The following is a 72,089-nucleotide window of genomic DNA, read 5'->3' as shown; positions in this document are numbered from 1 at the left end:
CTATGAATTAATTTGCATGGGGGCCAGGATTTCACCCCTGACTGGCAGATTGTGCTGGTTTTACATTAATTGGCACTTAGAAGAGGGCATCCACGGAGGTTTTCTCCCTGAGAACTTACTCTGTGACTTGACGGTACCAATTGGAGGCTGGTTTGGTTGTTGACAGCCTGGGAAACCAATTGGAAGATTTGGTCCGCCTCCGTAAATTCACATTTTGAAGCAAGTAAACCCCAGGAATGGCCCTTTTCTCATCCAGAAGGAGTGCAGGTAACAGGGGCTGGCATGCCTGAGGCCTGCTCCACCATGCCAGAGGCCTGTGGGCCTGGCAGGGCACAGGGCCAGGCCCCTGTCTGGGGAGCTGTCATGTCCCGGCAGGGAGGACGGGTGGCCATGGGCAGTGGGTGCTGCAGCTGAGCCCCAGGGAGGCTGATTCACGTCCCAGCCATCCCCCTGCCTCTTCCCAGAGCAGCCGCTGCCATTTCTGGCCTGGGCCAGCCCCTCCCAGCATGGCCTGAGTGTCCTGAGATCCTGGCACAGCACCAGCATGGCCTGGCCGCAGCCTCTGCATTCCCGGGTGAGATCTTAACTCTTTCAATGTTCAGATAAGACTTGAAGACCTTCAATCCTCCCTTGAGTGAGAGGAAAAAAAAAAAACGAACAGAGAGAGGACACCAAGGTCAATGAAGCAGGAGTCAGGTTCCAGATGGAAGGAGAATGAGGAGACACTGTGATTTTGGGCTGAAAATCCTTTTGTAAGCTATAGGGATGGACTGTACTACACTAAAGATTCCTCTAAACTATGAAGAAAGACATGGGGGGGAAGAGTACAACTTGTAGATCATGAGCAAAGGTTCCTATGCTGAAGACCCTTTGCCCCAAGGGAAGAAGGGGATCTCTGTTCCTTGAGATGAAACATGAACAGAGAGAGAGAGATGAAGAGAACCGTTGCTTTTGAGCAGTTCGTCCTTAAAAGTAATATCCCATGAGTTTGACATGGCCCATAAGCACAGCTCTGGGAGGCTGTGAAGATGGGAGGAGTCTCACAATTGCAGATTCCCACCCAGCTGCTATTCATGAAGAGTGAAGCCATGAGAAAACTGCTTTTCCTCTTGTGGAGAAGTCCCTATAGCCTGACAAGGGGAGACTCCTCCCTAGAGTGAACTGAAAAAGATTATTCTTAAGTTGGTAACTGACTGAAGCATTTCTGTACGTTGTTGAGAAGGAGAAGAGGGTGTGGGAGAGGGGAGGAGAGGTGGTCTGAAGTTTTTATTCTGAATCCTATTGTTCTTTTAGGTTGTTATTTTTTTGAGGTTGTTAATAAAGGTTTTTCTTAACACCCTGTAAGTTTTAAGCCTGCCTTGCTTTTGCTCCTAATTCTATCTCAAAGCAGGAAATGAGTATATTGAAATTGGTAAATCAAACCCACCACACAGATGTATTTCAGCTCATTCTTGCATCCAGCTCAGAGGTTCTGTCATCAGAAATGTCCACATTTTCAGCTTTTCAGCCAAAAGGAGGAATCAATAATACAATCTACTGTTTTCCTGCACTCTTTTCAGTACTGTATGTAATGCACTTCGTTCATTAGTAGCAATGAACATTTCTATCCCTTTCATATCAATGTTTAAAGTCATATATATGAAGAAAATCTTCTAGGAATTATGAAATCAGTAACATATGGGTAATAAACCCCCAGAAGAAAGGGTCTGTCTTGTTCAGTAGTTGTCTAGGAAGACAAAATCAGCCAAGGTGTGGACTAAAACAGCTTAAAGGATAAATAACATTGAGTTTCTGGTTTTGTGTCCTCCCAACCAATAGAGAAAGTGTTATAAGTAAGCCAAAGGAAATGCATTTATAACTATGTGGGGAAAGAATTATTAGAGATAATCTAACAATTAGAGATAATATTAGAGATAATCATGGTAAAGGAAAAGGAGAAAATATTTCCTTTAAACTAGAAATTAATATAGTTGTGTAAATATAGACCAATACTTAGGTTTTGGAAGAAATCAGTGTGCCAACAGATGCTTCTATAAACAATTTTGAATATTGATTTTCTAAATCAAGCTATGTAGAGGTGGAATTTAATAGTGATTTTTACATATTATTGAAAATTTGAATACATATACATACCATAATTTGTTATTTACAGTCTCCTATCAAGAGAATAGAGGGTAATTTTCCTGTCTGAATGTTGATTGAAAAATTACAATTTCTTTCTAAATATACCATAAAGGGCAGAAAATGTTAAACAAATGTAGAACAAATAAAAAAAAATAAAAACTTAAACTTTTTTCTTATGGTTTAAAATTTACTCCTCATGTTTTCATTTCTGCCAAGATAAACAGGTCACACTGCATCCAACTGAAGGAGCTTAGCACAGGAAAGAGAAGGCTCAGGTGTAAAAAAATGTTATGAAGACGTAAAAATAACAAGTAAGGCTAGGATGGAACCAAACTATTCTTGGTGACAGACAGTGACAGGACACCAGGCCATGGACACAAACAGAAAGTAAGGAAATTCCACCTAAATGAAGAAAAACTATTTTACTGCAGGGATGGTCAAACCTTGGAAGGGTTTCCCAGAGAGGCTGTGGAATCTCCATCTTTAAAGATCCTAACGATGCATTCAGATGCAAAAGAGGCATTCAGCCCTGAACAATGCTCTGCCCCTGATCTGAGCAACAGGGTTTGACCCAAACAATATTCAGAGCTCCCTTCCATCTTGAACTGTTCTGGAATTTTACTTCAACTGCATTTTCACCTTCAGTGAAACAGAAGCATTCTTTGACTACCCAGAATATACATCAGAGTTATCCCAGAGAAGCTTGGGCAGGAGAGGACCTTAAAGATCATTTAATTTCACCCCTTGCCATGGACAGGGACACCTTTCACTGTCCCAGGCTGCTCCAAGCCCCAATGTCCAACCTGGCCTTGGGCACTGCCAGGGATCCAGGGGCAGCCACAGCTGCTCTGGGCACCCTGTGCCAGGGCCTGCCCATCCTGCCAGGGAACAATTCCTGCCCAATATCCCATCCAGCCCTGCCCTCTGCCACTGGCAGCCATTCCCTGTGTGCTGTCCCTCCAGCCCTTGCCAATTGTCTCTCTCCATCTTTCCTGCAGCTCCTTCAGGCCCTGCGAGGCCACCCTGAGCTCAGCCCAAAGCTTCTCCTCTGCAGGTGAACAATGCCAGCTGTGCCAGCCTTTCCTCCCAGCAGAGCTGCTCCATGCTCTGCTCATCCTGGAGCCTCCTCTGGGCTCTCTCAGCAGCTCCAGCTCCTTGCTGTGCTGGCCCAGGGCTGGGGCACCTCTGCAGGTGGGGTATATTTATAAATAAAGCCATAAATAGAAAACTGAACAATTATGTTGAAGGATTTGGAATAATATTTTCTTCTCCAGTGAAACATGGTCTTTAATGGGGAAGGCCCATTTTGGTTTTGCAACATCCTGGGTTTTTTCCACAAGCAGTAAAATTTCCAAAGAAAAGTCAGCAGCCAAAATTTCTGATGTCAAACAAAGCTGTAGCTGCATGCAAAAATGTGGGCACACAGCTGGAGTGCAAATTGATTATATAAAGAGAATGTTCTTTAAATGTCTGGCATTTCTTTTCTTGTTCTGTCCTTTCACTTGTGTGCAATATTGGTGGGACTTTATGTTCCATGAAAACATAAATACATTGCAAGTGTCCTCAGAAAAAGAGAGGCTTTACAATACACACAAATGTAATTATGTCCCCTTCCAACTACCATGTGGAATGTAAAGAGCTTTTAGCAGGGGTAGTAATCAGTTCTACTGCCTTGTCTGGCTTGGATAACTTAGATACCTACACGCATTCTTTATATAAAAACCCTGAAACTCATGCTGTGCCACAGCCTTGGGCTCTCCACAAGGTGGACTTTTATTAAAATTGCATGTAACACAGACCTGGCATTACCACTCTTATTTCATTAAATCCTCTATTTCCAGCTCATCTAGCTATCGCAAGGGCGCTTTGCTTTCTCTTTTTCATTCCAGATAAGATTAGACCTAAAAATTGAAAACTTGTTTAAAGGCTTCCAGATTCTTTCTATAGTGCCCCTATTCTTTCGCTGTACTTGAAAGAAATGATCAAACAAGTAAATTGGACAAAGGAATGGCTGCCATTGCATTTATGCCTGTTTATGTACAATGTCTTCGCTGTTTTTCTCAGAGTTTGTAACAGTAGAACTAAAATAAACGAGCAAATGAATATTAATAGAACACCTGAGGTGTTTCTGGTCCTGCATTGCATATCCCAATTATTTTAGATTATAATAGAATTTTACAAAACCGGATATAAAATACATGGAGAGGATTAGACTGTCAGCAGTCCCAAGCATTAGGCAGACAGCAAGATTCCTGGATTACAGGAGCCAGAACAGTGCGATCCCAATCAAATACTCTCTCACTTGAAGAGCCAAAGGGAGAATCCAGATGTGTTCCTGTAAGGCCAGGGAGTGGTGAAAAAATACAGCAACACAGGCTTCATCCAGAAAGTAGAAGAAATGATTTATTGCAGGAGTAGGCACATTTTTATAGACTGGTTCACTGAACCAAGGACAGAATAAGCTCATTGGTCCAAGGAAGGCAACACTTCTTGTAATCATGCTCTTACCAAAACATTATGTTCCTCATGCATGCTTTCTGTCCACAACACCAGGTGCTAAACTTTGTTATTAATTATTTCCCTTCTGGTTTCCTTTGAGTAGTTTGGGAAAACTCAGACTACTGTTTTCTCTGGCTCTCACCAGCATCCACACAGATGTATTTCATAGAATCCCAGACTGGTTTGGGTTGGAAGGGACCTTGAAGCCCATCCAGTGCCACCCCTGCCATGGGCAGGGACATCTTCCACTGTCCCAGGCTGCTCCAAACTCCAATGTCCACCCTGGCCTTGGGCACTGCCAGGGATCCAGGGGCAGCCACAGCTGCTCTGGGCATCCCATGCCAGGGCCTGCCCACTCTCCCAGGGAGGAAATTTTTCCTGATATTTGCCACAAGGTAATAAATGCTGTGATGCATGGAGAATATCTCATAAACAACAAAAACTGCAAACCATCAGAACCAATCAACAAACTGTTCAGTTTGGCTATAAAGCTGGGGTTGCAAACATCAGGGAATATTTCTCAACAGGAACAGAATGGTGACACTAACGTGCATCTCTTCATAGTTCATTTCATCAGCAGCTCTCCAAGCACTTCAAAGAATACAAATACCAGAATCACAATTTTATTACTGGTGAAGCTGAGTCAGAGAGAAGCAGTGATTTTCATCAAATAAGAGAAATCTAAGCACAAAGAGAAACAAAACTCAGCTCTTAAGGGTCCTGGCTCACTGCTTTCCTTCCCAAAGGTGAGGATGTTCTTTAAAACCAGTATGCCCCAAAAAGTACAAGGGGTGTATTTACTGGAATAAAACAACAGCCTGGCTTTACCCATGCATGTTGTAGCCCACTGTAATGTTTCAGCCAAAATAGTAGAGAAAGTAAAAATAAAAAAAAGGAAAAATACAGTTGGTATTAAATGTCAATACTTGGGCAGTTCTAGTGAAGTCAGGAGAACTGTTACTATATCCGTGACTTGAACAATTTCCTACAATTATTCTACAACTTTCTTTGTCCTCAGCCCTGGAGATGTCCAAGGAAGGCGTGGACATGGCTCCAGTGCTCTGGACTGAGTGACAAGGTGGGGATCAGTCTGGACTGAATGGTCTTGGAGTTCTTTTCCAAGCTTAATGATTCTGTAATTCTTTAGATTATTCTCCTATTGGTAAGTTACATTATTTCAAATGTAGAGTCAATACTGAATGCCTTGATATGAAGGTTTCACCAGGAATTCCATGTCTCTCTCACCTCCAGATTCCTGCTGTTTCAAGTACACCACCGAATAATGCAAAAGGAGAGCAAGTTAACCCACAGGGGTGTGCTCATGCAAGGTCTGCTCAGCACTCACTGACCTCAGGCACTCAGACGTGTCAGTGTCCTTAGGTGCTAGTATTTCTGTCAGACAATGTGTGCAAGCCCTTGTGAGACTTCTGAGGTGAACCTGCTCAGCACCACGGATTTGTAAAGGAAGCCTCAAACCACTTGAATCACACCTGATTTTAGATGTCATTTTATAACCCAAATCAGAAGTGAAGTTCTTGAACCCTCTACTGAACACCAGTTTCATGTGAAACTCTTTATCCCTACCATGAATTGGAGGTAAAGTTTAATTTGAAATTAGTTCTGCACTGCTAGAATGTAAAGGAATGTATTGTACAAATCTAGCAGTATCATTCATCCCCTATTCCTACAGGAAGCTTGCCTTGATTGAATTTTAGAACATGGGTTAATTCAATCTGAAGGAAACCACTTACATATCACTGCATTCTAAATTAATTATAGGCTTTCAGAGAAAATAATCTGAATAGTTTTTTCAATGAGAAAAATACTTACAATATTTAAGCACCAGTATTCTAGTCATATTCAGGTATTATTTCCTATTTTAAAAAGATACATCAAAATCATTACAGTTACTGGAGATTATATTATATTATATTATATTATATTATATTATATTATATTATATTATATTATATTATATTATATTATATTATATTATATTATATTATATTATATTATATTATATTATATTATATTATATTATATTATATTATATTATATTATATTATATTATATTATATTATATTATATTCCTGAAATAATATAATTACTTATTTTTAGGCTGTTAGAACTTTCCCATCAGAGGTGACATGAAACTTTCAACTCTCTAGCTTACATAAAACAGAATCAGATGCAGTTGTAGGCATATTTAAAACAAGTTATTCGGAATATAACTGATGTTCTGATGTAATCTGCTTTTTCTTAGACTTGTACCTCTATTATTTTTCTAATCATGTATAATGCCAAAATTCTTAGTCATAAAGATCTTGTGTTCTTTAAACCACAATGATTTCAAATAAATTAATTGTAGATTCAGGTCAAAATGGAGTAATTTTATATGTTATAAAGTATTTTTAAATTTCACAAGGTTCAAGCTTTGCAGCATATCAGAGTGGTGTTATTCTACTAGTAAATATAAACAGATTTAGAAAAATACTTACAGACTCCTACTGAGGGACCCATACTTCAGTCTCCAGCTGCCTGCAGAGGGGTTACAATGGGATATTCCCTGTAGAGAAACCATTTATTATGGAATAGTGAAAATATTTGGAGTTACACACTGTGGTGTTGCCTGTTTTATTTATCAGATTCAATGTGACTATTTTTATGCTTTTAAGTCGAGTTTATCAAGTAAGAACCACCCCAAATCTACAAAATCTCTACAATTAGCTGGCTTTGCAACCAGTGTTTGCATTAGTTATGTGAACTGAGCTGGGATTTCAGCAAAACTCTGCAGGGCTCCAAGGAATTAAATAAGGAAGAGAAAAATCTCTGAGATTTTTTTATAAAGTAACAGAGTTGACAATCAAACCTGGAGGTTCCAAGTTGGAAGGGTCTCAGTGATTTCATCTGAGCAGGTCATCAGGACTGAAAACTCCTCACTTCTACCTCCACCTCCTCAGGTAATGGAATATTGATGAACTCAGTCCCAAGAGGGGTGGATGGTATAGGTGATAACGTGAAAAGAGCTCAGTTAGTAACACCTGACTCTGGAAGAGCTGCTCATGGAATCAATCAGCAGTTCAATGCATAAGCTCAGCTTGGTCTCTAATTCCCTCATCTTTTTAGCTGGCTTCTCCTGCTTGCTTTCATTTTGTACTACTACTATTATTATTATAATAATTATTATTAATAATAGTAATAAATTAACACCTCTCAGCTAAGTGTGAAGCAGGAAAAGCAAATATGATGCTAAAAATCCCAAATGATAGGAGCTCCCAGCTGGGCTAGGAGCTGTTAGTCCAGGATGTCTGGAGGAGAAAGGGAGAGGCTGGGGTGGCACAGCAGGAGGGCAGCACTGGCTTTGCCCGTCATTAACAGCTGTGAAATGAGGTGATCCCGAACACACAGAGTTCAGGGGAGGATGTGAGTTAGCTGGAAAAGAACCCCAAACAACAAAAAGCTTGCAGGCAGCTCAGGCAGTTTGGGAACGCTCAGTTCAAGCTGAGAGGCCAGAGGCAAAGCAATCATATATTAACTATTTATTGCAGACTGAGAGAGATTTCCGAGTGAATTGGGCTGTAGACATCTGTCCTGTTCTGGCTACAAACACGCTGCTGAGGAAAATATTGTCCCCAGCTCCTTGTTATCCCTGCTGGAATTTACTGCCTCCACATTACTAGCAGCAAACTCCTTGTGAGTCCCTCATTGACACATTGCTTTAATCAGCCCACTCTGCTAAAACTGATAAAAATCTGTCGATGCCCACACAGCAGCCCAGGCAGCTTGTTTGGGACCCCAGATATCACTGAAAACAGGAAGCTTACACTTATAATGGTTCTGAGATTACTCTGAAGATATTAAATCTCTAACAGACAAAAATATATTTTTAGTATATATTTCAAGTATTTAATAAGTTATTACTGATTTCAAAACAACCATATTCCAATTATCCTCATTTTAAAAGGCAGAAAAGATCTTTAAATACTGCGAGATAAGAAAATTATTGTGTGGGGGTTTTTTCCCTTAGGATGGTGAAAGGAAAACAAAATAGTTTTGTTAGCAGTAGGGTAGATTTTAATTATATCTTGCACAGTACTGAGTGATTGACCTTATATTCCTTTAATTTTATTCCAGTCTTTTGAGACTTGAAGTTTGCAACTGAAAAATAGGCTGTTTTTTCCTGAATTTCAGTACTTTGAGTTCTTAGACTCTGTTTTCATATTGATTTACATAGCTACATGATGGGCCTGAAAAATGTTACATAAAATGCTGATATAAGTGGGAAGGAATTACTGATTTTCTTCTTAAATTTCTTATATGTCTGGGAAACTCACTGATGCAAACTCTACTATGGCTTTCTTCTGCCCATAACTTGCTTTGGGCATCACAAATGATAAATGTTGCATTCTTTACAAGCTTGGGGTACAAAAATATACCAGAGCTCTGGAACTCTTAACTTCACCTTGTTTTCTTCACTTTTTTTTTGCTGTTAGTTGGTTTCCCACTTCTACTTTTTTTGTCGTGCATCTACTCTGTATAGGGTGAAAACTTTGAGAATTCCAAAGAAATCATTCCTCTCAGTGGTAAACTATAACTTTCACTAAATGGAAGACTATTTTATTGATTGTTTTGCAATCAATTTAATCAAAATCCTGCCCTCTATAAATTTTCTGGCTGCAGGAGTTGTTCTGTTTTATTTAGAATTACCATCTCAAGGGCGCTTTCCATGGAATTCTAGTGGTTTACTTTTATGAACTGCTTGGTCCTAATATGTAGAAAATCACACCAAGCTAATGTCTGAAGATAAGAAAATTACCAGAAAATCTTCATGGAGGTTGAGAAATGACCTGGCAAGGGGGAGTGAGCTGATAGGATTTTCAGATGATGGGGACACAATAAACAATATAAACAATTAACAAGATAAAAAAAATTGAAAGAATCATGGGGAAAGGATGTACAAATAGAATGACATGAGCAAATGGAAGACAAAATTAAACGCAAAGGGGAATAATCTAAATTCCCTTCCCCTTCAGAGCTGCAGAACTCTGCCTTACAAAATGTGGATTACATCCATGTCACCTGAAAAAAGGATATGGTTGAACTAGAAATGACCCAAAGAAGGACAGGAAGAATCATCAGAGCTATAGCGTGGCTTTCATGGAAGGAGAGATGTGTTGTATGAAGCATCCTCAGCTTGGAAAATAAATGACTAGAAGAGGGAAAGAAAATGGCATATAAAGAATTAGTGGGACATAAAAATCTGAAGATTATTTAGAATTTCTTATGCTATATGAGCTGGAAATCAACCAGTAAAATGAGGCAGTGTAATTTCAATAGAACTTGAAGTTTTCTTTTTTTCTCCCTAAGTCTGGGGCATCATGTCACAAGAAGCCATGGATACTGATATGAAGGGATGGAAAAAGGTGTTCAATAAAATATATGTGCACTAGTGGCTCCCATGCCATGAGTCCCTCTATTGCCAATTTTTAGATTATGGTCTGTTTAACAGAAGCTATGATTTTATACTTATTCCATGTCTTTTATTGTTTCAGTCATAAATTGTTGCTCTCCTTTGTTGGCACGGCCCATCTTCAGCTCTCAGGAGATTCAATTTGCCCCTCTGTGGAGTTGTTTTTATAGAGCTCATGGCTGCTTGTCTGCATGCTAAAAATACACTCCTTGTGTCTCTATATACAGCAACTCCTGAAATGTCAAAGATATGAGTTCTAATTTTGCAAGCAGAGATACCTGTCTTTTTAAATGGACACAGCAGCAGTGGCACTCAGAAGTTACCTTGTCTGTGAAAAAAAAGGCTCTCAGCTCCAGGAACAGCAGAGCCAGAGCACTCAGTGCAGCTGTGCTGCAGCAGTGTGCCATGAGGAGTCAGATCAAACATTTCCATCAGAGAAAGAAAATTAGAGAATTTGTAATTTGCTTCAATCCAAGATCCAGAATTTGAAAAAAAACCCCAAAAACAAAACAAAGCAAGAACAAAAAATTTTCAGTATTTCCACAGTGATACAGCCAGAAAAAGCAGAGCCATGTGAGCAGCTCCAATGCCAGTGGCAAGCTCAAGCTTGATACCTGTTTGTGTAAGTCTGAAAGGAACACTGATGCTAATGTGGGCATATAGGCATTGCTCATTAAAGCCAATCCATGTGTCTCACCTCCTGTGTCTGTCACTGCCAGCTCACCACTTTACGAAGATCCATATCAGTTAGGTCACTGAAGCAGATGAGCAGAGGAAGTGAGCAAGAAAATGCAGGGATATTTCTCTACATAATGGAAAGGCCTAAGAACCAGCCTATGTCTGGAAAAAAATATGTGCTGCAATCTCCTAGCAGCTGGAGGTGAAAAAAACACTCAGCCTGTCACAGCTAACTAGAGCTGTTAATTTTATTATCATCTTTATTGCTTTTATATTGCAACAGCACCTAGATGATCGGGCTGGGAGCTGAGAGCCCCACTGTGGCATGAATTGAACGCATAGAACGCAAATATAGCCCCTACCTCAAATCACTCACCTGCAGATATCTACTGAGGATTGAAGTGTAGCTTGGTTTTAAGGGAGATTTTAGTGGAGAATTTGGTGCTAAATGTCATATTCTAAAATAAACACCCATGCACAATATGCATTTGTATCAAACTCTCTTGCTCTGCACAGAACAGTCCTTGTCTTTTCTTGGCAGCTCCAGTGACTAAATAAACCCCAGCCTAATATGAAAACAAACAAAAAATCTCTGTTTTCTAAATGTGCAGTGCCTGGTTAGACACTGTGTCGGGAAAAATGCCTGCATTTGATAAATAGCAGGTGTCACTACTGTTCAATAAAATAAGTGGCATTAACAACATCTCTCTTTTCCAGTAACCTCTCACTAGATTCCAGCAGAAAGGCTGTTTGGCTGAAATTTTGTTCACCTTGCTAACATTGACGCTCATTATGAAGAATATTATATTTTTTAGAGAGATTCCAAACACCCAGCTGCCACATCTAGAATCATTAGTGAACACTAGAGTCACAGAACCACTGAATTTTTTGGGTTGGAAAAGTTCTCCAAACTCCTCAAGTTCAGCCTTTGATCCATCACCCCCATACCCACTCAACCATGTCATGAAGTGCTACATCTGCTCATTTTTTGAATACTTCCAGGGTTGGTGACTCCACCACTTTCCCAGGAAGCCCATTCCAATGCTCGACCACCCTTTCAGAGTAGAAAGACCTTGTTAACAGGGATTGTCCCTATGAGACCACATTCTCGTGTAGAATTAATGGAACAGTTTCTTTAACTCAAGAAAAACTCACAGCAAAATTATAGATTTGGTTGCAGGATCTCAGTTCTCCAGTACAAACCAGGGAAAAGCTGATCCCAGTTCACCAATTGCTCACCTGGTGCTGGGTAGGCAGAGACCTCACACCACCTCTTACCTCCACAGACAGCTTAGAGGTGCCTTGATTGATTCCTAGGAGTTAATGTGACACCTGCAAATCTGCTTCAACACTTTGTCCCTGGTGTCAGCCCCTGCTGCAGGCCTGTAAATAATGCAGGGTTTGCAACGTGAGCTCTGTTCAGGAATTCAATGATAAATTATTAATATGCTCAGGCATACAGTAAGGCAGACTGAGGCATCACTAAGATCCTGCCTCAAACAATGATGAGGACCAGATGCTTCAGAGAACAAATCATGAAACACTGATCTATAAAAATCAGCTTCTCAGCCCCACAAATCCTTTTCAATGGTGGCTTTCATGTGTTAATTACATCCTGTTAAAAACTAAACAATGCAGCTCATATGTCTGCTGCAAGGTTTACTGTGCCTGTCACTGGGACTTCTGATTTATTTCTCAGTCCTGCATCATGTTCACCTTATGTGATAACTCGGTGTCCACCCAAGCATGGCCACTCATTGATGCTTCTGACAGTGACACTCTTGGTGTCACTCTTGCTGCATTATTAAAATGCAGCAGTTGGACTGTGGAACATCTGACAGGTGTATTTTCTAGAAGTGAAATTAACTATTTTAAGGTTTTAATTTTCACCTATCACACAGATATTAAAATGATATATGGAGAAAGTTGGAGTCACTCTGATTTAGGTTGTCATAGTAATGTGCATAGAAAGTCCAAAACACTCAGGGTGTTGTCATGAAAGACTGAAAATCTGGTGTATTTACATGGAAGAAGCTAGGAAATCTTATTGAAGTGTTTCAAAAACGGTACCTACAAAACAGTAACATGTCTTATCTGATTTGACTGGTCCTTTGGCATTTTTTACTTGTAGAACTTAAATTAGTGAATAGATAAAGATACCTCCTAGGACAGTAATGTTAAAAGGCAAATAAACACAGTTAGCACCCAACCTTCATGGAAGTCATTGGGAAGCCAAAATATCTCATAAAAAGCTGTCTAAATAACCCTCCATTGACTCCTGTGTTGTGCTGATGTAAAAGGTTGGGCTGCTGTGCCAGATAATGCATTTATAAATCAACGCAACACCCTGGCCCAGCTGACAGCAGCTCCATCCAAACAGCTCCAGCTGTATCCAGGCAACATCAGCAGCTCCCTCACGAGGAGCAGGTAAGAAATTTGTTTACCTGGAAGTGAAGACACCCCAAAGTGTCCAAAGTGGTCATAAAACCAAAGCAAAACAGATTAGCATTAGATTACCTTCAGTAAATAAACTTCAAGGCTGTTCCAATTTGTTTAGTAAAAACTGGAAGTGGTTATGATTATTTAAAAACAGGGATATGGCATATGGTATGTGCTACAATAAAGAATTTTTAGTTGATTTAATTATATCATTTACAAAACAGAACAGCTGGATTTACAAATTGCAGCTTAGTTCCCTGTGTTCTGACCAATACAGCATAATAAAACTGGGAAGTTTTAATGCAAGTTGATCCTGAAATAAAGCATTTTTAGCACACTGATAGTACAGAAATTATAGAAAGCCACAGAAAACATCCTGGTATTTATTACTGGTTATACTCAATCACTCCAACTTTTTATTTGTCTTCATTGTCTGTTTGAGTCTGACAACGTAAGAATGGAAAAAGTGTTCCCCTCTCTTCCCCAGGAAAACATAGTGATGAGAGGAAAAGCTCTCTGCATCTACAAAGCTTTTACAAAGGTATAAAACAGGTTTATGGCAGAAGTTTGGCATCTGGACTCTCATCCAAGGAGCTGGATGAAAGGAATTTGCTCTAGATTATAAAAACCCAAGTCCAGAGTATTTGCTAAAATCCATATTTCTCGAACAGATTGTAAATAAAACTTCATAAGATACTTTATAAGGGTGTATTTCCCTGTACCTGTAGTCATTTAAGATTTCAGCAGGGAGATTTCCATACTAAAATAAAAATAACTAGTAATAAACTAACTCAAAAGTATTTATTTATTAATTGTAACTTTAATTGTATGTTTAAAGATTTTTTAGATATAGCACCAATAATTTCTAAACTCACAGGTGCTGTCCTATATAGAACAATTTTAATATAATTGTAGCTTTAAAATGAGTAATTTAGATTAATTAATTTGTATGTTTGTTTTTGAGGTTTGATTTTTGAGGTTTTGGTAAATTTTGGTTGTGGGGTTTTTTGGTTGCTTTTCTTGGTTTTTTGTTTGTTTGTTAGTTTGGGAGGTGTTTTTTTGTTCTTTTTTGTGTTTGGAGGTTATTTTCTCCCTTATGCAATGATAAACATCAAGTCTTGAAAAAGCAACAACTTTAGCCATAAAATACCCAACTGCACACTCAGACTAGAATTCAGCTTTTATCGTCACTGTTCCACTTTGAACTTAATGTTCTGTATCTTAAATGTACATTTTGGAAAATGAATGCCTAAGCACTACCTATGGCTATTTGAGATGCACATCAAATATTCAATAGCTGCTTAAACTGCAAGCTCTAGACCAAGTACCACTAATACATTTGAAAGCAAGGAATCATTGTGCCAGCAATCAAACAAAAATCAAAGATCAGTAACCTTTTGCTGAAGGTGTAAGTATGGATAATCAAAGAATACTTCTAATACTTTTATCTTATTTTAAAATATTTTCTTCTGAAGTAATGTGTGGTTATGTCATGTTTAAGGCAATGTCTGTGGGGAGGTTCATTACCAAGAATTTTCACTACCCATTTAAGAAAGTTTAATTTTATGCTTGCACTGAGCACAGCTGTATCTTTCTTTGAGAAAGCATTTCAAGATTTTCTTCAAAATGCCATGTTAGATTTTACAAGTACTGAATTTCCATTGTTACTAGGGCACTAAAAAAGAAGATATTTGTATAAACTGGAAGCAGAACCACTCCAGGTACCGGTTTCTTCATTGTTACACATGGCTATCCCAATCATTATGTACCGTTGCAAAGGCAAAACACTTCAGATGTGTATTTTTTACCACAGTAACTCTGTTCTCTCCTTTAGAAACTTCAGGAGTTACAGAAACAGGCAGAAAGGAAAGGACTTCTCTGTGCAGCACCCCACAGAAATGTGATAAATGTGATTCGTGCTAATTAAGTTGTAACTATATTAACAAAATTGTATTTAGATCAATAGAAGACAATTGTTACAGAGTGAGGGGGGAGATGGGTGAGACAGGACAAAGGACATCTTCCAGATGTTGGGAGTCGAAGAAGGAGGTTGGAAGAAAGTCAAACAAGAATAGTAGAAGGACGTAGGTCTGACAAGCAGCATCTAGAAATAGAAAGTTTTGACCTTGAAATGGGCCAAAATGGGATGGTTCCAAGCATGGGACTCAATTAAAGTCTTGTTATGGAAAACATCTGCTCAGTCACATAGTGCGCCTGCGCTACCTGCGGGTCACACCTCGGTCACTGATGAAGACGATGAGCCTTCATCAGAAATAAGACCTTCAAAAGGATGAGAGACCCCCTAACCCATTAGTAGAGCATGCACCGTACAACACGGTGACGTAGATTTTAGGAATAGAAACTAGGAGGAGTTTTCTAGAAACTTCTGTAGCCTACAGTATATAAGTGGGATTGTTAGCCTGGATGCTTTGGTACGTGAGGAATGGCGAGCCACTCCCCGTACCCCCGGTCGGAGGGGGGCCCCTCCCCGGTCGGTTTTGCTTATGATTTATACGAACCTCAATTATACTAAATTACTTACTGCCAAATTTTGTATATTCTTAAATATATGCACTCTGTTTCATCTCCAATACTTTAATTGTCATCTCCAATACTTTGATTGTATTCATTTTGTTACTATTAAAAGCTTACTATTAAATTTAATCTTGTTGCTTGATAAATTGGAAAAAATAGAACATCATTCATAACAGAAAGAACTGGAACGCTGATGGGGTCCCTGCTTTGTTGTTTGGTGATGAAATCGCCCCCAGCAGTGACACACTCGCCTTGGCTTAGCCAAGAGGCAGCTCTGTCCCTTGGATCCATGTAAAAGGAGAAATTACCTGAGAGGCACTGTCTCAACTCTTAACCTAAGGCAGCAAGAGCCATCTGCTTCTGCCAGTGCCATGCGAGAGGAGCTGGTAGCTTTAATTCCATGCCCATTTCATAGCTTCCCTCTCTCATCTCTGTTTTCTCAGTGGGTCTTCATGTAAAAAGAGAATTCAGAAACTGCAGAAGCAGCCCTGGCAGGCTGGGCTATGGGAGCCACCGTTTCTGTCTGTAGCATGCACTGGCTGCAGTTTCACTCGCAAGCCCCTACTCCCATTCCCTTTGTGACTCAGCTTTCCGGAGAGCAGCATTTCCTTCCCTGCAGAGCTCCAAGAGCCTCTGCAAAGCCTCTGGGGATCACTGATTAAGAGGCACTAAAGGAGTGTTTTTCTCATCCTCTTCACAGTCCCCTCTTTTCTCTCTAACCCAGCTTGTTTTCATCACTTTAACTTTGTCAGTAAAACAAAGCTTGCCTCTCTCTGCTCAAATTCAGAACTTCCTTCAGAAGGATTTGAGACGTGGGAAACTAGACAGAGCTGGCCTAAGGCTGAAGGGTGGGAAAATTAGTGAAAAAATACTGCACGTTGTGCTCTGCCAGTGTTAGACACCACAACTGCATTGGAGGAGGGGAGCTGACAGTTTTCTGTGCTGTTGAGTTGCCTTAAGCATTACTGAACACAAAAACCTGCGAAGAACAGCCCACCTGTACCCACTCTGTAAGTGTGTATCACTTATTATTTTCATGTTCTTTCATCTCTCCTGGTCTGAATGGTTCAGTCGAAGACTTGCTAATGAAAAAAAAAGTCAATTCGGAGGAAACAGGAAAAAACATGCAAGTAATGACACACCTCAGAGAGGGTAAATGAGTGGAAGTTTAATTCTGAAATGTTTTCCTCACAAAAAGACTACGGTAATACTGTGATGGCGAATTTCAAGGGAAGAGTGGAATAGGTAACTCTTTTACCAGTCATTACTTGTAAATGAACAATTAGACATTAATATAGGCCTACGAAAAATTAAGTTCATTAAAGTGCAATTGAAAAGGAGAAGTGAAAAGGAGGCTCAGGAGGGGCCCTTGTGGCTCTGCACAACTCCCTGACAGGAGGGGACAGCCGGACGGGTCGGGCTCTGCTCCAGGGAACAGGGACAGGAGAAGAGGGAACGGCCTCAGGCTGGGCAGGGGAGGCTCAGGGTGGACAGCAGCAGGAATTTCCCCATGGAAAGGGTGGGCAGGGATTGGCAGGGGCTGCCCAGGGAGGTTTGGAGTGCCCATCCCTGGAGGTGTCCCAGGAAGGGCTGGAGGTGGCACTCAGAGCTCTGGGCTGGGGTCAAGGTGGGGATGGGGCACAGCTGGGACACCATGGGCTGGGAGGGCTTTTCCTGCCTTAATGATTCTGTGTATGAAAATCATAAATGGGCTACCAGATTAATCCAGAGCAAACAGTTCGTACAGTGAGACCAGAATTGTAGAGTGAGATTTAGCAGAAGTGCAAGTGCAAGAGCAACTGCAGAATTCCTTTTAATGACAAAAGGTGGGCAACAAAAGGGTAATGTAGGAATCCTAAAAAGCTCAATGGCAAAGAGTGGGTGCAGGAAAAAACTGGAAAAGAAACAACAGGAAAACATATATTTTTGGGCATTTTTTGAAAGGTACCTTCAGGGTGCTAGCTCTGAATATTCCTCTCAAGGGGATCTTTCAGAAAGATGGCATTGCTTTAAACTTGTACAACAAATGGCACATAAAAGATAAAGCTGAAAAGAACCAGTACACTAGATACTCTTCAAATTAATATTACTGTGGCTCAATAATAAACATCAACATTCATGGCTTTTTAAAACAAACCATTTGGGAAGGACAGGTAACTTTGCCTAATATCACTGTTACAACAAAAGTGCAATTTCTAATGCCTATATTTTAAAAGATCACATGTCAAAGACAGTAAAAGTGTATAAATTGAGACAGAAAATGTCTTAATGGTGATGGCTTCCACAGGTCACTGAGTTGAACTTACACTGAGAAGATCAAAGGTGACTTGGTTGCACTAATTCAATTGTTTCTCTTCCCAGTGAAAAGATTGTTAAAAAGACTTTGCAATCAACAGTGAAAATACACCAGATCTGCTACTTCTTGTTGTGCATGTAAGAAATCAGGGAAGTTTTTTATTATTACTGCAAGTTGCCAAGCTGAATCACCTACACCCTCCTGCTGGTTTGATTTCCATATGGTGATTAGGGTTTTTTTAATATATATCTAGTCTAGACTAAACACAAATAAATGTATAAATTTCTAATTGAGGATACAGCTGAGTGTGCTTGGCCTATTCTGCCTTCTGTGGGAACTCAGAATATTTAGTCCCCTAAGCAAAGATTAGTGTTTTCTAAATCAGGGCTTTTGGTTAAAGAGTTGTCTGTGTTACTTTTCCCTGCTTCCCATCTGGTATTATGGAATGAGAAACCAACCTTGGTCCTCTACCTCATGAAAATGCTAAGAACGAAATTTCTTTTCCAGAACTTTGAGAGATAAACAGCCAATTTTTCTTTTTTGAAAACACTGCAAGAAAGTTCTGTCATACAGCATTTCAAAAATGGTCTATAACTCAAGGGCAGGCAGGGGGAAGCCATTAGGGATTGCAAAGAGGTGAGTCAGAACAGATGAGAGAGAAATATGTGTTTCAGCAGCAGATTTAAAAACGAAAGAAGACTGAAAACTTCTGAAGATATTATCTAAAAAAATAAAGTTCAAATTGTTCAAAAAGGTTTATCAATATAGTGAAGTTTGAATTAAGCAGCAGATCAGCAATTCCAACATTTTCATAGACAAGACTTGATAGTGGTGCTTAAGATTTCATGTATTTTTCACTACACCTGTTTTAAGCTATTAATTGATGCTTAGATCCAAGGTTGGGATCCATGGCTCAAAATTAAATGTTTTCTAATGAAAATGAAAAGTGAATTGAAAGAGTGAAAAAAGAGTGAAAAATCAAGACAATTTTCTCATACCATACCTCAGTCCTAAAAAGTTGCAAATGCCAACAATGTGCTATGTGAAACTATTTCTCTGGCTGTGGCTGGAAGAGAGAAAAAGTTTCCCTACATATTTACAGGTAACAAAGGATAAAGTGCCTGAAGAGTCTCTAGTGAACAGAGAGGTGGAGTGAAGAGAAAAATGAAGACAAAGTTAATTGGCAGGAGAAGTGCAGTAGGAAGGCAGGGAAATTTATTCCACAATTTCTGACTGGAATGTGTCCTAGAGGACAGCAAGGCCGTTTATCAGTGCAACAACCTGGCTACCATCCCAGGTGATGCCTCAATAGAACTTGATCCACTCATGATGGAGACCAGACATTGGAAAACCTCAGAGGCTGCTTTACATTAAGTTCTTTAGTGTTATTCTGTACCCTTCTAGCACTTCCTTTATCCTGTACACACTGGATTATCAGGAAGCCGGAGCACACATAGGCCACAGGAAAAATTTACAGAAATTCTCCTTTGTGAACACCGGGAGCAGCAAAAATCCCAGTGAACTTTTGTCTCTTTTTGGGCACAGGGTTATCAGTCCAAGATATTGCAGCAATCATCATCATCACATCATTCTGACTTCACTCCAGTAAAAGGAGATTTTTATGTATGTTTAGAATACATTGGGATGGGAAAAACAACTGTATATGGTTACTTGAGAGAAAAATAACTGATGCATCATATTAGCACTGCTGATGCTAATCAAGTCGTACCTAAAAATATAATATGTCCTGTATAAATAAGAACTGGTTCAGATTAATGGAAACCATGCTTTGAATGTATTTTTAACCAGCACACACCATGGTTCCTTTTCTGTTTAATTAAATGAATGTCAAATAAGTTGGTTTCTGAGCAACTTAGAAATACCTAAGAAATTTGTGAAGTTTGTATAAACACCAGCACTTATCCTGGCAATTATGATTTATGAACTAATGAATGAAGTACAAATGAGACACATGCTGCTAATCCTTTTATTCTTCCTCAATTACTGAGATTAATCAAACATAATCTCTATTGCTCCAAGCAAGCCTATTCCCAAACAGAATGTGCATGGAGAAGCTACTGGGCTGTAAATGTGTTATCTGAAAGAAATGAAAAAGAAAAGGCATTTTTGTTCTTTTTGTACTTGTTATCAGTGATGGGGGCTAAAAGATTATTAACTCTGCAGCATCAATTCCATACTCTGTAAAATTTCTTGGATCTAGCAGATGTTAGTCCAGTCTCTCCCATCTACTTCAGCTTTTCTTCTGTGATCTCTGAGATCCAGTTCTAGTTTGGCAGCCTACACTGGATTTAGTAACATGAAAGACAAGTTAATTATTTCTACATTTTTATGTATCATAAGAATATAAAAAAGTGTGGTTTTCCCTGACACAATTTTATAATTTTTTTTATAGGACTACACTATTACTATTTTTGTAACTATTGCCATTTGGGTGTCTGCCACAGTTCAGTGCTGGAAACAAAACCACCATTTCCACACATGGGCCTTCAGGATCTTTTGCAGCATCTAAGCTTTAGAAATCTCTCCACATCACTATGTCCAGTTTTTGCAAAACAGGAAATGCCTGACAGTGTTTGGAATTCAAATGTCCATTACTCCTGAGTCCACAGACAGAAGCAGCTATGAAGGTTAGATTTTGGGGATGAAAAAGCTTCCTCGGAGGATTATTTGTCTTTCCACCGTTGCCTCTTTGTGTGCAGGGCACAAGTAGAGCCATGCACACCTTGCAGCCTCTCCAGGGTGTCATTAGGGGAACTGAAGTGTGTTCCTTAGGCTACAAAACAACATTTTTAGACTCTGAAATTGACTGGTAGTATAGCTTAAAACGTGGTAAGTTGAAATGTTCAATGATAAATGTTCCCTAAACTGCTATCATTATGTAAAAGATATTACCCTTAATAGTCTGATGGTATACAATGATGAGTTCAGAAATACCCTGCAATTAGGAGCTTAATTCCAGGCTCTCATTACACCACAAAGTATTTCTTCAAACTTAGTTTTGAATGGAATAGTTTCTTCCGAAACTGCCATGCCAAAAAAATGTTAACGTCCAGAATCCGAAGATCATATTGAAAGTAATTAAATAGTTTTATGTTGCATTCAGTTCACGATGGACCGATTCATTATGTTCACAATGTGAGAGTGGAGTATCACCACTATTTAGAGATGCAATTAGGATCTCTCTTATACTTGTGACAGGCCAATGTAAATGTAATCACATACCAATTAGCAAGTAATTATCCTGTTGCTACCTAAGTTCATGCCTTGAGTTAGCAAGTACCCTGAACCTGAGTTCTTAAATAGTAATGGAATTCTTTCATACAAAAATTCACCTAAGCACTATATTGCCACACTATGAGAGTATCAGATTTTAAATGGGGAAAGAAAATTACTAATAATAACGATTAATATTAAAAATTAACATTAACAGGCCTTGTTTTTCTAAGAGAAGCAAGCTGGGATGAATCTGGCCCATTAACAATTTGCAACGTTAAAACAGTTTGTTGAATGGTTCTGTGGCCTTCCTTCCTTCCTTGCTGTCAGTAGCCTGGGAATAGCTTTATTAAAATGAAGAGAAGAATCAACCTGAGAAGAAAAAGATGCCTCATCAGTCTTGTGACCTGTGTTTATGATGGCAACTTTAATCTCTTTATTTTATGTTGTTCAGGAGATACCTTCTCCACAGTGAGAATTTTCTTTGGTATGCACCAAAAGCCATTTTATCTCAATCTAATAAAGCACTAACCAAAACAATTTTCCAGATTATAGGAGCAAACTGAAAGTTAAAATATTAACGCTTATAATAAAATGAAAAGGAAAGAAACATATGGCTTAAGGAAACCCAAATTCAGCTTACTGTCTGTCTGCTGTTGAAAATGAATGATGGTCCAATCTTCTGCTTCTCTGCCAAGAGCTTTGGGTCATTTTGAAAATCTTCATTGCTGTAACAATGCCCACAAATTTAAAAACTTTATCAAGATCAGTAGAAAAGCATTCCAGGTCACTTTCCTTGCTCCTGAGAGATATTTTTCTTTGTTTTCAGTGTTATTCTTTTGGGAATTGCTTTTTCTCACATGTCTATTTATTTCAATTTATTCCATTCTCCAAGTAAAAAATTATGTGCGTCTGGAAAATTGTGGGATTGTTTTAAACATAATTAAAACTTAAAGATAAATCACCACTACATCTGTTTTCTAGGTCATAACATGTGTATTATCTTTATTTTTTTTTTACTTCTCTCTCAAGTTCAGTTCACATTTTGCAGCTAATTGCACAGTGCAAATGAGCATCAGCCCTGAGGTTTGAGTTCCAGGCTTTGGTATTTGTACAAGTGATAAAAAATGAACCTGGCATCAAAAGTGAACACCAAAAGTGTTCCAAAAAAGTAAAGCTGGTCTTGAAATTAGTCTCTAAGAAAGTTAAACTGGATAAAATGGGGACAGTCACAACATTTTACCCAAAAATAAACTCCCAATATAAAGTAATGACTGTTGTAGGTATTGCCAACAGACCCCACTGTATTCTCTCACACAAAATGTTGCATGTGGATGCTGATAAAGTCCTCCAACTGATTTTGTTAGTGAGGATACCTGTCGATTTTTATCGTAACCCACATGGAACTTTCAATTTAATTTTTAGATTTGCCTTAAAACATTCAAATAACATCCCACACTTCCAAGCTGGATTAAGAAATTATTTATCCTTCACCATTCTGAGTGCTCTCACTTATAAAAGTGGAAGTTCAGGTGATGTTTTTCTTCAATTTCTAGCAATGCTCTGAAATTTCAAATTTGTAAAACTCTCTATTCTTTCTACATTTACTCCTCTGTGAGATAAGTCACAACATGCTGAACCATGATATTCAGCTTTATTATAATTACTAAATTGCTGTTTACTACATTTATCCTCTCCATTTACTGTATTCATTCATCCCTGCCCCTTGTATACATTTGGTGTTCATCATTAAGTTTGAAAAGCAGTTTTATTTAAATACTGAAAGGAATTTGTGCCTCCCACAACAAAAAGTAGCAACATTCCTCTTTCTCTAGACATCCTTCAATAAAAACGGCCTCAATTATAAAATCAAAACCAAAAGGAAATGGTTAATCAGCCCTGATAATTAATTTTACCGATTTCTTAAAGTCCTTTGGGTGCATCAGTAGGTTAGTTTGAAACAAGGTTATCAAGCCCTTGATCAATTAGAGCTGAATTAATTTTTTCTGCAATTCAAAAGCAATTTTCAAATTTGTTCCCTAAAATTTTTTTATTTGTTTTCTGACTGAAGGTAAGTTAGCCAGTTTCATGTCTTTCTTTGCCATGACACTCATATGTAACAGCCTAAAGAATGGCCTAGAAAAGTGCCGCTTGATGACTGCTTTCCAAAATCCAATTTATTTTAATGGAAGATTTACAGAAAGTATACATTGTTGTTCCATCATAAGTAAAAATACTTCTGTGAAGTGCATAATGTGCTATGATTTCGCTCTTCATTATTCCCATTTGGATTTCCATCACTGAAGAATTCCCCATCACTTTCTATATTATTAATCAGCCAATAACACCCAAGGGCAGGTTAGTTAAACCAAAGCAAGGCGCAAAACATTGATATGAGTTTAGATTCCAGAATTCAAGCCCAAAATCAGCATCTAGACCTAAGGTAATTTCTTCAGCCAACCATCATTTCTTACACTTGGCTGCTTGAATAAATAAAAATGAGAGCTCAAGTGGTTTTACAAAACCCAAGTCGCTCACAGGCAATTCTGCATCCTGAATAAATACATCAGTAAAGAAGAAGACCAGGGGAATAGTATCCATCTATTAATTTTTAAGCACATGATCCAATTTGGGAAACCACCCCACATACATCTGCAGAAGAAGGAGAAGAAATAAAGAGAAATTTTAATACTAATTCAGATTCCCACAACTTCAGAGCTTGGCCTATTCCACCAGCTGGAATATGTTCCACTGTCCCACTACACTGCTGCTCTTCAGAATATATGCCAAGTTTCATGGCCTGGTTACTCAGCAAGCCCAGTCTTTAGGGCTCTAAGTTGGAGAAGTTGCTCAGTAATGAGCCCCACTCCTCCCGAGCTGCTCATTAATCAAAGCTATTGCTCCTTGTGTGACAATTTGGGGGCAGTTACACCAAGTGTCACCAGCCTCACTATTAAAAAGGCTGAGGCTGAGAAGTACACTTCCAAACAAAGTGTATTTATAAATACATGTGGTTAAGTGAAAAACATTAACATCCATTGAACTACCTCTTGCTTGTTTAGAGCTGAAGTGAAGCTGCCTAAACTTTCCTAATTTGTCTTTGCCCTTTTTCATAATTTTTCAATCAGAAATTATGTTAGAAGCTTGATGTCCTTCCCTCTTATAGCCTTTCCTAAACAAAGAAGAAACACTCTCATTCTCCCTTGTTTTTATGAGCCGTAAAAGTTATTAATGGCTGAACTCTTAATCTGATGTCCCCTTTTTGTCTGTCCAAGACAGAACTTCCACACTGACAGGTGTTCCTGCCCCATGTTCAAGTATCTACTCTTGATGCTTGAGGATTCTTAGTATTATCATGTTATTTGACATCAGTTGGGTTTTGTACAAGCTTCTATGATTTTTCACGGGGTATTTTTGCCATTCCTCTCACTATTTAGCTCCTCTTATAGCCAGAGCCACTCATCATGGCCTGACCACAGTAGATACAATTTTGTGGCACAAAATTCTTCGCAGAATTTGGTTGAAATCAGACCTTCATTGAACAAACACATCTAGACCCCTGCTTTTGTAATTACACAAAAAAGAAACTGCTATTGCAAATGTTTTCATGTGGATTTAAAAAACACTAATAATACTACCGATTCAAGCTGGACTGATGCTGCTTCCAACTGATTAAGGCAAAACTTTTTTGAACACTTAATATTCAGACTATTTCTTCCACTTACTAAATAGATGCTATTGAGAAAAGCTGATCAAAGAAAACAACAAAGAAAACAATACTTCAGTTGTTCTAAAACAGCCTTTTGCTTTAGAAAAGAGCAAATCTTAATGCATTTCCATAAGGGCTTTGTAAAATATAATAAACCCTCAGTGATTTTAGAAGATGACAGGGGAAAGAATCTATACTTGTTTCTCCTTGGGAAGGTGGTGTAGAAGGATTACATTTGAATACTCCTATTTCATATGTTATCTAGGCAAAACTCAGCTCGCTTGAACCCCTTTGAACCCACTAGCAACCCCTTTGAATCCCCCCGAATCCCATTTGAGCCCCCTTTGAGCCCTCCAGGCAGAAAATTGGGGTGGACCCTCCCTTCCATGCCACCTTTCCTGTCCCAACACAATGTTTAGGATAAAACGTGGTTACACAATGTTTAGGATAAAATGTGGTTACACCTCATCCTTCACAATTATCTATTTCAGGCTTAGACAGGGTGAGACTTCCATGAGGAGCCAAACATAAAACGTGTCATGAAATCCAAGACACCTTCTGGAATACTCTGAAAAAGGTTCCTTAGTCTGGTACAGGAATTCAGAAACCTGAACCATGGATTTCTTCAGGAGTGACAATGATAATGGAAAAATGCATCAAGCTTAAAGATGAGACATAAACTGACAGATCACAGCCACACAAATTGAGTGCACTGGAGTGAAATCCTTCCCACAATGGCTTGTGTCAGCTTTATTTTCATAGATCCTGGGATGCCATTTCATTTCCAGCACCTATAGGAAATGCTCTCACAGGAGGCCTGGAATCCACTGCATGCTTATTGCATCTTCTTTTAATCTCACTCATCTAAATCCATCTACTTTTGTCTTTGAAACTTTACTTAACATAAAATTTTAAAATATTTTTTAAAAAGCAAGGATTTGTGGTCACCTAAAAGCCCCAGAGGAAAACACAACAGATACCAAAATTCAAATTACTGTGTGATTTATGAATTTCTACATTTTTTTATTTAGCTAAAAGCAATCAAAATCTTCTTCAACATGGCTATCATTGCTCTCATGCTAATACCTTGTCAAGTTAGAAGGAAAATGGAAAACACTGATTTCTGAAGGCCTTTTCTGAATCTGCTGTCAAATAGCACTAGAATAAATTAACTTCTATTATTTTAATAAAGTGAAATAATTTGTGAATCATCTCATGCAAGAGTAGAACAGCACAGCAGATTAACAGCTACTTCTCAATATGTTGCCCTAATCTGTGAATAATTTTTATTCACTAAAAAATTGATTAGATGATGCAGTTTGCCAAGTGCAGAAGAAGCCTTTCGTAAATACAAAACACTCTGTATTGCTTTGAAAGTAAAAGCAGTGCGAGACTCCAAGTCAGTAATACAATTTAATAGGAGAAAAGAGAAAAAATAAAATACATGCAATAATATAAAAGAAAAAACAACCAACACAGTCAGAAATACAACCTGACACCCTGTCAGTCAGGGTGTTGGTAGCAGTCCATATAAATGGTGGCTGCAGTCCTCCTGGATGACAGATGTGGTTCTGTTGAAGCAGTGCTCCTGTAGAAGGTGCAGTTTTCCTCCGAAGATCCAGCGATGATGTGGAAAAGGTCCGACTTTCCTCTGGGATCCAGTAGAAAGGTCTGCCTTTGTGTCCCAAACCCCAGTTTTTTATCTAGGTAGGAAAGGCTTGGCTCCTGCCCCTGCCTGGGGCATCTCCCAATGGGATGATGTAATCTTATCAGTCATACAGTAGAATTTAATGGCCCATTAACGGAATATATCTTCTGGAGGAAGGCTGGGTTGTGAAAAGATAACAATGATCATCCCCCTGATCTTATCAGATGGCACATCAGCAGAGGATATCTCCCACAAAGATAAGCATCACCACCCCTCCCACATTTTAACAGATGGTGATAGAATATACATTTTTGCATTGTACCCCAGGACACACTCTTACAGCAGACATTCCCAGCCTTAGGCCACCTTTAAATGCAATTCTTTAACTGAAAATTAGGCATCTTAAAATAAAACTGGCATCACTGTAGATCATTTGGGTTGTTTTGGTCTCACCATGAATCGTAAATATTTTAAATTCTTAAGCTGCAAGGATAATGGTAAAATTCTTCAATTATAATGGCTACAAAACAAACAAAACCACAACAGGAATAAATTTTACTTAAAGAATACTTAGAGTTAAGACATTCTATATTTGAAGGAAGCAAAATAAAATATCTGTTCAAAAATTCTGCTCTACTTTATAGACCTTTAGAAGCAATAAATGATTTTTGAAATTAAATACTATTCTGAAGCAGAAAAACACATATAAAATGCTGTAAATAGATTCTGAGTTTCCTGCAGGTGATTTTTCACATTTTTAGCTTTGTTAAAATTACATTTTCAGTAACTCTTGTCAGTTTTAAAGCATTGTATTGTAATTCTATAAAATGCCATTGACATGTAAGTATTAGAGATTAAGACATTTAGAAAATGTCTTTACATCTTAAGATCCTTGGCTGATTTTTAATGAACTATAATTATTTCCTCTATGAAAAAAAGAAAACAATAAGCCCTTCTTCTTCATTGACAAAAGCCACAGAAACATCCCAAAAATGTCTGTTTCTCTGTTTCAGACACAATGACAAAAATGAGATTTAAAGATAACTTATCCTTTGCAGAGCCAGAAAAACGTTGCAAAGGAGCTTTCTGAAAAGAGACTATTTAGGAATCACCTGTTCAAAACAGAGGCAGAGCTACAGAACCCAGAGGCAAATTCACCCCTCTTGTGCTCTCAGGAATTTGTTCTTTATTTTTAATATAAAAAGGAATAAGAAGCAAACAAGGAGATCAATATTTTAATCTCCATGGTTAAACAGGCACCTTCTAGACATTAAAAAAAACCCCAGTTTATTATCGGCCACTTTTAACTATAAATAATAAACTTCCCTTCTTCCAACATCAGCCGAATATTATCTTATAAATTTGCCATTTTCATTCCTGACCTCATGCTACAGTTTCAAGTTCATGCAGACTTGGTTTTGTTGAATCCATTTTCCATTAGGCTTCCCAGTACAATGATTTGGCTGTGTATGATTATACAGCTTTCTGAGAGTGCAGAAAATTACTATTAATTTAGGGAAAAATTCCACAGCAAAGGCTGCCAGAATGTGCTTTTCAATTTAAAAAGATCTTCCCAGAGCCTGCTTGGTTTTGCTGGTTGTAAAATCTATTTGAATCCACCATAGCCCAATGTATTATTTCAATAAATATCATTTTATATCTTTGTCATTCTCTCCCTCTCCAGTGAATTTAAATCAACTTGATGAAATCTTGCTCTTGCCACTGAATACATAACCCCACCATTCATTTAATTATACATACAGCAGCAGGAGAGAAAAACAGAGAATATGTTAGTACTGATGCATCTCTGTGAAACAGAAAAAAATAGAAACACATTTATTAAACTGAGACACTATTCTGGGCTCGATTCACTGATTTTCTCCAAAACAGGGGGAGTAAATGATCCTTCTTGAGTGTATTTAAAGATTCTGTTGATATTTTTAAAAAATACAACAATGATTAATGACCAGTGATCATCACTGGATTGCAACCAGACCTTCTATACTAAATTCCACTTTAATTGCGTTTTCTGCTCCTTCAGTGCTACTTATATCTAACATTTATTTCAGCTAGTCTACCATAAGTTTCTCACGTAAGGTATAGAGAAAATTCTCATTACTTTGGACTGAAATCCACTTTTTTTGCTGCCCCTTTTTTTAACCAGACACTTGTTATGGAATAGACAAAACCCAATGCCACAATTTTTCTACAGTCTCCTGTTTGTCAGCCCTGTTGATTAAGATAGGTGGTGAATAATCTATAGAATATAGAGGGTGTTAGGGGTCAGGTCACAACTGAATTAAGATATCAAGGGGCTTATTGCATGTGCCTGCACTTCCCTGATACTTCTACACATTTTTGAAGAGTCACCAGTAGACCAAAAAAATAACCAGTGCATGGTTCAACCAGGTACAGTCTGACATTTCCCTGTCTATTCATCATCCTTCAAAAACCACAGGAGTAATGCAAAACCAAACCCCACAACCTAAACTGCAAGATTCAATACAAAGTGGGGCTTACAATTTGAAGTTAATAGTTTGATAAACCTGAACAGTTGCAGTAACAGGTGGAGACAGAGCCGCACAACTGGTAGCACAAAATTACTTTCCTCTGGCCACACAAGGGTACTGTAAAAAAAAAGTAAACAGAATTTTGGCACATGATTTAAGTGTACAATTTCATTCAATTCCATCTTTCAAACTAACCAGTGTTTCTGGGCTCGTAGGCTGCCGGGCAGGTTATGAAGAGGCACCTCCCACCCATCCTCAGGCAGGACTTTGTGCTCCTTAGGCTTCAAAGAGGAGCTCATCAGGGACACTGCTCCCAGGAACAGCTGCTGCTAGCCAGCTCCTGTTTCAACAAACAGCCTTGGAAACTTGCCTGAGTAACAATCAAAAAAAGGGAAACAAGGTTTTTGTTATCGAATCTGAAAAGAAAATTACCCCCAACTCAGGGCCAGGATGGAAAATTACCACGACTAAAGCCCACTCTTTTGTGATCCTGTGAACAGCAGACCTAAATGAGACCCTCTGAGCTCCCCTGGACTGTGATCTTTGTCACAATATAATGAACACTAATACATAAGACAGGATTATTGTTCTATATTTTACTAGTTGTCGAAGTCAAAATAAGGGCGAGATTTTGAAAGATCCATGAAAATCTGAAAGTGAAGAAGAGCCTTAATTCTCAGTCCACATGTTGGTGCAAGAACGTGATATCAGAATAGTCTGACCTCCACTCTGAAGGAAAGGCAGAACCTGCTCATTCCTAGATGACCAAGAGACAGAGGCAGAAATGCCTGAAATTCATGTTTTGGAAATAATTAATCAGTCAATTTAAGGAGCAAAACGGGCCACACCAAGACCAGACATACTCTGTATGAAAAGATTAACCTCAGGATTTGTTTTTATTTATCTGTTTGTTTGTTTTGCAAGATCTAGATTAAAGTGTAGTAAAGGATGTTATGTTAAAATACATATATAAACCCCGCAGAAGATCTGTCATGGATAGCACCACTCAAATACTGTAGAGAAAAAACTAAAGCAATATTTATCCTCTGTGTAAGCAGCACTTTCAGAGGAGACTCCCGACTCTGTTCAGCCTGGATATGGTTGACTCAAATGCTCTCTCCTGCTAGAAGACACAGGGAAGATAAATAAATAAATAAATAGGGCTGCCTTGAAATAACTGATCTCTTCCTTATTTCCTGCCCCCAAAATATCCTTTTTGTATATTCTTAAGTGTGTTCAGATATGGTTTGACATTTTTAGGTGGTTTCAACTCTCAGTCCTTTTCTGAAGCACGACTGCACAAGCACTAGGAAATACTGAAAATATCATCATTTTGGTGGCCTGGTCTTCCTTTTCCACCCTGATATTTTGAGGTTAAAGATGGCAATTACAGCAACTTTCCAATGTCATGGCAGGGGGACAGTATTTGGCTGCCTGGTGGCAATGGCAGTCAGTGGTGGATGCAGCTCTCAGCTTGTCAGAGTACTTTAGTTCTGTCATGCTAAATTTGTAATAATGGCTCTGTAGTTAGCTCTGTGATCTACACAGCTAATGGCCTCTGGTCAGCATTAGGCACCTTGTCTCGTTCGGGCAGACAGCAAAATTTGCTTCTCTGCTTCTTTCTGTTGACTTTTTTCTAAGCATGGTTTCAGATGACTTCCAAAAGCTGGACAGAATTTGGGATGATAAACTTCCAGAACCCTCTGCTCATGCAGTAGCATCTCAAAGACAGTTATTACAGAAGAATCCTTTTCTTGTCCCCAGCTCTGAAGTGTCAGAAATGTCAACTTTACAAAGCTGCTCACCAGTGCAGCAGCCTGATTACCCTGAAGTGTGTTCTCTGAGTCATTGGCACACAGAATTGCCACAACCCTTCCCCTTATTTTCTACCTCCACTTCACTTCCTGGCTGGCAGCCCTTGTATGAAGAGCACAGGGCCCCTGGCACTTTCATAAAAGATCCAGAAAAACAGAGTGGGCCAGGATACTGGCATGCAAATCCCACGAGATGTAGTGTTCAGCCAGAAGTATGGTGCTCTGGTAATGACCATGTCTGAAATTCCGCGTGGTCTTTCAGTGTGCTCTGTACTTTCTGTGGTGCTAGACAGGTGATACAGGAGAGAAAAAGCTCCCTTACTCTGTTTGTTCTCCATCCTTCCTTTATTCTGCTTCTTCCCTTGAGGTAAATCCCTTTTCATCTCCAGCCCTCTGGCTAGCTCTGGACCAGAGAGGGGTGGGAAATCCTCACAGACAAAGGCAAAAAAACCAAAGAAGGCTCTTTTCTCCCATGGGAAGGTGATCCACAGTTTATTCTGTCAGCATGGCAAAGGGAGAAAGAGAGAAAGAGGGAAGGTGGAGAGCAGTTTTAAACTCAGGGAAAGGGGAGGGGAGGAACAGACCCACGATCAAAGGGGCTAAGGGAGGACTGAACCAACTTCACCAGCTCCGGGGAGATACAGGGCAAACCATTTTCTCAGTGCAATATATAACAGTGCAATATAAAACCATGAACAGTGCAACTTACGAAACAAACAGTGCAATACAACATTCCCTTAATACAATTTTAGTTTCATAGTCACAATCAGATTTGCTGAGATGACAACAAGCCATTCACATTTTCTTGGCAAGTTAGTTTACAGCTGTACCAACCAATGGGTCCAACTTCACCTTTTACTGCACGATCAGTTAATGCAATGTGGTAGAAATAAGGGACATAGAGAGAGGTGCAGCCCACAGCTACACTAAATCAAGCATAATGTGAAATTGAGCTTTTAGGATGCACTCACCATCCACACAAACACTGGCACCTGGGAAACAGGGAGCAAACCAAGTCTCTCTAGCAGTATCTTGGATTTAGACTAAATTATGGCACTCCTGCGACACTGATCACAATTGTGTAAGAATGGCAGAGGCCACACAGCTGCCTTTTCATGAAGTGAGAGCTTAGAAATCCAAGACCCATGTCAGCTCCAGAGATTACTGATGAATGCTCCAAGCATTCCAGGAAGGATATGCCTCTGTTAGGCTGGTGCTAAACTGCAGCATTCAGCTTGCTTATCATATTAAGATGTCTGATGCAATAGCACAACTAATGCTATGAAACTAGAAACTAAAAACTATCAATTATATATCTTTGATCTCATAGAATCATGGATTGGTTTGACTTGGAATGAACCTCAAAGCCCACCCAGTGCCACCCCTGCCATGGCAGGGACACCTCCACTGTCTCAGGCTGCTCCCAGCCCCAATGTCCAACCTGGCCTTGGGCACTGCCAGGGATCCAGGGGCAGCCACAGCTGCTCTGGGCACCCTGTGCCAGGGCCTGCCCACCCTGCCAGGGAACAATTCCTGCCCAATATCCCATCCAGCCCTGCCCTCTGGCACTGGCAGCCATTCCCTGTGTGCTGGCACTGCAGCCTTTGCCAATTGTCTCTCTCCATCTTTCCTTCAGCTCCTTCAGGTCCTGCAAGGCCACCTTGAGATCAGTCCAAAGCTTCTCTCCAGGTGAACAATTCCAATTCTCTCCACCTTAAAGGAAAGTTTAAAGATGAACAATAGCAGCCCAGCAAACAATTAGGCAATGGTTAATTACACAAAGTCAGCTGCAGCATTAATCAGCACATTTGGGAGACTTCCTAAGTTGTGGCCACATACACTAAAGTACACCACTGAAATATAAGGGTGCCCCATCCAAAGATTCTCTGAGAAACAGCAATCTCTTGGGTCTCTTACAATTTCAGTCAATGCTGCTTGATGGCAGCTTGATTGAAAAGGAAATCAATTAAATTGAACCCCCACAACATGAAGGTCTGTGAATATTTATTTATTTTTGCAGAGTTGCATTATATTATGCACAGTTACATAACCATAGCTTGAGATTTTAGGGTATAAATGTTTGTGGCTGACTGGATATTCCTGCTTTGTGAAATTTGTATCATATAATTGTCCTGTATAACTACACTGTGTAACATCATATAATCAGTCCCACCTGCCCAGCTGTCCTCTTTCAATATGCAACATGGTCTACAGACCCACTGGAACAAGTACAAATTCCACCTGTTTGGTTATGTGGGATCACAGAGTCCTGTGAACATCACTGCAAATGCCTGTTTTCTTTCAAAGGGAGGAAAAGAAAACCCTCTTCCTTATTATTTTTTATTTCATCTTTTTCCGAGCCAGTGATAGTGCAGGCACTATCAAGCAATTTGTTCTACTATTGAATTGTCTGATCCTAGCTTTTTGCAAGTAATAGGTGGGATGGATTGCAAGTTTCATTTTAAGTAGACGTCATAACTGGACTTAGAAGAAGAAGAAGAATTTACATTAGATTGCTAGCAGTTTTTCAGAATTAAAATTAAGCCTGCAGTATTTTTTATATCATAAAAAGCAAGTTATGTTTGTGCTGAAAGAAAATATTGTTTTACCAGCTGGGATTGATTTGTAGCCTCAGATTGAGGGACTGTGGTAATGCAGAATTTTCCCAGCCTTGCTCCTTTGCTCCAAGCCCTGCCTCCCAAGGGATGGATCCCAGTTGGCACTGCTGCTTTTCCTCTTTTGGATGTGTTGGTACAGCAGCAGAGACTGAAAGCAATGGGAAACCAGAGAAGGTACCATGAGTGATGGGATAATGCCAGAGTGGAGCAAAGACAGCTCCACCTCAGATTCTGAAGCTGGTTCTCCTGAAAAAAAATCTGCTTTGTGTTCCGGTGTTCCTGCTTTTCTCCTCTAGATGAGAGTTAAATATAATTCTGATTTGCAAGGTTTGCAGGGAACTGGGCTCTTTCTTATTATTTGCTGTGACACAATGGTCTATCTACCACATAGATATTTGGTTTATCTACCACAAGAAACAAGCCTGTAAATAGAACACTGAAAATTCTCCAGCCTCCCTCTTCCTCCTCCTATTCCATTTCGCAGGAGGTGTGGCAGCTTTTAAATGTACTAAAGAAAACACAGAAACAATTGATTTTATGTTGCACAAAATAGGTTTAATTGATTTGCTGCAAGCCACATTTGCTTCCCAAACTTTTCAAGGTTGCTTTGCTTTATTAAATGTATTCTACCTTTTATTTTTTGACAGAACACAAAACAAAATGTAAAAAAAACCCATCTGGGTGGACAGAAAAACAAACATTTTGTTAAAGGAAGGTAGAGAATTATAAGCAGAACAGTTCCACTTAAAACTAGATTATTTGGAGGTTTTTTTTCTCTTTCAATTTAAAAAATAAACTCATCTGTTTATGTCAATCTTCCTGAGATCTCATGTACATACCTGCAAGGTATATTTCAATCAATTTTCTACACAATAAAGAGATTATACCTTCTATATTACACAGCTTTATTACCAAAATTGCCTGTTCTTATTGGTTGGTTTAACTGCAAAACTGTTTTGATTTTTGTAAATTGGATGCAATATTATGCTTTACACAACGTGGCAATGTAGGACTGAAAACTCTCATTATAGTAAATCAGAATACAAGGGGAGAGTTTATAACTCAATCCTTTACAGCCTTCTTCTGTCTCCTGACACAATCCCAGTTCTCAAAAACATGTTCCAAAATCCTGAAGCACAAAACAACTATTTCGTTGCAATCCTGTCTGAGCTATCTAGCACCTTGGGTTTAATCACCTAATTTTAAAGGATTTAAGGGAAATTATAATCAGGACTGAGTAGATTCTGGAATCAGCCTCAAAACAGGACTTGACTCTATTGGAAAACGGGTTTCTTTAGGAAATATTTTTGTCGAGGGTCTTTGTTTTTGGGAACAATAACAAGCAGAAGTCACTGCAGAGACAGCAAGACAGCACAACAAAGCTACATAACATGAACATTCCTTATGAAATGTTTTTCAAGCTGATTCAATAACAACTTTCTCACCTGATTAGGTCTCAAACAATATTTAAAAAACCTGTGTATCAGAAGTATTTTGATCATAAATCAGTAGGAACACAAGACAATTATCAGTTTTCTGCATCCTCCACTGCAAGTAGCGCAAACTGAACATTACTGAGCTGGCGCTGAAGGATTTGAATTTGCAATGAGTGCTGCATTTGTGTCATCAAATAAACTAAGCCTCAATAGAAGATTTTGAGAATACAGAAAAACTAACTGAAAAAAAAAGGAGGCAGAAAACTTGAAGCAGCAAGAGATTGCTATCATATATTTTTAAAGAAAATTATGAAAGCTTGGAAAAGAGTGATTTCCTTCTCATGAATTGCCTTTCCTTCTCTCCTGCTTCTGTGCTTGTCTTGCCTAAAACTCCAATGCCTTGGTTGCTTTGCCTATTGCTCCCTAACTTACCTTGTCTTGCCCTTTTCCACCCACAAGAGATGCATTTGGTTTCTTTATTATTTTCTAACCACTGCTTTTAGACCTACAGACTTTCCTTAAATAGAACAGTATTATACAAACACACATAAAGCAGCCTAAAACACGGGAAATGTATTTTCAAGGAGATTCCTAAAAGTGAGGCAGTGCCAAAGTTACTTCCCACCAGGACTCACTCCTACCATGCTCTCAGCTATTCCACTGTGGATCAGCTCCCAGCTATCCATGGTTGCAATATATACCATGAGTTAATAATCTGCAAAATCGGTGTCCTTGGTCCTCCTGCATTAACAGGGCATGACCTGCATAGCTCACTGAACTAAGGGAGTGAATCTTCAGCCTCCTCAAGCACAATTATGTCCATGCCTTACAAATCAATTATCAAAATGGTCAATCCTTAAATGTTGTAAAAAGACATCAGTGACAATGTAACACTAGAGAATATGAATTAAGAATGACACAAATAAAAATTAGTCCCACCATCCATCAGTAAATATCTATTGGTCAGGCAGATCTATCACACTGTAGCTCTCAAGATAAAATTTGGAATAAAGATTTTGTTTTATAAAACCATCAAAATGCTGAAACTCACAGTTGAAAACATTATATTCTGCTCCATACACACTAGCTCTATCCTTAAAATATATTTGCGTGCAATTTAGAAGAGATGGATAAAAAAGATGGATTTTAAAACAAGGAAATGTCCTAATTTTCATTGCAAATCAAGTATTTCTGTTGATGTCTAAGATGCTTGGCTGCCTTTTAAGTATCACATTTTGGTGGAAAAAAGTGCGGAATTTATGCGCATTCATCTCCTTTTTGATGCAATACTGTTTGGAATTGTCTCTGTACTGCATCTTGTGGGACCCCACCTGGATTGCTCCATTCAGTTCTGGTGCCCCAACATAAGGAGGACATGGAACTGTTGGAGAGAGCCCAGAGGAGGCCACGGAGGTGCTGAGGGTACTGGAGCACATCCCCTGTGGAGCCAGGCTGGGAGAGCTGGGGCTGCTCAGCCTGGAGAGGAGAAGGCTGTGTGGAGAGCTCACAGCTCCTTCCAGGGTCTGAGGGGCTGCAGGGAACCAGAGAGAGACAATTCTTCAGCAACTGCAGTGCCAGCACACAGGGAATGGCTGCCAGTGCCAGAGGACAGGGCTGGATGGGATATTGGGCAGGAATTGCTCCCTGGCAGGATGGGCAGGCCCCGGCACAGGGTGCCCAGAGCAGCTGTGGCTGCCCCTGGATCCCTGGCAGTGCCCAAGGCCAGGTTGGACACTGGGGCTGGGAGCAGCCTGAGACAGTGGGAAGTGTCCCTGCCATGGCAGGGGTGGCACTGGGTGGGATTTATGGTCCCTCCCAGCCCAGCCCAATCCATGATTCTATGATCTTTGTACGACAGCAGTAAAAGCAGTATTTCTTTAAAAATTTGCTGTCATGATGAGAACATATTCAGCTTTCTAATTAAACGTTATGTAATTCCAAAGTCACCACAACCACATGGTCAAGATAGGAGAGCTGAATATGGGTTCCTAATGAAAATACACATTCTTTGGGAAAAACTAGTGAAAGCTAAAAGGGTTTGAAATAGCGAGGAAAGAATTGTTAAAAGGATTCCTACAAAAATTTCATAGCTCTATTTACACATGCGGTAACACATTCTGGTTTGGTGTAAGCAAACAATCAGTTTAGGTTTTGGAGGGGTTTATGGAGAATATATAATAGCACTGGCACATTTCCCAGAAAGTTTTTAGGACCTGACAGTAGAAACATTAAAAAGGAATCTTGGGACTTTGTTGATTAATCATAAAACACTTTAGGAATTATGTTTCTTCTAGATGATAAACCAATGGGATTTATAAGGGCTGAGTGAAGCCCAGGAATCTGGTTTTGGGCTGGAAAAGAAGCAGTGAAAACTTTTGAGGACTTTCATACATACAGAGCAGGCAAAATTGGTCAGTAAAGAAACACTCTACAAATCACTGGAAGATCCATTATAGAATCCACTGTGCAAAACACCCCCTACACATTAAGAGGGGATGGCAAAACTCCAGGAGTGCTTGTCAAATGTGAAATACTTCCCCAGTGAACAACTTCATGGAATGGACACATTTCCAAGAGCACCAATAAACCCTGGAATGAAGGATATGTAGAGTTTTTGAACAAGTATATATAGAAAAAATACACTCTTTCCTTCTAAAATATGGTAACATGATATAGGATAGCAACCACTGCAGAGAGCAAGGTGATCCTGATAAACTGAAAGAACAGACAGAAACCAGCAAGGTACAATATAATATGGAAAAGTGTGAGGAATCACATTTAGGTAGAAACAATCTGATACATAGAACACCAGGGACACCTGGTTAAGCAGAATGAATAAAAAGTGGCCTTGCAGCAATCCACAAGCTAAATGAAAATCAGCATTATCCCTTTTTTTTCTTTTTTTAACAGATTAATATCTTACTAGATCAGTAAAATTAGATGCAAGTCAATTGAAATAGTCTTTTCACTTTCTTCAGCACTCTCACCATCCTGTGAAAAGAAAAATTAATCAGCTGGAACAAATCTAGAGGGGACAGAGTCGTTGAAGGTCTAGAAAATATTAATTTATTAATCCTGGGGAAGGACTGAAGTAATAGCCCTGTTAATGCAGAGAAACAAATACTGAAAATCAGACATTAAGAAAATCTAAATTCTGAGATAGCTAAAAAAAATAAATAAAAACTCAAGCTTTGAGTTTCAGAGAAGTTGCAATGTTTATAAATTACAATAAGGAAGAATAAGTGTATACATTAGGTAAAATATCATCAGTGTCTTGATAACTGAATATTGGCAAAATTGTTAATCTGTGAAGGTGCTGTATCCCTTTAAAACAAACAAACAAACAAACAAGCAAATGAAAGTTGCTAAAAATACACCATTTTTAAAAATAAACTAATAAATATTAGTACTGAATAAAGGAACTGATCTCATCACCTTCTCTTTGTTGCCAATATTTAATTTTTTTCACTATATTGTGCTTCTACAAGAGTGAAAAATCCTAATAAACTGTTGAAATCTACAATTTCTTGGATGATGTTGATGTGACCAGTACAGGTGTCCTGGTTTACTCAAAAAAAACCCAAACTTAGGGGGATTACAGAGTCAGAAATCATAGGTTTCCTGATAATTCCACTTTCTCTAATGAATTTAAATGCTAATTTAACTGGTGCAAAACTTGCCTAAATGCAGCAAAAATCAGACTGATCTTCCTCATATTTCTAGGGAAGATTTTGAAGCTTCAGGCCTATGGAAGTTTCCTGATATAATAAAGTAAACAGACAATCCCTTCTGTAACACTGACACAGCAGGACAAATGGGCATTTTATGAGTTACACTCATGTCATCAAAAAGATGAGGATTTTTATCCCAGAGTCTTAAAAAATGGCTGAAATTCAGATCCAGGAAGAAAAGGGATTAGCTGTGCAGAGACTGACTTGAAAAACTTTGATATCATCTGGGAGGTCTGTCACATACAAAGATGCAAGAGTCCCTCAACAAGAACTGCTTGAAATATCTGTTTAAAAAGTAGGTAAATACCTCCTTGGTAACTATGCACAGTAAAAAGAAGAAAATGTAATTTTTTATGGTTGTTTAAAAGAAATGCATGTCATACTGTCTTCAGTCCTTCATACAGAATGCTGCTCCTATTCTAGATATGCCTCCCAATCAGACGTAAAAAGAAGAGATTATTATTTTTTACCCTTAATTTTACCTCAAGGCAGGTGAACTAAAAATTCAAACAAAATTTAATAATGGCTGATATGAGTAGAATCTGATAGAGATCTGTCCTATTTAATCTGTTCCAGTTCAGGGAACTACAAACATATTTTTTTCAGAATACAGTTTATTCTCTGTGATGCTGTGAGGTCTATTTCAAAATATGCAGCGTACTAGCTTTCTGCTTGTAAATCTTAAAGGATCTTGCATGTTCTAGACAAATTGTGGCAATCTAGGAATTACTCATACAACCAGGCATGCGTGGTTAACAGAAGAGTGGGGAACTCCAATCAGGCAAATAAATAGTACCTAGAATTGCACTGCTTTGCCATTTGTCGTCTTAAAAGAAAAGCAAAGCCAATAAATGTTTTTGTTTGGCAAACCATCAGGCGTGAACTGGAAGAGACAGGTCACATGCCTCTGAAGTGTGCTCAGATCATCAGGTACACTCTCCTCACCACTGCAAGGGTGGTTTTCCACATCATTTCAGCTTTTTCTTCTGCCTGAATGAGACCACAGTTACAAAAATGTTGCCGTTTAATTCCCTCTGATTTAATTTAGCTTCACCACACATTGTCTCAAGATGCGAAATCATAAGCATGCATTTCAATTAATGTCCTTAAGTTCTCCTTTCTGGCTGGGAAACCTGGCTTTTGGAGTTAGAAAGAGGAACTAGATGTTGGCTAGGGAATGAAAAAAAGGGGAAATGTGTGCTGCTGGTGCTGTTTCACTGCAGTCTGATTTCTAATCTCTGACATGGTGCACATAATGCCTAATTCTAAACCAAGCTTAAGGACACGAAATGAGAGCCCCTGAACTTGACTGGTTTTAGCTGTCACCTCAGTTTGGCACACTCAGTCTTTTCCCTCCGACAGCCCTAAACAGAAATTAACATCCAAAGTGAAAATAGCCTGGCCAATGCCAGGGTCCCTGAAGCCAGAGAGGAGCAGATGACCCCACAAATGTCATCTGGTTTCTGCTCTTCCTCACGTGTAAGGTGACCAGATACCAACCTTCAGGATCCTGGTGGGGCTTTGCAGCAGGAAGTGCCTGCAGAGCTGCTTTATACACTGTGAGGCTGCTCAACACTAATAAAAACTTAAGGTTGTGAAATTTAATAAATCTGCTTATCACTGTTTAGCTTGAAAGTGAAACAGAGTATGTGATTTGAGTCACTAAATACAGTCTGTGCTTTATACATTCCCCCCTGTCTTCAGCAAGTCAAAGTCATGAAGAAATACAGATTTTTAACTTTTTACATTTCATTGTAAACGGGATTTGAACTGCAGGTTCTTGTTGGGATGGTGAAGGCAGCATAAATAGTCCATCTTGACATACTTTTTGTACTCTTTCTCTTCCTTTATTTTGGCATAAAATGTACGTGCAAATTTATTTCTTCATAACAGTGTTGCAATACAAACAGAATATTCCATTCCTATTAGACATACACCTGTTGGAAGCTTTATTAGCTGTAAGCTGATTTCTTCTCCTCTTCCCTAATAAAAGACATACAAAAATAATAACATTTTAAATCACCTGAGCATTTCCACTCCAACACAATTTGGGGGTGGCTTGTCACTAATCTATTTCATTTTGATGTGAAAAAGAGAAACTCGTAAGTAATTGGAAGATGGAAACAAAGAATTGTTGCAATTTAATTTCTTAAGCCACTCCAGATAGATCACCAAGGACACATCTGTCTGAATACAGCATTTTAATCTGCGTGCACAAGTGGGAACAAATTTTAGTTTCACAGGTGTTTGATACTCTATATGCATTCTCTATAAATTCATCAAATCCCTCTTATAAAGCAAAAGAAACTTTTTTATGTTGCTGGAAATGTGTAATTAAAAATAGATTATTTGGGGAAATAATGACTGGATTGTGCAAGAGACAAGTGTTACAGGTTAAATGCAAAAATTTCACAAATAAACAACCTCTGCTACTTGTTCAAATCATTTTCAATAATCCAAACAGAATTTTAAGAAAACAATATTTTGCATAAGTAATTCAAATTGCAAATATATTCACTAAGAACAAACAGAACAATTCCAATCTTAAGTGAATGAACAATTAGTCTTGTGACAGGTACTGCATTTGATAACCACTGGGTTGAATCTCTGATGGAGCTAGACTCTGAGCAGAATATGACCTAAACAAGGTAGAAATAAGATCAATTCAATTCAATAGTTTTTCTTTGCCTCTTTCTATCTATGTGAAGTGCTACTTTGCTTGGCACAGGTGGGGAAAATGCATGCTCCATCTGTATTAAAGATATTTGAAGAAGGAATTCAGAACTCTGGGAGATTTGTTTACTAGCCTTCATATAAAATATGAGGTTTTATGAAGAGAAAGAGAAAGAAACTTATAAAGATGCACTGTTCTTGGGGCAATGTAGTGTCATTATCTGTGTTATCTGTAGTGTATAATCCCTCAAATTATTACAAATTTCTAAGAAAAGAGCATTATCTGTGAAATATTGAAGGTGTCAGTATTGCACTTTTCCTGACAGTGACGGACACAGCCCCAGTAACTGAAATTTGGGGTTTCATTATATCTTTCTCCACATATTTTCCCTTTAGCTCCTAAAACTTCTGAATGCACTTTCACCTGTGTTGTAAGTCTGTTAACCACCAATTACCAACTTCATGCTGTCAGCTGCTTTCCACAAGTCAGTTCATGCCATTAGGCAAATTTGTAGGGTTTTTTTCTCCTTCTACCTTCAGTTTTAGGAAGATGTCTAAAGATAACACCTTGTTTTAAAAGGTGATGTTTTTCCTCTCCCTGCTAGACAAATTTTAGTCCCTGCACCATGTAAATCTACAATCAGCAACATATCACAGCAACATGGCAGATCCAAAACAGCAGCACAGAACAGGCTCAAAGATGTCAGTGCATTCTGTGCAGCACAGTATAAATCTGCAAGAAGAGATTGTCCCCTGCGAAGGATAGATCTGGTAGAGCAACACTGTCAAAATCGTTCTGTCCTGGTGGTTAAATCCATTTCATTTGGAATAAAGTCCAGGACCTTTTTTTATGAGATATGCCTTAACAGATAGTAACAGCAATTGCTAGTTCACTAGCCATCTCAGCTGACTGAAGGACAAAGGCAAGACAGCCTGTCAGAGTACAAGAGCTGTGGGTGAGCAGAAAAAACCCTCCAGCTATTTTAGTTTGAGTTTGTTTGGGGTTTTTTTTGTCTTTTTTTTCCCCTTTAGGTTCCTGTTTGTGGCTCTTTTCTGTCTTAAAGTGTTAAAAATGCACAGGTAAATAGTAAAAATTAGAGTTTTATCTGCTATGCACATGGTTTCTCCTTGTTACTGAGGTTTACATTCCATAATCTCATTGATACAAACCCACAGTCCCTGATGTTCCATTAATTACCAGTAGTAATTTCTCCACTGGAGATTTACCAGAGTACAGGAAACCACGGAAGGGGGCAAAAAACCTACAAACCCTGAAGGCAGGAAAAATGTTACAGTTAGACAAATGAAGTGATTCTGCCTTCAACTGGAATTCCCTGTGACTTTGTGATCCTGTCAGAGTTCTGTGAATGTTGCTATGGAAGGGGTTCTTAAGAGCTGCCAGCAGTCTGCAGAGATCGTGGCACTGCCTGTGGCTGGTGGAATGGGTGATGCTCTCTGCTCCTCACCATGACTCCGGACAGGTCCCCTTCTGCAGGGAGCAGGAAAGAGGAAACAACAGTCCCAACCCACTGCATGCTCCTAATTTGAGCAAGAACCAGCTCAGGATGAACAAGACTGTTTTCCTTGGGTAGTTGATCAATGGAGAGCCTGAGACACTGACTCCAGTGGAGTTTTATGGGTTTTTCAGAAGGAAAAAACAAACACAGCTTCCCAAACCCACAAGCAGCCCCGTTACCCACTGCCAAGAGCAGTAAATGTTTTGATTGCATGGAATCAGGCATTCCCAGACTATGCTGAAATATACAAACATATATTCATTGCAAAGCTATCAACAGCAGCACAACCTGATGCACAAGGAGGAAAAATGCTATAAATATATCTATTAAAGGTGATGGACTTCTGCAAATGACATATTTTTCTAACAAAATCACAGAATTACTAGGGTTGGAAAGCCCCTCCAAGCCCATCAAATCCAATCTGTGACAATCCCCACCTTGCCACCCAGCCCAGAGCAGTGGTTCTGTGACTCTCTGAAAACTGGGCCCAAATCACACAATCAGATGGACTCTCCTGAGATGCATTCTGGCACCTTAGGTAGCCTTTTTTCCTCTAAATGTTTATACTAATAAGTTTGCTTCTTAACTTAGCAGTCCCTGCTCAGCTCTCCAGTTATGAGTGAACTTTCACTGAAAGTATTTGCTTTTTTTTTACCTCTCACACATATGCAAGCACCTGCAGGTCCATAACATATTAAACTGTTGTGAGGCAGAGCCACCCAACGGAAATTGAAAGCCTAATCCACAGAAAGAAAATAGTTCTGTTTGTGATAAAACTCACAGAAGAGGAGCCCAGCCATCCCTATCCTTACTCCATTTATCCTGATTTGAAAAACTGCAGCAGTACTTCCAAAGCTTCAATTCTAACATTTCCTTCATTTACTTTTGTCTTGGGGTGCTTTAAAGTATCACAGAATTACAGAATCAAAGAATAACTAGGTTGGAAGAGACCTCCAAGATCATTGAGTCCAGCCCATGCCCTAACACCTCAACTAGACCATGGCACCAAGTGCCACATCCAGGCTTTTTAAACACATCCAGGGATGGTGACTCCACCACCTCCCCAGGCAAACCATTCCAATACTTTATTATTCTTTCCATAAAAAACTTCTTCCTAATATCCAACCTATATCTCCCTTGGCCCAGCCTGAGGCTGTGTGCTCTGGTAGTGTCAGTGCTGCCTGGTGAAGAGACCAACCCCAGCTGACACAGCCACCTGTCAGGAGTTGTAGAGAGGGATAAGGTCACTGTGAGTCTCCTTTTCTCCAGGATGAACCCCCCCAGCTCCCTCAGCCGTTCCTCACAGGGTTTGTGTTCCAAGCCCCTCCCCAGCCTTGTTGCCTCCTCTGGACGCACTCGAGCGTCTCAGTGTCCTCCCTGAGCTGAGGGGACACAACTGGACACAGCACTCGAGGTGTGGCCTCACCTGTGCCGAGTACAGGGCAAGAACCTCCCTGCTCCTGTGGCCACACCATTCCTGATCCAGGCCAGGGGCCATGGGCCTTCCTGGCCACCAGGGCACACTGCTGGCTCATGTCCAGCTGCTGTCCATCAGTGCCCCCCGGTCCCTTTGTGCCTGGGCACTGTCCAGCCACTCTGTCCCCAGCCTGTAACACTGCAGGGGTTACTGTGGCCAAAATGCAGGACTGGGCACTTGGACTTGTTAAATTTCATCCCATTGGACTCTGCCCATCCATGCAAACATTCCAGGTCTCTCTGCAGAGTCCTCCTCCCTTCCAACAGATCGACACATGCTCCCAGCTCAGTGCCAACAGCACATTTACTAATGAAAGACTCAATGCCCTCATCCATGTCGTCAGTAAAAATATTGACCAGGACTGGCCCCAGCACAGAGCCCTGAGGGACACCACTGGTGACTGATCCCCAGCTGGATGCAGCACCATTCACCACCACTCTCTGGACCAGCCATCCAGCCAGTTCCTAACCCAGCACAGAGTGCTCCTGTCCAAGCCACGGGCTGCAGCTTTTCCAGGGAATTCTGTGTGAGACAGTGTCAAAGGCCTTGCTGGAGTCCAAATAGACAACATCCACAGCCTTTCCAGCACCCACCAGGTGGGTCACCTGGTCATAAAAGGAGATGAGATTGGTCAAACACGACCTACCCCTCCTAAACCCATGCTGGCTGGGTCTGATACCCTGGCCATCCTGTAAGGGCTGTGTGATGGCACTCAGAAGAAACTATTCCATTACCTTACCTGGTACTGAGGTCAGGCTGACTGGCCTATAATTACCAGAATCCTCCTTCCCACCCGTTTTGTGAATGTGTGTCACATTGGCCAGATTCCAGTCATTTGGAACCTCACCAGTGAGCCAGGACTGCTGGTAAATGATGGAGAGGGGTTTTGCCAGCTCCCTCATCGGCCTGGGGTGGATCCCATCTGAGCCCATAGCATCTCAGCTGCTCAGCAGTTCTCTGACTGCCTCCTCCTGGATAACAGGGGGACCATTCTGCTCCCTGACACCATCTACAATCCTGAGGACAAACAATCTTCCCACTAAAGACTGAGGCAAAGAAGGTGTTAAGCACTTCTGCCTTCTCCTCATCTGCAGTTACTAAGTTCTCTCCCTCATCCAATAGAAAATCTAATTAAAAAGGTTGGTCTTACCCTTCCTTTTACCATTAATATATTAGTAAAAACATTTTTTGTTATCCTTTACAGAAGTTTAAGTTCATAGTGAGCTTTGGCCTCCCTAATTTTTTTCCAACATGTCCTAGCAGCCCCTTTAAATATGTCCTGAAAGACCTGACCCTCCTTCCAAATATGTTACATCCTCTTTTTATTTCTAAGTTTCTTCAAAACCTCCTTGCCCATCCAGGCTGGACATTGCTTTGTTGACTCGTTTTTCAGCACACGGGGACAGTCTGCTCCTGTGCCCTCAGGATTTCTATTTTTAAACACATCTACCTCCCATGAACTCCTTTGTTTTTAAGGGCTGCTTCCCAAGGAACTCTCTGAATAAGTCTTCTAAAAAGGCCAAAGTCTGCCCTCTGGAAACACAGTGTAAGAGTCTTATTTTTGTTCCTCCTGATATCACCAACTATTGAGAATTCTATAATTTCATGATCACTTTGCCCCAAGCAGCCTCCAACCACATCTCCCACCAGCCCATCTCTATTTACAAACCACAGATCTAACATAGTCCTTCCCTGGTGGGCTCACTTACCAGGATAACAAGAAGTTATCCTCCACAAAGTCTAAGAACTTCCTGGACTGCCTCTTTTCTTCTGTATTAAGTTCCCAGCAGATGTCTGGCAGCTTAAAGTCACCTACAAGAACAAGGGCTGATGATCCTGAGACATTCTCCAGCTGCTAATAGAATAGGTTGTCCACCTCTTCTCCCTGGATGGGTGGATGATAACAGACTCCCAGTAGGATGTCAGCATTGTTGGCCTTGCCCTTAATTCTTACCCACAGGCATTCAACTGCATCATCATTAGTTTCAATACCTATGGCATCCATAGCCTCCCTAATATAAAGGGCTACCCCTTTATGTTATGCACCTCCTCGCAAAAAAAAAAATACTTCCATGGCCTACAGAAAAATCGTCATCAGACACATGTGCAGCAAAGAATGGGAAAGAAACTTATTATTTAAGGGGTAAATTTTTTGGCAGGTGGGAGAATGTATTAGGATTAAGATGGCCACAACCTCATAGCTTTTGAGAATATTTTTGGCATTGACTGTATTTATTTAGAAAAGAAATCACAAAAAAACTCTGCTACAACAAATTTGGTAAATATTTTAATATTTTTTTTAAAAGTCAAAAATGTTACTTTGATTTTCACTGCAGTAGGACCTTGGAGTTTTAATTTTGTTGAAATTTTCAAACAAATCACAAAAATAATCTCAAAATTTTTCTATCTTTTAAATTGCAAATATTATTTCACCTGAAAGCTTTCAGCTAAGAGCAATGTGTATTTTGTTTAAATTCTTGCATGGCAGACAGCTTTCCTCAGGCTAAAAGGAAGGAAAATGATCCAGACAAGCTGCCCTTGCTAATGAGGCAGCCCCAGGTTTGCAGAGGGGTTTTTAGTGAGACTGCTCCTGCCCAGGACACATCCCTGTCATTAACAACCTCATCATCCCCCTTGGGATTGTAGGTGGGGCTTTGGAAATGATACTGCAAGTGTATCACTAGAACACTGCAATTTCACAGCACACACTGAAAATAGTCATTGTTTGACCTTGGCTGTGTTATATATTCATTTAACCACAAAATTCTAAGCTGTTTTAGTACATTCTTGCACTGATTTAAGCTTTAGTTTTCTTTAAAAATCTCCAGGTTTCATTTAATTCAAGTTAATTAGAACTTTAAGAAAATTTAATGAGGTTGTAATTAAACATGCTAGAATATCTTCTGGAGTAAATTTTTCATGTTCAGTTCTACAAGTTAATAACCACCCTAATTAGAATGACGTCCTTATTTATCCCATTTTTAGTTTTGGATTTAAAAGTACACTGATCTGTCTGAATTAATTGTCTGTACTCATACAAGCCTCTTGCCAAGATCCTATTTCCCCCCAGATTAACAACTTTCCATGATATTCATTTGTTTCTTCAGTACATTAATACTGCACAACATACTAAAAATATCGGCTTGTACAATGCTGTATTCAAAATTCCAGATGAACCCGCATTCTGAGGTTATTGCAGCTGTTCCCTCTGAAACATCTGTGAAAATTATTCAATTACTTTTTTGTTCAGGAGAAAAAGACCAAGTTACAAGTATTAAGGCAAATAAAGTAGTAAAGAGACCACTTCACTGTATTTAAAAATACATTAAAATTGAGTCAAGTAACAACCCTTAACTTCCACACCTAGTGATACTACTGATTTATGACTTATGACTCTCTGCTGACCTTGCATTGTGCAAACATTTAGCTCCAAGACACATTAGCCACCCAGATATCCTCAAATGGATTTTTTAATATGTCGTACGGAAAATGAGGGCAAGGGTTGACTCACCAGTTTTTTAATCGCAAAAAAAATTATTCACAACATTGAAAGAAACACCAATACCTGAACTAAAAGGTTGATCCAGCTCTATCATACTGCAGTGTTGCTTTCCCCTTATGCTTGAAATACAGATATTAATATTTTATAAGAAAACAATATATTAAAATAAACATTTAATTTATACTAAGCTTGAGAACTGATACACCACAATGCAGATTCCTTGTTGTCATAGTCACTATTTACTCAGATGTGTGCACTGATTATGCTGTTTTGATAAAAGCAACTGGGCATAACATTCCTCTGTGATGAATTTTAATAAGGCCTTTTCCATTGTCTCCCTCATCCATATTCTCATAACTCTTAATGCAGATCATGATCATGCACTGCTTTCTCATATTTGGACATACAAGGAAGTTCTCATATTTGGGCAGACTTTAGATAGGCAAGAATGAGAATAATTTGTCCAGTTTTTGTTACTGATCACCCCATGGCCATTGACTAATGCCCAGAACAAGTTCAATTCCACCTGCCAGTTCCCCACAAAACAAACTGAGTTTACACTTACTATAAGCAGAAAAAAAGCCCAAGTAATTATTCCATTTTAAAGACAAGTTCAATTGACTTTTTCCTCAGACAAATGCAAAAACAGTACAGAACTGCTTAGTAATAATTATGACTGGACTAGAGATTTTCTTTTATCAGGAATAAAAATTGATGGTTTTGTTTTCTCTGTTTATGGCTCCCAGAAACTGATTTCAGAAAGAGATCCATCAGCTTTTTTCCTTATCTTTCCCTAAACAAGGATAGTAGAATACTCATTTCCCACCAAAAGCTAAATGGAATAGGATCTCCTTTCGTCACCCATTCAAGTAGGAGTCAGAATTCCTGAGCATGGAGCTGTTCTACTTCCCCAAAGGAAGTGCTGATGCACCGGCAGGACCAGGGGAGGATTTCCTCTTTCCTTATAGCTTGGGAGCAGAAGGGCTCAGTTTGGGAGGCACTTGTCATCTGGAAACATCGAGTGGCAGAAGCTGCAGTGAGACATGCTACAAGGGAAAAACAACCTGCTGGCACTTCCAGATGGTGCATCTCCCACAGATCCCCACTTCCAGGGACAACAAACAGGGACAAATGTAAGGCTAGGAGCGAGGGAAACAACAGTCTGGTCACAAATAGAAGGGGGAAGGAAAGGCAAAGGGAGTGCCACAAGAGACAAATCACCTTTCCCACCTAGGAGGATGAGAAATGCTCAACATTAGGAAGGGTAATTTGCGTGAATAAACTTAGGCTCTATTTTACGCAAGGATTCATCATGGTAGGATTTATTCAATCCTTTCCCTCTGAGTGTAATTTACTTGTCTCTGTTCCAAAGCCCAGTCAAGTGTATAGGAGAGAGACCCTTCTCCACTCCATAATCCACGTGGTATCTTAGCAAATGTTATAGATCTAAGGGCTGAAAGAGCAGCTACTGTTCCCCTAACCCCTGGATTTCACTCTATACATACAGCACACTTCCAACAGATGCTGGCTTTAAAGACAAAATGATCTTGCGTGGACTTCTAAGCAGAGCAGATGGTTTCATTTCAGAATATTCAGAGAGACTCAGTTTCTTACACTTTTGCGGGCATCTGAATGAATTTCCATCTTAAACCCCCTTGTCAGTGCCAAGATGTGCGTCAGCAAACTTAATCTTTGCTTTCAAATGGATATTTCTGCCCCTAACTTGCAGAAGTCATATTAAACTCCAAATGGATTATAGTCGGAAAAGTCACCTTCCAGCATCAAAGTACAAAAGCTAAAATACTGTGTCATTTGTCGCTAACATAATGCTTATTTCAACTTCTTTATTATTATAATTATTATGTTTTTTCTATGAGTAGCTTATTGCCACTTATTTCTGGCACTGTCTTCAAGAACTGCAGATGAAAACACGAAGCAGGTGCTGTGAAGAGAATATCCCTACAAGCCAATGTGCTTTGGATTCATCCTGCAAGCAATTTATAAGATTGCCTAATACCAATGCACTTCCACTTTGACCATTACATGCATTGCTGTTATTAAGTGCTATAAACCATCCCAGAGAATCAAGACATTAAAAAACAGCTTCAAACCCCTATACATCAAGAGTTTGTTTCGGCAGGGGGAAAACCTGAGGCATCTTTGCAGCAGCTGAGTAACACGACAGATTTCATAAGTGGTCCTAGTGAAATACAGTGGTCTGATTGCTCTGGCATCAGCACAGATTATGCTGGGCTTAATGGTCTCAGATGACAACTGTGCATGACACTCACTCTGCACTGAATTCTGCAGCTAAATACATTATTATTATTATTATTATTATTATTATTATTATTATTATTATTATTATTATTATTATTATTATTGATGTCTTCCAGCTCTCACTTTATGAACCTTTTCTAATATGTGGGTGTATTTTATAGACAAGGAAGGAGCACATTTGCTGCAGTTGACAGATTTCCCTATTTGCGCTAATGTTTGTTTTCATTAAGGCAAAGTTGCTGCGTGTGTTGATCAACCTGCTATTTATCACCATGTGGACAAAAGAACTCCTGCTTAGATATGAATTTAGGCAAAATATTAATTGCAAGAAGGGAAAAAGAATATAATTAGCTCATCTGGAAATGCTTTATCCCTGCACACACACAATCCCCACACCTGAGGACAAAAGAACTTTTACACATCCACCTTTTATTGCTTCTGCTTTTGCATGCTATCAAAATATGCTCTTGAAGACAACTTCTAGCACATGTAACTTTTAGATCTTGAAATATTGCTTCTACTGTGCTTCTCTCCAAGGCTTGCTTGGATGACGTTCACTATTGGTCAATAAACAAACCATTGCTGAATGACTATTCTGTTGTCAAAGAATCCTTCAGAGAAGTCCAGTGACATCATTTGCAGGATGAGAGATTGAAAAGCTGCATCCTCCTTGGGTGTTAGCAAAGTACTGCTGGAATATTCTGAACTGGATGGGACCCACCAGCATCATCCAGCTTCTAGCAGTGCACAGACACCCCAACAATCCCATCCTGTGCATCCCTGAGAATGTTGTCCAAAGGCTCCCTCATTCAGAAAATTAACCAAGAGTAGGTGAGGATGTGGACCAACATATCCCAACTGCATTACTTCTAAATGCAATTTCTGGAAACTAAAGAAATGCAATGATAACACTCATATTTCAAAACAGCACACTACTGTTAGCACTGGGATCTAGAAGCAAATTCTCAGACTTCACATGTTAAGAAATCTTTTATTCACCAGAAAAAGTTAAAGTGGCTGATACAAAGAAACTTGATCAGTAAGCATGAAGAACAGGGATGCATTGTTACATACATGGAAACACTGCCTCTAAGTCCCCTCAGTGGTAGATCATATTAACTTTGACGTATACTGTACTAGATATATTTATTTTTCAGAAATAAAAACTGAAGGTTCTTTTTGCCTCCTTTTATGGGTCCAAGGATATATACTGCAAGCTTAGTGTCTTGTTTTCTGACTTTGCTAGCAGTGACCTACACTGCAGGTAATATCATTTCCTAAATAATCATCAACTTTTGTCACATTGCAGCTAATCTAAAAACCACGGGAGCTCAACCAGCCTAGGAGTAAACAAGTCCCTGAGTGAGTGATGGTAGGATGGATCTGAACACATACAAAGGATCCCAGCCAATCCATTGAACCCTAAGTGCAGATGTACCATTGGCCAGGGAAATGGGTGTCTTAAGACTGCAACCAATCGCATGTGTATATTGGGGACAGTCAAACCCTCCATTCAAGAAGGGTCCAGAACAATAAAGGGAGCTTTTGCCACATGAATCTCAAGAGGGCCATGTGTCTCTTTTCAGCTGTGACCCCATTCAACATTTTAAACTTTAATATAATTCTAGCCCTTAGAAGTTGCTGCTTTAAATAATTCGGAAGTAAACTGTATCTGTATACATTTTTTATTTTTCAAGCAATTTATTTTAAGTAATGAGTGATGAAAGAAGAACCACTCTTCATGCATTGGAGAGCTAAGATAAGTTGTATGGAAGATTTCTATCTAGAAGGGAGTTTAGGAATGTGCAATAAGGATCATAAAGGACTAGAGGAGTCAGAGCAGAACTCTTCTGCCAGGAAGAGTAATTTCTTTCTCCTGTAGCTGTTTGTCAGCTCAATCAACTCCCTACAACTTCTCCCTGTCCTCCACTCCTTTAAAGAACACTAAAATGAAGAAGTTCCCATGCTTACAAATTCTTTGGAGACCTGCACTTCTAGCTGAGAGCACAGAGCCCTTCTTGGCAGGGCTGTGTCCATGGCACAGCATCTGCTGCAGTCACATCCCATCAGCTGCAGGCACTGACCCAGTTCCTCAGCTTGTGGCTCTGTTCCCCAAGTGGCAGAGATGTGAATCTGTCTCAGCTTAGTGGCATCCCCAGAGAACTATATCATATATATTTAACTAGAATCAAAGTCATTTTAGAACACTTGCTGTTACTAATTTTTTTTTCTATTTCATGAAATGTGTAATCCTAAATTAAGGGATTTGGGGTTTTTTCACTCTTTGGGAGCACATTTTGCCTTTGCATGTCTGTAAATATTAAGGCTTCCACGTGCATTCTGTAAAAGAAAACATCGGATTTTTATTAACATATTGCCTCTCAGATCTTCATGACTCATCAGTCTGATGAAACATGCAGATGCAGCTACAGAGAGCTCAAGTTCAGAAAAGCCTTCCAATAGAAAATGAGACTGAAAACATCACATGCCCTCAAAATTATCAACAGGATTCTTTAAATCCTTGTGGGTCCTGCTTTCACTGAAGAAAAGAGGAGAATCTCTTTTTATTTGAGCAGGCTCAGAATCAGAGTAAATTATCTATGGTTCTCACTGTTTTCTCCCTGTCCCATGAACTCCCCTGGCAACAAGCTCCCTCTTTTGGTCTCCAAACATGGACTTTATGGAAATGGCAGCAGCTGAAGAATATTGCAATGCACTTTGTTATGTTGAAGTTATTCATGTCCCCAAATTAGTGGTGTGCTGGATGCTGAAATAACTGCACTTCTATCAAACCAGAAATATTTGTTCATTTAACAATGTTTACCACATAACATATATTTTTAGAGTAGTTAGTTGATTTATTGAACTTCCATTTGCTGATTAATTTATGTCTTCTTGATTGATTTAATGGCTTTTCTCTCTCTTCTATATCATCAAAAATCTACCAAGAAATATTAAAATTAAAATCTAAATAAAAATCTAAGTTTTTTTTTTCCATTAGTTCATTCTGGTTCTCATTCTCTTTTCCAAGTTTGCCTACCAGATACCAGGACACACTTAGGTTGCTCTTTTTTCACCACTTTTACCAGGAAAAAGAGTGCCCAAGAAAGCCATCCTCTCTCTTTAGCTACGTGGAGACTAACACTATATATGCAAAGCATCCATAAGATGATATATTAAATATATAAATAACTAACAAATATTTGACATGGCCCCCTTTCAGTACAGATAAAATGGTGCCACATACTCTGTCTGACACAGTAAATCCTAAATCCTGCCCATGGTTTTGGATGTCAAGGCACTATTAATTACAATTTCCCTCAAGGAGGGCTTTTAACTCCTAGATAAAGGAGTTAGTAGAACAGCCAAATTTTCCAAAGGCTTCAGCTCCGGAAAGTACTGTCAACTTATTGGAAGACTGCAGAACCTGGACAAAGTGCAGCTCAGTTGGTGCCTCAGCTGGGTTTGTGTTCTAGTTCTCCCTGCTTCCAGCCATAACCCATCAGAGCCTTTGATAGCCCCTTTCCCTGAATAAATTTGGAAGAATCCTGTACTGTTACATGAACCAGTTTCAGGCTCCACACCACAATGCAGTTTTCAAACATTTTGTCTCTCCTCTTGCTTACCTTGTGCAGATCTCCCACGCTTAGCATGGTTGAGAAATTAATTCAATACACTGAGATTTTCTTCCTTTGAAAACAGACATCCCTCTCCTCACTGTGAAAAGTTCAGGTCTTTTAAAAAGCTATTTTTAGTGTTTGCCTTAATGACTGCAGTGTCCTCGGGAAGGTTGCTGCTGTGCTTAGTTTGCCATCTCCCATACAAACCATGTAATCCCCCTTTCATTCTTTGAGTCTTAAACTTTTATTTTGTCCTGTATTTAAAGAGCAGGGACACAGCGTGGTGCACAGTCACATCTAGGAGGCTTCAAAGAAATCTGCGTGATGGCAGCCTCAGATGGGCTCCAACACTGTCTGGTAATTGAGGGGAAACTCAAGTGAAAGCAGAGAGAAAGAGCTCTCAGTAAAGTAGGTTCTTTAGCCTGGATTGTGTCAATGAATCACTGAGATAAATGTAGCAATAGCGGGGAAGGAGACTGGATATGGTGGGACTTCCAGGGACTGGGTTGGTTTATCTAAGGTGGAAGTGATCAGCTAATTCAGATCGTGTCCCATTCCCTTCGACCTCCCTGGAATTACATCTTTTGCTGTCTCCTTTCTTCTCTCATATTAAGGAAGGCAGGAAGTTTAACAGGAAGGCCTGATCTTGGAATAATTGGTATTCACAAGGATGTTTTTTGCACCAGATTAAATAAAACTAGTTCTTGCAAATGAAGTCTACATTAATATGAAGTTAGGTGAACAAAAATACTGTGTAAAGAAGAAACAAAGCTGCCTGACCGCTAAAATTGCAGAAGTGTAGAAAACCATCAATAAAATACTATCAAGGAAAAGTAGAAGAGATTAACAAAAGATGACAATTAAGTAACAAAATAAGAACAAAATTTTTTTGCAAAAATACAAGCAATATCCAGAAATTATCTAGTGCTGAAGCAATGTCAGGCTATTTTAACAGTCCACCGAAACATTCATGAGATAGGTAAAAAATCCAAACCCAAACTAGAAAAACAAGTTAACATGGTGTTAGTACCTTTCTTGGTCAAACAGTTGCTCATGTGAAGTATTGAGGTGAAAAACAATGCCAAACACTATCCTGACCCAATTATCCATATAAATACTGATTACAAAGTTTTAAAGAGATTCTCAAAACTATAAGGCAGAAAAACCATTTTGACTAGCCAACATCTGTTCTGCCCTCTGATTTGATTTATCGTGAACTCACCAAACAGTGGGAGAATAAATAGACAAACGAAACACAGTTAGATTAGAGCTTGATAGAAAGAAACACTATTTCACTAGTACTTCTAAATTATTAAATACATATCTATAGGTGATATGCAAAAGAAGGTTCTGTCAAATAAGCCACAAAGCATTTAGAATTCCAGGGTATTTGAAGGAAACCTCCTTCATGCAAAGTCTTTCAATTTCCATTTCTCAGGAAAAAAAATATATCAAATAATGTTGTTTGGGTTTCTTCAAGGAAATATATTTATTTTCATAGCCTGAAAAAATATTTCCTGAAGTTGTATTGGATCATATTCCTTTGTGTCTCTGTTATGAGCACTTCTGAGAACTGCCAAACAAGGACAGTCTTGATTTGAATATCTCTAATATGACCTGTCCAGTAAGAAATGAGATTTCTGTCCTCAAGATTATCCTGTTGTGAGTTCCTAAATCAGGTAAGGAGAATGAAAACACATTCCATATTACTGGCATTCCTTAGCTCCCATCTCTTCCACCACAGGTGTTGTTTCCCTCAGATTGTGAGGTGACAGGGACACAAGAAGGGGCACCAACGCAACAATTCCTCATTCGCTGAACCCATGGCCAACCACTATTTCATGGACTCAGAACAAGAGCAGGAATTAAAACCCACCAACCCTGTGCCACTCACAGCTGTGCTTTCTAATCTATGGAAGTAGGAAGATATGTAAGTGGAATTTGAGAGCATGAACCTTCTTGGCACATTATGTGTGATTAAAAATGTATAACATGCACGAGATGAAGAAACAAGTAGGGACTGGTAGTGATTTGGAAAATGCAATAGTTTAGTTAAGAGGAATTAGTAAAGTAGATTTAGCCAGCACAAAAGGAAGAAATGGAGGTGACCTGGAAGGCAAACTGGCTGAACTCACCTTTCATACAGAATAAAATCCCCACAGCTCTACTTACTAGCAGCTGAGCTGGGGTCAGGCACGAACCAAAAATGATACCAGGTTACTACAGAAAATTCTCAGATCTAAGGGCACTTATGAGCTACAATTTCATACATGTTGGAGACTGTCCCTAAAGTTGAATTTGCCTACATTTATTTTATTTCATTTGCTCTTTGCACAATTGTTTCAAATTGTTGTTTCTTAGGGTGAGGCTAATTATAGGATCACAAAGAACACTCTGATGCTGCCTTTTTCTTTCATGAGTTATTCCATTAAAAACACAATGGGCCCAACATATAAATATATGGAGGGCACCTCCTAAGAAGCAGGAAATTAATTATTAGAAAAATAATTGACAAAAAAAGAAATAGATGCACTTGGAGTTTAACTTTTTGTTTCTCTCTCCTTATGAAACTAGTTTTAGCTGGAGCTATATATGGCATATACCTTAGGGAAATAAAGGAGTACATTCCTCATGGTCTTCAGAAGTATTTTATGCCCTGCTAGAGTCAGAACTAAATTTGAAACAGAACATGGATAGCAGCCATTCAGCACAAGGTTTGGCAGAAAGATCTGATGGAAAAGTTGATGGCTTTTATATGGAAGTGCTGATACAGAAAAATGGAATCCCCTGCCTAAATTTTCAGCCAGCTGTATGGAGTGCACATTCCAGTCAAAATACAGATCTCATCATACCCGGAGCCACAAGGTTTAGGTTCATGTCTGATTTTATTCCAAATAGAAAAAATCTCCCCAAAACCAACCAAGCTATAAATGTCTCTGTTCCCTATCTCAGGCAAGCAAGTTTATTTTAACATCATTATTTATGTAACTCAGTAACTCCTACCTCATGTCTTTGAAGGAGTGGAATACCACTGGTATCAAGAAAATATATTTCTGTATAATTGTGTCCGGAGATAGTAGGGTGAGGTGGGAGAGCAGCAGAGCGATGTCCAAAGGCAGGGAGCGTGGATCTCAGTGCTGGGATGGCAGGGGAGATGCCAGATCCGAGCAGGGGGCATCCTTTCCCTCCACGAGCCAAACGAGAGAGTCCCAGTTCGCTCCCAACCCCCGTCCCACCTTTCCTTTTTCCAGTCTCTCCCCCCCGCCACCCCTCCTCCCTCCACCCACCTCCCTGCAAGAGAACATTACCATTCTTAAGGTGTAGCCACTTAGCATAACAATGGGAGAAATTCCACAGAAAGAAAAGGGAAGCATTCAACCCCCAACATTATCCACCCCTGAATTTCTCCCATACTAATATGCTATATCAAATTAAACTGTTACAATATATATACATACATGCAGTTAGAGACATAGGCACAGTACTATAGGTATTTCACCCTAAAACAAGGTCTCCTTGGGGTATGCATCTGGTCTCTCCATTCTTTTGCATCACCCACCAGGCGCAACCTGGTCCCTGAGAGAATACAACTCCATGGATGGGATTGTCTTTGCTGGAGGCAGGATTCACCCAAACAGTTTTTCCTAGCATACCTCTCATGTGTACCACTGGAACCTTATCTCCATCTGATATTCCCAAGGGCTCAGATTGGGCAGGGCCTGCTCAGTTAGTGGAACCTCGGGTGTTCACTAACCAGGTGGCCTTTGGTAGATTAATCTCCCAGTTCTTGAAAGTTCCCCCACCCAGTGCCTTCAAGGTGGTTTTAAGCAGGCCATTGCACCGTTCAACTTTCCCTGCAGCTGGTGCATGGTAGGGGATATGGTACACCCACTCAACGCCATGTTCTCTAGCCCAGGTGTTTATAAGGCTGTTCTTGAAATGAGTCCCATTGTCTGACTCAATTCTCTCAGGGGTACCATGCCTCCAAAGAACTTGTTTTTCCAGGCCCAAGATGGTGTTCCGAGCAGTGGCATGAGGCACAGGGTAGGTCTCTAACCATCCAGTGGTGGCTTCCACCATGGTCAGTACATAGTGCTTGCCCTGGTGGGTTTGAGGCAGTGTGATGTAGTCAATCTGCCAGGCCTCTCCATACTTATATTTGGACCATCGCCCCCCATACCAGAGGGGCTTCACCCTCTTGGCCTGCTTGATGGCAGCGCATGTCTCACAGTCATGGATAACTTGAGAAATACTGTCCATGGTTAGATCCTCCCCTCGGTCTCGTGCCCACTTATAGGTGGCATCTCTGCCCTGATGACCTGAGGCATCAAGGGCCCATCGAGCCAGGAACAACTCTCCCTTGTGCTGCCAATCTAAATCTATCTGCGACACCTCTATCTGTGCTGCCTGATCTACCTGCTCATTGTGTCAGTGTTCATTAGCCCAACTCTTGGGGACATGGGCATCTACATGACGGACTTTCACAGGCAGCTTCTCTACCCAGGTGGCAATGTCTTTCTATTCATTGGCAGCCCAGATTGGTTTTCCCTTACGTTGCCAGTCAGCCTTTTTCCACCTTTCCAGCCAACCCCACAGAGCATTGGCTACCATCCATGAATCAGTGTAAAGGTCGAGTTTTGGCCATTTCTCTCTTTCAGCAATGTCCAGGGCCAGCTGAACAGCTTTGAGTTCAGCAAGTTGACTCGATCCACCTTCTCCTTCGGTAGCTTGTGCGACCTGTCGTGTGGGGCTCCATACAGCTGCTTTCCACAATGCGGCAGGAACCATCAGTGAAAAGAGCATAGCGTGTTTCATCTGCTGGCAGTTGGTTATACGGTGGGGCTTCTTCGGCCCAGGTTACTTGTTCCTGTTCCTCTTCATTGGCAAGACCAAAGTTTTCCCCTTCCGGCCAGTTGGTAATTATCTCCAAAATCCCAGGGCAATTTGGGTTTCCAATACAGGGGCGTTGTGTGATGAGAGAAATCCATTTGCTCCATGTGGCGTCAGTGGCATGGTGGGTTGAGGGAACCTTTCCTTTAAACATCCAGCTCAGCACTGGCAGTCGGGGTGCCAGGAGGAGTTGTGTTTCCGTGCCAACCACCTCTGAGGCAGCTTGAACCCCTTCATAGGCAGCCAAGATCTCCCTCTCCGTTGGAGTGTAGTTGGCCTTGGACCCTCTGTAGCTTCGACTCCAGAACCCCAGTGGTCGGCCTCGCGTCTCACCAGGCACCTTCTGCCAAAGGCTCCAGGACAGACCATGGTTCCCGGCTGCAGAGTAGAGCACATTCTTCACATCTGGTCCCGTCCTGATTGGGCCAAGGGCTACTGCATGAGCAATCTCCTGCTTGATCTGGGCAAAGGCTTGCTGCTGCTCAGGGCCCCAGTGGAAATCGTTCTTCTTGCGGGTGACCAGGTAAAGAGGGCTCACAGTCTGCACATTCCTGAATACAGCCATTCTCCAAAAGCCTATGGCACCTAGGAAGGCTTGTGTTTCCTTCTTGCTGGTTGGTGGAGACATTGCAGTGATCTTATTGATGACCTCACTGGGGATCTGGCGCCGTCCATCTTGCCACTTTACTCCCAGGAACTGGATCTCTTGGGCAGGCCCTTTGACTTTTCTCTTTTTAATGGCGAAGCCAGCTCCCAGCAGAATCTGAATGATCTTTTCTCCTTTCTGAAATACTTCCATTGCCGTATCCCCCCACACAATGATGCCATCAATGTACTGCAGATGTTCTGGAGCTCCACCCTTCTCCAGTGTAGCCTGGATCAGTCCATGACAGATGGTGGGGCTGTGTTTCCACCCCTGGGGCAGTCGGTTCCATGTGTATTTGCACACCCCTCCAGGTGAAAGCAAACAGAGGCCTGCACTTTGCTGCCAGAGGAATGGAGAAGAATGCATTGGCGATGTCAATGGTGGCGTACCACTTTGCTGCCTTGGACTCCAGCTCGTACTGCAGTTCCAGCATGCCCAGCACGGCAGTGCTCAGTGGTGGAGTCATTTCATTCAATGAACGATAGTCCACCGATAATCTCCATACTCCTTCAGATTTACGCACAGGCCAGATGGGGCTGTTGAAGGGTGAGTGGGTTTTGCTGACCACCCCTTGGCTCTCCAACTCACGGATCATCTTGTGGATGGGGATCACGGCATCTCGATTCGTCCGGTACTGCCGGCGGTGCACTGTCGAGGTAGCAATTGGCACCTGTTGCTCTTTCACCCTGAGGAGTCCCACTGCAGATGGGTTTTCTGATAGCCCAGGCAGGGTGTTCAACTGCTTAATGCCCTCTGCTGCCACAGCAGCTATTCCAAAAGCCCACCTGAGTCCCTTTGGGTCTTTGTAATAGCCATTCCTGAGGAAGTCTATGCCTAGGATACATGGTGCCTCTGGGCCAGTCACAATTGGATGTTTCTGCCACTCTTTCCCAGTCAGGCTCACCTCAGCCTCCAGCAAAGTCAATTCCTGAGATCCCCCTGTAACCCCAGCAATTAAAACAGGTTCCTCCCCGACATGTCCCGATGGTATTAATGTACACTGTGAACCAGTGTCAACCAATGCTCTGTGTTCCTGTGGCTCTGATGTGCCAGGCCATCGGATCCACACCGTCCAAAAGATCCGGTTTTCCCGTGCCTCTCCCTGGCTAGAGGCAGGGCCCCTCTAGCCCTGGTTATTATTTCTCTCCTGGGCATACATACTGGAGGTTTCTTCAAGGGGATCTGACAGATCATCCTCCCTTCTGTAATACCCTGCATCTTGGCCATGGGAGGCTGAGGCTACCTTCACTTCAGTGGGGTTCCCTCTGTTAGTGTTCACCTCCCTAAGTTGGCTCATCCGTGCTGCCAGGACAGAAGTGGGTTTCCCATCCCATCTTCTCATGTCGTCCCCGTGGTCATGTAGAAAAAACCACAGGTCAGCACGTGGGGTGTACCCTCTCTCCCTAGCTGGGGGGCGTTGGGCTCTACTTTTGGGGTCCATGACTCGCACTGGTGCTGCACTGATCTTCCTCACCTCTTCCCTTATCTCCTTCATCTCCTCCTTAAACTCCTCTCTGAGGTTCTGAACCACAGCAGAGACATGAGCCTGCATTGGGCCAGCCATCATACTCTGATAATTCCTGAGCCTGTTGGCAACAGAACCCACTGTCACTTGGTTGGTATCAGCATCAATCATTGCAATAAAGGGGGTATATTGAGATGGGCCCAGGTTTGCCAGATTCCACAGCATCTGCCCTGTGCATCTGACCTTGTCAGGGTCATTGTCATGCTGTCCATCCCTCCCAAAGAGCACCTCCAGTACTGCCACTTCTCTCAGCTTTTGGATCCCTTCCTCAAGGGTATTCCAACACGTTCTCTGGTGGTGCTCCTGCATTCTCTCCCTGTGGACAAATCTCTCTCTAACACTCATTGAAAGTCACTCCCAGAGGGAAAGGAGACCTGTCTCCCTTACAAATACCTGGTCCACACCTGAGTCCTGGGTCAAGGCTCCCAAATTCCTTGCCTCAGTACCATCCAGTTGCACACCTGTACCCATAATGTCCCAGACCCACAGTAACCAGGCTGTAAAAGGCTCACGGCCCCATAGTACAATGTCTTTTCACAGGTTACAAAGAGTCTCATATGACAGGGACTCAGTGATGATCTCAACTTCTGGCTCCCCTGCTGGTTGTGAGGGGCCCCCTTCCTGACCCTTATTATCTAGGTGCCTTGTTTTCATCTTAGACTTCCTAGTTTCCACAGGGGCAACTGCTGCTGCTGAGTGCCCTTTCAGTTCAGCTGGAACCTGGACAGATGTAACATCTGTGGGTCCCACTGCTTGCTGCACCATCAGAGTCTCCCTCTTTAAGGCAGGGGGAGGGTTTCTCACCAGCTGGGGAGAGGTACTCCTTCAGCATCTGGCCCATCTCATGTATCTCCTTCACTAGCACCCCCACCCATTCTGGGTGGTTCCTTTCCAAGGTGGGCTGTGGGGCAGGGTCAAATTCTGGGTTAATATCCCTAGTCTCTGGAACAGGATCAGGCTCTGGGGTAACATCACTAATTCCTCGGGTAGGTATCAGGGTTGTTATCCAAGTCAATCTCTCCTTATCTCTGAATGTTAGATAGAACAGGTTTAACAGGGATATAAGCAACACTAGCCACAGTATAATGTCATTAGCATTTAAAGCGGATTTGAACCCCTTGAAAACTGGTGGGGTGAACTTCAAAAACCGTGTAATGGGTTGGGAGAAGATTTCACCTGCTGCCACTTCCTCACAGTAAGTACCATTATTGAAGTAGCCCCAGAAACACACACTTAGAGTGTGATAGCTCTGAATCCATGTGGCCATCTTCCAGAGAAAATTAAAAATCCATGAATTCCTCAACTGATCAACCCACAAAATGAACCAGATAATAGCCACAGTACCCTTGGTTATGAGACTCATGTTTAAAAAAAGGCTTGCAAATGGGAGAGATATAGCAGTGACCACATGGAGGCCAATCCAGGGTAAGCTGGACAGCATGGTGTCACCTACCACAAGTTTGGGTAATTCAAGAACTGTTATGCCCTTTTCTATCCCTCTCTCAATGCCCTCCGGCAATGCCTCACATTCCGGGCACCAAAATCTGTCTTGGTTTGAAAGACAGGTATTTGCTAAGGAAAGGCAAGACCCCCTTTCCTGAGATGCAGAATGCAACCCCCTCCCTTTTAATTATTTTACTTTCCAATCAGAGGCCTTCAGGCAGGAGATGTGGGGATAAGAATAACAGTTCTTTACTGATATCTAACAAGGCAGGAAACAACAACAGCTATAAAAATTGACAACAGAACAGAACAGTATAACTCAGTTCCAGTCCCTTTTGGCCACAGGCCATCTCTCTGTGCTCAGTTACCGGTGCTGTGGGCAGGGCAGGTCCCGCGCAGTTGAAGAGGGCTGGGTGATGGCGGCGGCCCAGGGTTGAGAGGGATGGGGAAAGTGACTCCCCCCTCACGGTGTCGGTCGTGGTGCTCAGCAGAGTGTCCAGAGATAGTAGGGTGAGGTGGGAGAGCAGCAGAGCGATGTCCAAAGGCAGGGAGCGTGGATCTCAGTGCTGGGATGGCAGGGGAGATGCCAGATCCGAGCAGGGGGCATCCTTTCCCTCCACGAGCCAAACGAGAGAGTCCCAGTTCGCTCCCGACCCCCGTCCCACCTTTCCTTTTTCCAGTCTCTCCTCCCCCCCCACCCCTCCTCCCTCCACCCACCTCCCTGCAAGAGAACATTACCATTCTTAAGGTGTAGTCACTTAGCATAACAATGGGAGAAATTCCACAGAAAGAAAAGGGAAGTATTCAACCCCCAACATAGTTAATCAGTCTCTCCATGAGATACAGAAACAAAGAGGATTCAAATAATTGGAAGGTAAATATCTGCATTAAAATGTAGAAGTGTACATTAATCCATAAACCAAACCAGATCACTGGACATCCCTAAATATTCCTTTCTTACTTTTATTTTGTATTACTTTTTTACCTAGAACTTAGATTCAGGAGGCAGAATGGATATAGACAATAATTTGCTGTAAGGAAAAAATAACATTGAGGGAATTGAGATTGTTCAGCCTGGAGAGGAGAAAGTTGTGTGGGGAACTCATATCCCCCTTCCAAGGTCTGAAGGGGTTACAGAGAAGGCAAAGAGGGACAATTAATCAGGAACTGCAGTGCCAGGACAAGGGAGAATGGCTGCCAGTGCCAGAGGGCAGGGTTGGATGGGATATTGGGCAGGAATTGTTCCCTGGCAGGATGGGCAGGCCCTGGCACAGGGTGCCCAGAGCAGCTGTGGCTGCCCCTGGATTCCTGGCAGTGCCCAAGGCCAGGTTGGACATTAGGGCTGGGAGCAGCCTGGGACAGTGGGAGGTGTCCCCGCCATGGCAGGGGTGGCACTGGGTGGGATTTATGGTCCCTCCCAGCCCAAACTATTCTGTGTTTCTATGAAAAATTTCATTGCTCTGTCAGCACATTTTTGCAGGACTAATGCCCTCAGGTCACAAACCAGACTGGAATAAGCCCTATTAAAGGACAAATTCTAACCCAAATATTCTGATTTACACATTGAATTCACGACAATTGTTGCATTGCTTGCCAAGAAGTTAAAAACCAGGAGGTGTTTGTATTTCCTCCACTGCACCCAAGACTGTTTAAAGGGTCCCACCACTCCCATGCACTGCATTTCACATTCTTAGTTCCCAAGGAGGGAATTTTCACACAAGTAATTACATTTGGGAATTTCTGCTTCCATTTTAACTCATATTCCATGGGAGGGGAAAGCATTTAGCCTTTAGAATTTAGATTTTAATGGAATGCAAAATGAGTTAATGAAACTTGGCCACAGACCAATAATGCCAGGGAAGCCCACACTAGAAGAATGCTAAAAACTCAGTCATGCAGATGCTGTTTTCTTTTACAGTAACATCTAAATATAAATTTATATGCAATAGAGCACACATATAAAAAGCTAATGTGAAAGAATGAATTCCAACCTTGGTTTTGTTGTAGGACTGCATTGTAGGCAAAAAGTTATACATAATAAAATATTGAAATCCAGTTTAGGAAAGCATATATTAGCAAACTACACAAATACATTCTTAAAGTGATTCTTTGAACTGAAGCAAAATTGTCAGGCTGAGTTCTGGATTCCCATATGGAATTTGTACATTAGGTAAACTATTGCTTCTAATCTGTTCCTCTGTCTGAGTTACCTGTGAGTACTTTGGGGAAATTTCTATAAATTCTTTATTAAAATTAGCCATTTTTGAAATAAATTTCATCATTATCTTGCTATGTTTGATACACCAAAATTTCTAAAACTCTTTGCTCTTGCATCTTAAGACCTACATTGTACAGAATACCCCAACCAGAAACCACCCAATATTTTACAGCTTGTGGCAGTGAGTTCCCCAGACTATTTTTATGTTTTGGTGAAAAAATACATATTCATCTATAAAAGCGATAAATGTGGGTCTTTTAATTCATTATTTTCAGGCTTCTTATGTCCTATTTCACTGCTCTCTGCTCCATAAAGAGGGTTCTAATAATTCCAAATCTATCCTCTTACAAAGCCATCCGAGGTCTCTAATGATATTGTCACCCTTCTCTGGACCTCTTCTATTTCATGATTTTCAAGTGTCTCCTGTGACATTTTAATTTACATTTTTTGAAAAGAGTTCCAAGTCACTTAGCTTTTGCAGCAGAAACCTTCTTCACCTTAAGTGCTCCCTTCACTCTTTGCTCAGCCCAAAGACCCAACAGCTCTCTCACAGACTGCATGTGTCTGAAATATTTAATTTCTCATTACCTGCTACTTGGACATAATTCCATCAGAGCCCTCCTAATTCCCACCTTTAAAACTATAGTGGGTAAAACTAGTAACTTCTTAATGTGCTCAACCAGACCTGCATTTCCATTTGCAGAAGATTTTTCTAAAACCCTCCAATCATATACTTGGTTGCAGTGACAGAGTTCCCTCTTTTCTTTAGGACCGTTCTGTTGTTTTGGGTTTTTTTGGTTTGGTTTGGATTTTTTTTTTTTTTAATTTTTGGTGGGTTTGGGGTTTTGTTTGTTTTATTTTTCTGTGGTTTTTTTTTTTTTTTGTGTGTGTTTGATTGTTTCATTCATTAGCTGGGGTTTTTTTGTTGTTTTTTGTTTAATAGATTCTTCTTAAAACAAACCCAAAATATAGTTTATTTGGATACTCTTTATTGGCCCAATTCCTCTGTTGCCAGATAGTGAATTCTCTTCAGAATCATTTATGCTTCATTTTGTGCCTCAAGTTAAACACACGACTTCTGCCTTAAAAAGATTGTAACTTCATACTAAATGCTGTCTTAAATAAGGATTCTGTCTGAATGCTTTGGAATGAGCTGCCAATCCTTAATGTCTGATTCTCCCAGCAATGCCTTGTCTGTTGGACAGATAAAAGTTTTTCAAATAAAAAAGAGACAGATTAGCAGAAGCCCTAAAACCTCACGGTAAGAAAATAAAATATTCTTGAGTAAAAAAACCAATCTACTTGAAAAATTGAAAAATAAACAGATATATTGCTTATGCAATATTTACACTCTCCTTGTCCTTGGAAAACTTCACATATTCACTTATATGTGAATATGTGAACCTATAACTTGGCATTGCTAAACAAAACAGCTAAAAAGTAAATACAGGTTTTCTTTCCAATATTTAATAAAGAAAAATATGTACTGTTTTAAATATTTAGCTTTTTATAACTTATTTTATTGGCAATAGAAGGTTGATATTATAATTTTTCTATTATATCATCACTGATGAATATACAAATATCTTTTCCTCATATATAGCATATTTTAAGTGAATATGCAGGCCACTGAGCATCTTGATAATGTTGCTGCCAAAGTTATAGACTGAATAAAGATATTTTAGTTAAATGACACTGAAGCAGTCTTGAGGATTTGTTGAATAGCCCTGGTACTAAAGAGAAGTTAAAAAGACAAAAATGTTCATAAAGAGTCCCCAAAGATAAAGGTAAATGAAGAACAGGACCTGCCTGAAAAGGACACGGAAAGCAGAGTGTGGAAGCACACAAGTTTCTCCACTGACACCAATTAACAAACAATCTGAGCTATTCATTTGTATATAAATATTTGATGGAAATAATATCCACATATTCTCAGAGAAGCTTTTCCTTCCACATTTTTCATTTTTCTGTGGCTGGGGCAAGGTTTTGGTGGTGGTGGGGCTGCAGGGGTGGCTTCTGTGAGAAATTACCAGAATCTCTTTCTCCTGTGCACAACAGAGCCAATCCCACCTGGCTTCTAGAGGGATCTGGCAAGAGCCAAGCCCACCAGTGACACTGGTGTCAGTGACACTGGTGTCACCTCTGGGGCAACACACAAAGAGGAGGAAAAAAGTCCTGTGGGGGTCAGCCTGACTGATATCCCAGTCAGGCAACCACCAATGAAGAAGAGTTGTATCCCACCCCTAGACCGTGGGAAGCTTTTGTTTATATTGTGGTGACCCCAAAAAATAATGTTATGGGATGGCCCATGTTAATATCTAATTTGATAGTCAATTACCCCCACTCCCATATCCAGAATGTTCTCCCTTCCTTGTGTTCCCATTGGCCCCCAATTGGTGCATTGTTCCACCCCACCTAACCCATTGGACCATGCTTCCCCTTGTCCCACCTCTGCATCACTTTCCCCTATACCCATTGGACCCTACCTCAACTCCACCTCCTCTCCTACCCCATACTTTAACCCTGAATCTCCTTTGATCCCTGTCTTCAACCACCAGCTCCTAAAGAGACCTCACCCCCTTGGTTGTTGTATTTGGATTTTTGGGCCTCATTCCACTTTTACTTTCACTGCTGTTAAAGTGTTTTATGTTGCTAAGCCATGGTTGTACTGCTCTTCTTTTATTTTGCCACTTATACCCTGAATATCTGAGAACCCTCAAAAGGATTATTGGGGACCATCCTCGACCCCGATAAAATCTCACACAATTCTTACTAAAGAACCAAAAGTATGGTCCTGTCAAGGAAAATAACCAGGGAACATCATCTGTTAGAGATGCACATCCCACTGGTTTGCATGTATTTGGAGGAAAACCAAAATTCATCATTAACCAGTTAGAAAAGCCTTTGGAAAAGCTGTTACTGTAGTGGTGCTGAGTGTAGTAATGCACAACGGAAAATCACTGTCTTTATATATCCATGCAAACCTCTGGATATTTTTGATTTGTGCTACTCACACAACTGATAATGTATATTTTAAATAAATAAATAAGCTAACACACAGGAGAGTTGTCAATGTTTAATTGTGTTCTCTGACATGCTCTTGGAATACAGCATGGCAATTTTCCCCTCCAGTGCCTTTGTGTCCCCTTTGCCATGTATTGATGGCTGGCAATGTTTACCTACTCAGAGCAATCCTATGCTCGAACCTTGGTGTGAGGAGAAGCGCAGGGAAAACAACTCCTGAGCTCAGGAAATCACTGCATGCTGATGTGGGAATCCTTAAAATCAGAGGGTTTTGGGAAAGCTGCAAAAAAGCAGGCCTCAGAAACAGCAGAAATGCAATTAGAGCTAAGCAGTAGCCATAAGATTTGTCAGCAGAAAAGTTATATGGTCTGTGTATTAATGCCTGGCTAGAATAACTCCCTAAGCTGCAGAAAAGTATATCTAGCAAGATATTAGGAAGTTCTAAACTTAATAATGGAGCTCTGTGCATTGTATTTTAAAACTTACAAGCAGGTATTGTATTCAAAATAAGTAAGCATTGTTTTAATCGAAGGGACACGTACTTACAGTGGTTGGATAAAACTATTGTCAATATGCTTTTGCTTTTTGTAATTGGTAAAAAACTTTTAAAGTGAGTTGTAACACCAAGTTCTGCAGCTGCCGCTGAGGATGTGAGCTGCTGGGATCTTCCCATTGTCCTAACCATGGAGTGAGACTGATGCTGGAAAATAAACAGCTCGAGAGCGTTCCACAGCAGTCCCGTCCCATTCGTGATCCTGTACATAAATACGTAGCCACATTATGCTGAGAGTCCCTGGAATATGGCACAGCAGCACAGAAATGCAGTGATCCCAAAGCTGGCCATGCCACCTTCCCTCATTCCTCAGGCAGGATGTTCCTGAGCCTGCTAATGCACTTCAGCTCCTGCAATTATTCCTGAGAGTTTCATATCCCTCTCCTCTAAGTGGCAGAACTCATCAGTTTGGCTGCAAGACTGAAAGGCTCCTTGGGGCTGGACTGAAGGAATCTAATTAGCTTTCCATGTCGTGACTTCCTCTACCTCCTCTGCACTGCCTGAGCATTTACTCGTGAATAATCTTCCTTTAGTGTTGCATTTGAGTGCATTTCAGGGACAGCTCAGTTTGCTTTATCCTGCATACAAGTCTAAATTCAAACTGTATTTCAAGTACAAAGAATTGAGGCAATTCTTAGGGGTTTTTTGCAGTGAAGTCCTCTTCCTCAGCCTTGACAATTTAAGATACTACAACTCCTAATTTAAAAAAAAAATCATTTACATATCCCACAGAAAAATATCATGTCAGTAATATTTTGGCACAGGCCCTTTGTTCACATTTGTGAGGATACTACAATCCTCCCTGGCACTCCTCTTAAATATAATAAATATTTTTCTAAATGAAATTTTTTTATATTCCATTATATCTCAATAGCATTTTTTAGTACAATTTTTAGCTCTTTGTTATAGCATCCACAAAAAAAAAAAAAAAAAAAAAAAAAAAAAAAAGAAACCGGTTCAGAAACAGTCATGGCTATAATATCTCAGTCAGGAGTATTTAATGGCTTTTTATTGTAAAATACAAGCAGGTTTCTATCATTTTATAAGCCACAAAATTATAAATGAAAGTGATATGCGTACAGAGGTCAAGTAAATTATTTTACCCTGGCTAAAATCATGTGTTTAAAGAGACAGCATTTCTCTTTACATCTCTCTTGATCTGATGATATTTTACAAACCTATGTCTTGTGTTGACCTGCCTCATATTATGATCTTGAAAACAGATAATCTGTCTCCTGCAGATCTCAGGGTTTTGTCTCTAATCTCTAGCACAAAAAATCCCAACCAAACAGTAAAAAATCCCCAACAAAAAAACCCTAACAGGTTTATAAGTAACAAATTGCCATGTTACTATTGCTAATCTAGATGCATGTCAGCCCTATATTTCATAGAAGTTTTCAGAATTGCTTAAAAAATTATTTAAGAATTGTGCTACCACAAGATTTTACTGTGCTTGCTAAATTTTCCGAATAAGAAAGCACCAATACAGTGATACAGGCAGGTATTGCTAAAATTAATTCAAAGCCAATGTCTTCATAAGAAGTTACTTGAAGAATGCAAATTCCTTATTTGAGGAATTCTTGAAAGATAATATGAAATTTTTGGGCTTGGGTTTACATATAAGTTATATTTCATTCCTTCAAATATTCATGAACATTTAATGAATGGTCAACTCTGTAGAAAGAAAGTCTCCAGTACAAAGCAATAAAAGGTGGTGTATATATATTTTCACCCTGTGTTTCCATCTTCTTCCACTTCAGGTCAGGAATATCCTTTTGCTGGCACAAACAACATACTCAATGTAGGGTAATTTGCTAATATTTTCTCTCTCTTTTTTTTTTTTTTGTTTGTTTGTTTGTTTGGGGTTTTTTGTTGTTGTTTTGGTTTTGTTTGTTTTTTAAAGTATTTATGCCAGGTGTGCTCTAGGAACATTTGTAAAGCCCACTGGTGAAATGCAGGCAGGAATTGGGGATCAGCCTGTGTCTGTTACAGGAGATGAAGGATTTGAGAAGTCAGATACAAGGAGCAGTTGTTTATTTGCAGTTGGTTTCAGATGGAGCCTGAAAGATTTATCATTTGATGTAGACTAAAACTGAAACAGAACACTGATGTTACATGGGGCATTTATGGCTTTGTTTGTTTGGTTTAAATCTCAGTACCCTTCATTTAGTAAAGTCCTCTCCAGAAATATTTACTTACCTTTTATTTAAGGACAATAAAACTAAGTTTCTAAGCACTCTTGCTAGCACTTTAAAAAAAAAAAATTCAAAATCTAATCAGTCCCATATTTTCCCTCTCTACCAGGTGCACATGAAGCACTAGTCAATAAAAGGTAGTAGAAATCAAAGTAATCTTCCCTTCTCCTATATAAACCAGCAGGCCCAACCCTCTCGGGCTGCAGGGACACAGGACAGCCCCAAGCTCAGCACCTCCCCTCCCCCAAAAAGCACCTCCAGCTCTCCAAAGCCCACCTGGGGAGGGAACTGCAGTGCCAAAGGCTCCTGACAAAGTGCGGCTGCAACAGCTCTTGGAAGATGATGGAAACAGGCCCTTTCTCCCAAGTGGAGATAATCCAGCTCTGCAGATCCAGGAGCAGCACTTAAAGACCAGGAGGCTTGGATTCACAAAGTGCAAAGCTAGTATTGCAGAGATAACATTAAACAACATAAAAGACCAGACTGCAGCTAAGAAATAGAGTTTATGTGCTGCATCCTAGAGAGAGTATATTTCTCCTGTTTTTCCTCTGGCACAGAGAGCACTTGGAGCAGGATCCACCACACCTCCACGTCTCAGCTTCTATTCCTTCCACTCCAAATCCTCAGCAACAACTCACTATCTTCCAATATGTCAAAAAGATCTTTGAGATTAAACATACCACCAAAAGCTGGGTATAAAGGCTGGCCAATCCTTCTTGTGGGGGCTGTGATTTATGTGCTGTGTCTCACTGTCTGTGTGCCCTCACACAGAGCGTGGAGCTCTGCACAAGGGTCCATTTACTCCTCCAGCACAGTCTGTTGGCAGCTCACACTGTCAGCTTCCCACCAATGAGCTGGGTTACAAATGCACTCTAAAAGTCACCCAGATATTTATAGTCATTAAAATTGATCTCAGCCCTTCTCTTTTGACATCACTGGTCAAATACAGGATTATGCATTTAAAACCACAAAGTATCTTAACTATTTATCAAAATGTTATTAGTGAATGAATTTTGGAGAAGCTCTTAAACTGAAATCTCCTGAGGAATAATTAGCCATCGGACAAAGTTTTATATCTCTCATTAGAAAAAAAGCTGATGGCCAAAAGTAAGCCCCCAAAAATGATCAGCAGCATATTTTGTCACTCCAAATGGAGGAGAAAAACAACATGTTACTGGACCATCATCTGCTTTGTCAAAGATATCTACATGTTCTCCTTTAAGTGCTAGAAAACAGTAGCTTTGGTAGGGTTGTGCTCCTTTTGCTGGACCAAATCCTAGCATCCCATCTGTGGTGACAGAAGAACCCCAGGGGTAGTTTTATTGCTTATTATTTAACAAAAACGATATGTAAATATTGATAGGAAATAGTTTCAGAGACAAGTTAATTGCTTTTATTTTTAGTGACTCATGTAAAGCATCAACACAGAAGTGGCCATTTGACAGAAGTATTAGCAGCTGAATAATGTTCTTAGACAAGACTACTAACACTTCAAAATTCTCTACTTTAAAATCACATTATTGATGAAATACTTACAGTAGAAATAGAAGGAAAGCAAACGGCTTTGCAGAACAACAGTCATTGCAAAAAAACGCTTGAAAAACCCATTAATTCTAACAAATCATTAAATAAATTATTCCATTCTTTGCTTGCATTTTCATCAGTCTGGAAAAATAAAGTATGTTAATGTCTTTCATTTGTTGTACTGACAGTTAAAAACTGTGTAAAAATTACAACATTGGAGCTAATTTAGCCTTCTGGGTATCTCATTTCCAGAAGAACAAG

General features: G+C 40.2%; 1 long non-coding RNA gene across 1 annotated transcript; it reads right to left on the bottom strand.

The window, feature by feature from the left end:
- Positions 1 to 26,384: 26,384 nt before the first annotated feature.
- LOC148222303 (uncharacterized) lies at positions 26,385 to 62,969 on the bottom strand. Its single transcript, XR_015806177.1, has 2 exons — positions 62,683 to 62,969; positions 26,385 to 32,669 (listed from the first exon to the last, which is right to left on the bottom strand). It is a non-coding gene; the product is annotated as an uncharacterized LOC148222303 (long non-coding RNA).
- Between the last annotated feature and the right edge of the window lie 9,120 nt (positions 62,970 to 72,089).

This window comes from Sturnus vulgaris, chromosome 12 (assembly GCF_052056855.1).
Source record: "Sturnus vulgaris isolate bStuVul1 chromosome 12, bStuVul1.hap1, whole genome shotgun sequence".
Lineage (NCBI taxonomy): Eukaryota > Metazoa > Chordata > Aves > Passeriformes > Sturnidae > Sturnus > Sturnus vulgaris.
The sequence above is the reverse complement of the archived record's forward strand: the minus strand, read 5'-3'. Positions and strand labels throughout refer to the sequence as shown.